The sequence below is a fragment of the Zosterops lateralis genome (genome assembly GCF_965231275.1).
Source record: "Zosterops lateralis genome assembly, chromosome: 3".
Classification (NCBI taxonomy): Eukaryota; Metazoa; Chordata; class Aves; order Passeriformes; family Zosteropidae; genus Zosterops; species Zosterops lateralis.
Genome location: NC_139764.1, coordinates 52,697,932 through 52,770,020, shown reverse-complemented (window position 1 = coordinate 52,770,020; position 72,089 = coordinate 52,697,932). Strand labels below are relative to the sequence as shown.

Genomic DNA, 72,089 nt, shown 5'->3' with positions numbered 1-72,089 from the left:
TTCCCTTTGACAGAAAAAAATTTCCAAGTTGTCTTTGCCAGATGAGGAAAACAGGTCATGTTGAAAAAGAAGTGGGTAACATGCTGTTGGCACCCCCACCCCCAAACGAACAAATGAAAAATGCTACTTAAACCAGGTTTAACATATCTAAGAGATTAGGATGTCTTTGTCTCTACCCTAGATAGCTTGCTTTTAAATGTGACCTCCTTTCCTTGCCTAGACAGATGCTCTTTGTCTGCTGGGACCAGTGGTAAAGCCATCCTGACAGCTACCTCGCTTCCCAGTCTCTCCCGAAGGGCCAAAGCTCTTCCAAGTGGTTTCCTCCTACTGAAAAGACTATAATTAGCTGCTTCCTCCATTTTCCTCTGTTTAAAATTGGCATTATACAGCCTTTCTTCCTATCTCCTGAAGCCTCATCCCCCATCCTGTCCTGCTTTTGGTCACATGTGAAAGGAAATGCAATGCTATGGGAGTGTAAGCACGTTGCTTAATAAAGACAAAATACATAGTTTTATAGTAAAGAATTGACATTTTCTTCCTTTCTCATTTGGCTGTGGCTTATCTGTTACCCAAAAATAGACACAACCTCCTGTTTCTTAACTATTACTTCCTCCACATTTATGCTAAATATTGTTATTACCCTGTTAATCTCAGTAGGCCAAATACTGAGATTTCCTTTATTGTGCCAGTATATTTTCCCCTATATAAAAGTAGGTGCATAATAAGCTTTCCTGTCCATTTCTTCAGTGGAATAGCTTTTGAAAATGTAAATCCAGCAACAGTGCTCACAGATTCAAAAACTTCAGCTAAGAATGTATTTTGAAAGAATGCTATGAGGAAATTCTTAGTTTATAAGGGATTTGAAGCTGAGAAGTCTCCAAAATCCTAAAAGCAGAGACATTTTCTTACAAAAAAAGTCAGATCTCACTGTTCACTTAGCAGAATTTAGTGTCAATATTTTTGAGCTTCTCCCCAAAAAAATCCCAAAACAAAGAAAAAACCAAACCCCCCAAAACCTCGGAATTTTAGCATCTTCTAAAAATTGGCTCTGCAAATTTATGGAACTCATCTTAGTTAAAACAAATCGTGTCAGCTTTTCATATTTTTCCTACTCAATTATGCAGGTCTCAAAGCCCAGATCACCAAAGAAATGCCTGAAAAGCTATTTTAAGTTATTTCATGTGCTAGTTTATCCAAGCCAAGCTTTGTAATAAAAATGTGACAATTAGCATTCCTTTGTAATTTAATACAAATTTATTCCCTCTTAATTTATTATAAATTTATTCCTTTTAAATTTATTTCAAAGGAGAATAACTTTACAAAATAATTTTCTAGCTTTTTGCATAGGCTTTGGCAAGTACACTCTTATCTACTGAACTATATGTGTTTGAAAATAGATATACAGTACTTCAAACAGCAGTTCTGAGTTATTATGGAAGCATAGCTGTTAGTATATATTTCTTTTGGCTTTCTAGCCTAGGACATTTTGTAGGACACATATTCATTTTGCAAATTAAAGTTCTTGTGTCAGTCTCATCCTTGAGAAGTCCTAAATCCTGTTGTTCATTTCCATACTTTGTTCCTGTCAGTTGTATCCATCAGTTCATAAATCTGAAGTCTAAGATGCTGAATCCAGAATCTTCACCCAGTCCAAAAGGCCTCTGTGTGTCTTGACACACAATGGCTTTCAAGATAATTACCCTATCAAGACCTATAGAATAAGGACCCGGTTTTTGTGTTTCAAACTACTCAGGTGACATACTAGACTAATCTCACTCCTTCACCACTAAACATAAAATCTGATTCCACCTCTTCAGTTAATGTCTTTATTGTTAGTATTATTAAGAGGAATTTCTGGTAGTCAGAATGCAGTAGGTTGAACAAGGAAACATCTAAGATGTGAGCATTTTCACCCAAACTCTTGCAAAGCTCTAAGACTACTCAAGAAGTTTATCCCACTCCTTGTCTAAACTGAAGCTTATTGCTGGGTTTTCCTGATCAGGATCTCTGCCATGGTAGGTTGTGTATGCTGGTATAAGCCAGTAAAGTAAGTGTATGCCCTAGGGAATCCAGTGTGCCTGAGGATGTTCCCAGGCCAAAATGGAGCCAGAGAAAAACCTCATGGTTTACCAGTGAGAGTGACTGCCTTTAGCCCACCAATACACAGTCATAGAAGACCAGCAAACTGCTGGGATTTCTCTGCTGGGATTTCTGGTGATCCAAGGAGTACTCTGGACACTTGGTTTTGTTGTGTGGGCAATAGCACAGATACCTTCTGCACAGACAGATGTTCAGAGTGACAGCAGTGTGCCGCTTGCAGAGATTTTTGTGACCACGTGGTATCAGAAAGGAGAATAATCAGCGCCTGTCACTCAGAGCACTTGTGCTGCAGTTATGGGGAACCCCACTGTTTTGCCATGAGGATTACACAGTGAAACAAGTGACTCTTGTCTTGCTTGACAAATAAGATGCTCATTTGATTTGAACAGGAATACACTGTGACATCCTTTATCAGCAGAGACAATTTTCTACTTGAGAGAAAAAAATGACCAAATAATGATGAAAGAACAGAAAGCTGACACAGAAAAGGTATTACACATTCAGCTTTTATTTTAAATGACCTTCAGCCCCTAGAACAGCCACGGCCACTTTCCCATAAGCTTCTGCCACTGATGGCAGAGAATGAGCCTTAGAGCAAAGTGCAACAGCAGCAGTGGCAACATCATCCCTACCAGGCCCCAGCTCTCTGCTGATTCAGGTTGTCACTGAGCCAACAGAGACTTTCATTGCACAGCAATTCATCTACCAATGCTTTAAAACAAGACTGCACCCCCTTTCCTCATTTGACTGGCTCACTGAAAGCCCACAGCAAAATCTGCTGGTTTAACTTCTCCTATGGATGGTAACATTCCAATTATTTTGACATTGTGAAACCTGGACTTTGCTAAACAGGTAGGAGAAATAATAAGTGCTTTCAGGTTACTCTGAACTGTCTGTTGGCATTCATTTCCCAGAAGCCAACCGGTTGGAATAACAGCTATCAGGCTCAGTTATACTGGAAAGTCACTTGAAGCAAAAACTTTCAGTTAATGGGGATACCTGAAGGAGGGATGGTGTCAGAAAATTCAGCAGAAAACAACCTGAAGTGACCCTTCTCACATGTTCTGTAATTAAACATAAGAAGAGTCAAGACTTCCCTTCAGAAAAAAAAAAAAAAAAAAAAAAAAAAAAAAAAAAAAAAAACCACTCCTAAGGGAGGCTCAATATCTTACATAAAAATAAATGAGAGAAAATTACTCAGAATACAAAATCCAAGGCTGTAACACAGCCAGAGGCATTTGGCTGAGGACAGGGAGCCAGCAGCAATTGCTGCAGAGGACACCACTGTAGATTTGGCTGCAGAGATGTTTCCAGGCAGTCAGCCCATATGAATGGAATAATGGCATCTACGTGGCTGAGAGATATCCATGTTGGATCAGATCAGGATATTCTGGTGGCTGAGTTAAAAGAACAGTCCTTTTTGCTTAAAAGCAGCATTTCTGGCTATCTCACTGTGCATAGGATACACGTGAATACATCTGCCTGTGTTAGGGAACACCTCTTAGCTACAGGTGAACACTCTTTTTGCAGAAGTTCCACTTTGCCTGACCTCATCCTTCCCCAAATCATGTGACTGAGAGGCTGGAGAGTTTAAGCCTTTAAGTCATCTGTCCTTGAGGAGAAGTCTGCAGCTAGAACTGCTTTTGTGCAAGGAAGCTGCTGAGCAGCTGTAGCCTGAGAAAAAAAAAACCAGCCAACAAATTGTTGTTGCCAGCTGGGGTCAAAGCAGAAACTCAGCAGGGTTTGGTTGGGGATTGCTAGGGAAAACAGTGAAGAGGTTTACATTAAGAGAAGAGGCCTGGAGGATGCATTCAAAAGGGAGTTTCTGTGAGCTGGGAAAACTTCTTGGCAGGTTAGGAACCACCTGTAGGGACCAGGATGAGGTAAGGCCCAGATTTTTATCTGTGTAGTAATTGCCTCATTGAAGGTGGTCTGCAATGCCCAGGGCTCATTTGTCTGCAGGGGCACTGTGGGCCTGAAAAGCTGCTAGGAAGCTCTTCAATTTCATTGCTAATGAAAATTCCAGGAAAAGGTAATCTCTGGAACTGTTGTGGAATTTAAGCTTTGAATTTGCCTTGCATGGCAAAGAAGGAGATGGTTAGGAAACCTGACAGACAGGTCAACTCCTTAGAAATGTGGGAAAATTGTTTGGTGCAGGTATAGAGGGCCATGACTGTAGATTGGATGTCCAAAGACTGCCACTAGTCCTATCTCAGACAGATGCAGGATGGATCCTGCATTGTTTATGGTGGAAAACAAAGCTTGGAAACAGAAGATTCACAAGAGAACTAAAAATATTAAGTTCCATGACTCACTGCAGTGCTTAAGGGGTTTTTATGTTTGTTTGGGTTTTTTAAAATGTCAAATTACAGTCACATTTCCTCTTCCATTTGTTATCATAACTTTAAGGAGTCTCTTTTCAATTTAACTTTAATTTTGTGACATTGTGTGTTGAAGCAATTTTTTATTCTTCTAAACACCTCGGACTGATGTAGCAATGACAGGAAACACCAGCAACCTCCTGATAAAGAACACCTTTTGGGTAGAGACAAACTAAATGATGTGATGTGCTGAGAAAAATGCACAGGTTGGGTTCAAGAAAATGAGAAAAGGTACTTCATCATGTAGCAAGTCTTGTCCTCAGCATCTCTTAGGTAAGCTCACTGCAGTAATTTTTAAATCTCAGCTGTTACTTTGATAGTACAGTGCTTTTTCATTTGTTCAGTGACTCTTTGATGTCAAGAGCAGCTGTGTTCAGTCTTTTTTATTAAAAAAAAAAAGAAAAAAAAAAAGAGTAGAGCTTAGCATCTGAAAAAAATGGCTTTGTGTGATTAACCACAAACAGGACACATGACTGAGTGGTGCTGCGTTTGCTATGTTCCCCTTCAGCTTAAACAGTCGGAACAAGAATACTCTGTAAATTTAAAGGGAAACTCTCAATTTGCACAATGTGTTTAGAGCTTCTCATCAAAGCAAGTTCCAAATTTTACCCTCTATCAAAAAAGAAAGAAAATCTGTACCCTGGAAAAGGGAGAAGCAGAATTTGCTCCCCTCTGTCTTCTCTCTTTGACCTCAGTGTAAGAGTCAGATTTCCAGGAAATATTTGTAGGGTTTTTGACATCTGCCTTTCCTGGGTAGCAGGAAAGGCAAATTATCAAATTTCTGATAATTTGAAGAAGTGTCAGCTAGTGTGAACATCTCACATGCAGAAAGAAGCAAAGCACTTAAATCCCTAAGGTATCATATTTATTTTAACACTGGTAATAAATTAAATGCTTGAGTAGACTCATTGGTTTTGCTAGTAATACTGGATTTTTAAAATAGGTTTGAATATTTAATTTTATAAAGTAACTTGAAACTGACACCTATTTAATACTCCTGCTAATGAATGATCTTGTACCCTGCAACCAAAGGAAAAATGCTTTTCTTCAAAATATAATATGAGGCAGTGTTACAAAAAAACCCACAGATACTTGAAATTTTCTGACCTGCCCACAGTCACATAATTTGCTCAGCAGCAATGCAAAATATGCAGCCTACAGGGCCTCTTTTGTAGCCCATCATCTAGCCATAGGCTTTCCTTTTTCTCCTCTTGTACATCATTATGTCTGTACTGGGATAGTATGATCTTTATTGGCTACAATGCACAGAAACAAATCACAAAAAGTAGGATCAAAGAGACCTTAAGATTCCAAGATCCTCCCTCAAGACAGGATAAATTTATAAGAAGACTATCTCTAGTTATAGTATAATGAAATTCATAAAAGCTTCTACTTTCTCCCTTTATTTTATCCCTTCCTGGGCTTGTCTGGGCTAGAAGACAGATTATGCGCTGGAGATCTAATATAGGTTGACACAAGTGAGAAATATATACACACTAGAAAGAGGCTCCATAGCTCTTTCTAGCTGCAGGACACCCTAACCCTACTAGAGGAAACAGATAGTTTTAATTAATATTGCTTTGCATTTGCTTTGCAGCATTTCTCATCACCTCGACCTGTGTTCATTCAAGATGGGTTTATGAATGCAGGGGGAGTTGCTGATCAGCAGCTTCTTCCTGTGAAATAATTTCATTGTCAGTTATTTCTAAAGGGATCAGTGGCTCAAAATAATATTTGAGAGGTAAAGAAAGGATACTAAAGCCTGATTTAGTCTTTTGGTGATCTCATAATAAGAATGCTACAGGACTGAATTTCTTTTATATGGAAACACAATCAACTAGAAACCCTGAAATCCCCAAAATTTCCATGAGAAAACAGAAAAAAAATGTAATGAAGTATTAAACTGGTAGAAATGGAAAATCACAAACTATTTGAAAAGTCAGAATTGTATTGCTCCAAAACATCTGTCTGTGTCATGGGGAAAAATTGTGAGTGAATGCTGTGCACGTTGGGGAGCAAACAGTAAGCCAGGGATACAATACTTTTGAAATATGTGCTGGTCAGGTGAAATGATAATTCTTGGTTTTATAAAGAGAGCAGACAAATTAGTTTATTTACATGTAAAAATATATGCTCATGACAGAGCATTTATCCACAGGGTCTGCAGCTTTGCGTGCTCACTGTCACAATACAGAGCAAAGCAATGCCTTACAAAGGTTTGATACTGACTGTCCTTTGAATTTAGATATAAATGCCCATAGATTTGATCCTACTTTCATTAAGCTGCCTCAGAAAACTGCAGCCTGGTGCTACATAGTGTGCCACTGCTCCCCTCAAAAGAAACTCAGAGACCAGCACAGAAGGGCTCAGACCACATTTGTCTTGCAGCCTTCTGTAGCTTTCTTCTCAGTAAGCTACTTAGTGAGGACAAGTAGCTGGATCTTCATCTAAACATGTCAGCAGAGAATAACCAATTACATCTTTGGCACAATCACCTATCTTGTGTGTTGGAAGACAATTTACCTGCAATTTTGAGAAGCAAAAATTGACAGGACCTCATCCTTTAAGTACTTGTACATTTAGGTGAATTTGTAGTGGATCTCACTCCTGTCGCTTTGGTTGTTGAAACTGCAGTCCCCTGAGATATGAGGGCACAGCAGCTGAGACAACCCTTCCACTATAACAGGAAAAATGGAAATAAGCCACAGGCAGTCAGCACTCCAGATGGAAAGGGTCAGTAGTGGTAAGAATCAATAGTGCTAATGGTATGTCACTTTTACTAAAACTAGCAAGAAGAAAAATGGAAACATTCATCCCTTTTAAAATATACTTTTTACTAAACTGCATTCTATTTTTCAGGAAAGCTGAGTTCAAAACCTATTGATCACAGCAGCCCTTGCATTGAAACCCAAATGAACATAAAGTATGAACAAAAAATCTAAATGCAAACCATCTAAGGTGCATGACATGCATGCAGGTACAAGTATCCTATCTCAGATGTAAGCATCTCTAATACCAAACAGTGTACAGCTAAGGAGGGAATGCAGAAAAGAAAAAAAAAATATTAGTGTTAGCTGTTCTGAGAAATGTTTTATCCCTTACACAAGAAAGCTTGGGAAAAGAACTTGTTGGGGATGATGATTTTTGTTTAATTTCTTTCAAAGCTTATACTGCTATAAATTACATACATCTATCACTGATTATTCTGCTGAAAAGTGAGAAAAAGAATACAAGAATTGTTCAAAACATTAGCTACAGTTAAGGAAAAAAGGGAGAAAAAAACTGGTTCCCCCACTATTATCTGAAGAAGGAACAGATAATGATGACCAAGCAAGCTCCAAACTGTAGCAGCCATGGTGCTCATCCATAAGGATCTGTGCTAGGTATTTAATCCACACATCTCCCTCTCCCTTGAGTGTGATCAAAGTTGCACCAAAACATGACCTTTGCAATCAATTTCACAAAAGAAAAAGAAAAAAAAAAAGTGCTTTCAAAAAATTGAGTATGTCTGAAAGCTCACTGCGACTACATCTTGTCTCTGGAACACACACTCTTTTTTTTTTTTTTTTTTTTTTTTTTTTTTTTTTTTTTTCTTTGAGTAGCTTTTTCACCTCTTCCGTGGCCAGCAGCTGTATTTTTAGATTTTTAACAGAAAAGTGAGTCCACCATGACTCCAAATTGTTAGATTCACAAAGATGTGTTGAAAACACCCCAACACCCTGAGAATAAAGAATTTGGCATAGCATGGCATTGCACTTCTCCCACAGAGTAAAGAAAACAGCATATTCATACATGGCACAAAACCAGTCTTGGCTGTGTGTTTATTAGAAAAGTAACTATATAAAAACAGAACTTACCTTGAAAAGGGCTCACATTATATGATTATATGCACCATTCAGATAATAATGCGATTGGATTATCAGCTCTAAGAAGATAAAATCCTTAATTCACTATCAAATGCATGAAACACTGTTTTTCTCAGAACTGCCTATTCGGAGAGAAATTCAGAGGCTGAAAACTCACAGGAATTTGGGTGTAATTTTGGGTGCAATTTTCTAAAGCAGCTTTTCCAGGAAAGTTTGGACCTAAATTCCAACAGTATTTCAGGACTGGCTGCCTTACTGTTTTGATAGTGATCTTCCAGCACCAGGTGCAGAGTGAGATTGGAAAGTGTGTCTGTAATCTCCTGAGCATAATTTTAAACTGCCACGCACAGTTCTGGGTAAATGAGAGGTAAAATTGTGCTTTCCTGTAAATGCCATATGATTCAAGATTTCATGTCCTTTGTGTCCAAAAGCTCCCAACATAAAAGAAAGGAAAATATTCGGAGGTTTTTTCCTCAGAACACATTTTGTTAAATGTATTTTTCAGATGCATTTGCAAGTGATGCCACTGGACATTGCTGAACAGAGCGATGCACAAATGGAATTCAGCAGCTGCTCCCTTCCTGCTCTGTGCAGATAAAACTAGGTTTCATGCATGTGGTAGCTCCCATCATTTTCTGTCCAAATCTGGGGGAGGGAAGGAGACACAAGAGAGGAGGAAGCAATATTTTATATTGCATCTGGCAAACTTCTTAGAAACATTGGAGAAATGATGTCAACACCATTCTGAAAGAGAAACTGCTTCTCAGCTGAGAGGAAACATGGCGCCCAAAGAACTTCTTGGGGAGAAGTGGGTGAAGAAATGTGTAGATATGACTTCTGAAGGTGAAGAATACAGTAATTCTCTTTTTGATTCATAAACCAAGTAATTGCTTCTACAGTTTATTTTAAGGCTTTGAGAATGTGAAAAATCTCTACCCCTTCTTAAAACAAGAGGTGTGTATCAGGTGACTAAGGTAAACATGATAATTAAAAGGAATAAGAAATAGTTGGAATGTTTTTGTAATTGCTCCCTAGCCATTGTTAGGCTTTCCTGATTAATGTAGTTAGAAACCTTGAGCTAAAAGCATTTAGTCTGGAACTGATGTTATCATGCACAATGCATTGTTAGGCTTTCAACCAAGAAAAAAAATCAATCACTTCTTACTTCATAAAACACCTTTGAAAATAAAGACCTAGGAACAACATAATCTCTGTATGCCCCCTGCAAAGACTTCTCAAAAACATGTATTTGACAGCCTGCTCCATTTGCAAAGCTGTTGCCACCAGTGATAATTGTTGCTCAAAATGCCTTCGCAGCCGTGGTAAAAGCCTCAAGGCCACCTCAGTCTCTACAGAGCATCACCCAGGTACTGCCAGGGGCACAGGCTCCCAGCAGGGACAAATCAAAGGTACACCACCTCAAGGAGCTCCAGAGGACAGTAACTTACAAACACAAAATGTAGCTCTTTCTCCAGATGGTTTTCATTTTGAAGGTTATCTGAAGAACATTGTTTCTTTATCATTTTCCACCAAGTTTGCATAAGTCAGAACATACAAGGTCACTGACTTCCTGTGAGCTTGAAGCTACAGGCAGGCCTTGCTGAGCAGAGAACATTTTCAGCAAATACTCTCCATGTCCCTTCTCAGAGTCCATCTTTAATTTAAAAAATTTGTGTAGCACTGTTAGCAGGAGCTTTTCATTTGATGGGGCTCTGCACAAGATCTCCGTGAACTTTGAGTTCCTGGGAACCACTGCAGACCAGCTAGCTGCAAAAACACACACCCAGTAGAAATCTGTAGAGAGAAGTCACTCATGTGCTGAGTAAGGGATTTTCTTCTGTTACTGATTGGGTTCTTCTGAGGTGGAGATATTTATTATAACATACATTGGGGCTTTAGTACAAAGCGAATAATGAGTCAACTGTGTTTGAAAGCTGATAAGCTCCACACAGAGCTCTACACTTCAAAACTACCAAATGCTTAGATATGTAAACAACTCCACTGAAGCCATCGAGATTTCTTTTATGTCTAATGCTAAGCAAACATTCAGTCCTAATTAACTAGGACACAGCTCAGTAGCAGAAAAGTAACTAATTTTGGAAGTCTAAGAAATTTTAGGTGGTTTCATTAGCAACTTGTGGGTATTTAGCCCTCTGTGTTAAGAAATAATAAAGCTTACTACTAAGAAGAGATATGTTTGTTTACTTGCAATCCAAAGTAATTCCAAAGAATATCTTCATTGAGACAAGAATTAACAGCAATTAATTGCAAATAGTATTGGAAAGATCCCTTAAAATATTTTTTTTCTCAGAATATTCTCTCACACTGAAAGAAATGGTAGTATTTCCCTCCTCCCTCAAACTTCTCAAATAAGACTTATTTTCAGGAGTACCTCACAGTGGAAAATTGTGAAGTGAAGGCTTTAAACACAGAGAGGCTGAACAAATCATGACTGTGTTCTTCATTCCCCAGATGGCAAGCAGAGCTCTGCTAAAGCACACTGACTAGCAGCTGCACATTAAACTTTTTTGGCAGTTGTGCTGACCACAGGTAAAGAATGACACAGACTCAAGCTTATGCTAAAGCCACAAGTTTATTATATTTCACATAGCAAAGCAGCATCTGCAGAAAGGACAGAGTGTGCTTCACAGACCTATCAGCTGGGGATCCCTCCCTAAAGGAGACAGTGCTGGGTCTCTGGGTTTCAGACCCCTCCTCTTTTTATAAGATGTTCACCAGAGGACTGGATCAAAACATGCCATATTGGAAAGATTGTTGCTGAGAAGGTGGAAGAACAGGGTGTCTCAGTACAGAAATGAGGCCAACTTCAGGGAGTTTTGCTTGTAAGGTAGATGAGATGCCAGTCTGTTGATGGACCACACGGCAAAACTGATGCTAAATACAATACTGCAGCTAAAAAGTGGTGTCCTACAGTGTGATTTGTGAGCCACATACAAAGGTTTCACTTTGGGTACTGCTACTCTGTTACAGAGAGTAGGAAGTTGGAAATGCTGTATTTAATCAAATTCTGAAAAAGCTAAAAACAGAAGCAAATTCGTTTGAAAACTTCTGAAGTCAATCAGTTCAATCACTCAAAAAGTGGTGGCAAATGAACAGCCAGCTTCCTCTTATTTCCTCATCCTCAATTTCCATGGAAACTATTTCACAGGTCCAATGAGGAAATTTTTTTCCAATGTAAAAAATCCAACCAAACCTGTGAACACATTTTTCTCTTTTAATAAAGCTCTCACTGAGAAACTACACCAATAGGAAAAAAAAAAAGGCAGTAGCAGTTTGTAATTCTATGGGCAAGGAGATACAGATGAAAGCAAGCAAAGATCTCCTGATTCCAAGCCAACTACTATATATATACCAACAAGAAGCTGCATTTTTTGGGTGGTGCAGTACCTTGCACGATTCCTGCCGCTGTATTCTCAAATTCCCTTTGTTTTAGCCTCTCATCTGTCCTGCAGGCTGGAAGTCAAGTGGGGTAGCAGACAGTTTTTATGGGATGGTCATAAAGTGCCCAACAGGAATACTACCGGCCTTGAGCAGCTGGTGCTTTTACGGCTGCTCTGAACCGCTGTTGGCCCAGGCCCGGCCGAGGCAGGTCAGGGAGGCCGTACCCCGCCCGGCAGCCGCGGATGGAGCCCGGCCGGGGAAAAAACTGCTTTTCTTGCCGTATGGTTGCTTTGAAATTTCCGTTCAAAGGCCCCCGAGGGGCACATAACGCTTTCCTGCGGGCCCTCTGCCCTACGCGGGCGAGGATTCGAGGCCAAGCCCTGACTAGGGAGCAGAGCCCGTGAGGGCACGGGGGGTGGGCAGGGTCCGTCTGTCCGTCCATCCGCCTCCATCGACCCGGGCCGGCCGGGCGGCTCCTCCGGGCTCTCCGCACCCAGCGGGTGCCCCTCCCTGCCCCGGGCCAGGCGGGAAGGCTGCGGGCAAACGCCGTCCCCCGGTGCGGGGCCGGGCCGCGGAAAGGGCCCGAGGCGGGTGATCGCGGGGCGGCCGGAGCAGCCCCCCCTGCCCGGGCCGGCGCTGGGCTCGTTGGCTGCCGAGCCGCACGGCGGCCCCCAGGAGGCGGCGGCGGCGGCCGGGGACGCTGAGGAGGAGCCGCCTGCGCGGCCCAGCGGCGGCGGGCGGGCCGGACACACCGACCGACAGACCGACAGAGCGAGCAGCCGCGGCACGGAGAGAGGGAGGGAGGGCAGAGCGGCAGCGCAGCCCGCGCCGGCAGCGCCATGGCCACCAAGGTGAGCAGCCCGGGGGGCGGGAGGCGGCGCCGGGGCGCCCTGTGCCCTGCGGGCCCGGCCGGGCGGGAGCACGGGGGTCCCGGGAGCTCGGGGGGCCCAGGAGCTCGGGGGGCCCAGGAGGACGGGCTGAGAGCCGGGGGAGCCGCTCCCGGCCCGGCCCCTGCCCCTCGCCGCCGGCCGCGGGAGGGACGGAGGGAGGGAGCGCCGCGCTCGGGCCTCGCCGCCGCTGGCCGGCCCCTGCTCCGGGCTCGGCGGGGCAGCGGCCACTCCGGGCGGGGGAAAGTTGTTTTTGTGCCGTGTTTGTCCCCCTCCTTCCCCACTCCTCGGCAGAACCACAGCAGGGTGGAAGAGCCGCCGGAGGCCGGGGGGGCTGGTCCTGCAGGCCGGGCGCCCCTTGCCCCGAGCCCGGGAGCGGCGGGCGGGGGGAGAGGCCTCGGGCGGCGGCGGGCCCGGCCCGGTCCGGTCCGGTTCTCCCCGCTGATGCTGACCCCGCGGGGGCGGCCGGGGACGGCTGGGCCTGCCCCTGCCCCTGGTGGGAGACCAGAGTCCACTCTGTGCCACCTCTTAATAGTGAGCTCTGATTTTGCGCAATTTTATTTTATTTTATTTTTTTTTTAAAGACAGGAAGTTGAATTGTTTTGTTCAGTTCTTCAATAGTATCTGCTGCTAATGCAACTGTCAAAATTAGCCCGTCCTGTCTGAAAGTGGCCTCTTTCTAAAGAAACAGTATTTGTTTACTATATGGGTTGATGAAAGCATCTCTGCTTGTGTAGGTGTGATTTAACATGCACCAGCAACTCGTCTGTGACTTATCTAAGTATCTCAGGAAGACTTTTTTGGTATTTGAGGTATTACTTTGAGTCACCTGATTCCATTAGCTTGGCCAGCAGTTTAAAAATTTTCCTTTTACTGAGGCAGTTCTCATACAGTGCACTATTTATGTTGTGCTTCTCTGTGCTGAAGAAATTCCACATCTTGAACGTGTCAGATTTACTGTGTGAGTAGCTGTCTCTATAACCATGTAAGCTGATGGGCAGTCATGTTTGAATAAACTTTTTCCCAAGCACAGAGAACGTGATTTTAGGTTTCAAAATCACTTAAGCAGTCTAAAAATACAGTGAATATAGTCAATATAGTGAAATTTGTGTTCCTGTTGAGCTTTCAGAATATTGTTGATAGACTTGGTTTTAACATTGGTGGGTTTCAGTTATACATGGGATGTGTGTATGAATATTTTTTAATCAATCTAACTATTGCAGGTAGCAAGAAAATCACTTCTACAATCCATAATACACAGTATGTTTGGCAGATACTGTACTAAACCAGTTTACTGCTTCTCACTCACTTTGAGGTGCACTATCCTCATGGGATCATGTGTTCTGTATCCAACACATGATATATTTTATTCATACATTTGGAAACTTTCACTTTGCTTTTCTTTAAATATTTTTGGAGACATTATGGTCCCAGACGGAAGGGCGTATGATTTCTGACTTCCTAACCCAGACTGGCTTGAAATCAGGTGGTGCAGTGTTTTTTTTTTTTCATTCTACACATTTCAAGCTCTGGGAATGTACTTTAACTTGAAGGCTAAAATTTGTAAGTGGTAGTCAGAAAAGAGTTGGCATTTTATTGCTATTATTTTGTTAGGCTGGTAACTGTGAGCAGTAGTGAAGAGAAGCTTACTTTATTTTCTGTGAGCTCTACCCAGGAGATGGGTCTCGCTCTGCAAACTGCCCTGTTTTCGATTTTATTTTGTTCACATTGTACTAAGGTCAGCTATAGTAAAGGATACATTGTTTTTTTTTTTTTGAGCAGTGTAAGGGAGTAACTGGCTGAAAAAACAGTTTTTAGGAGCTCAGCCAACTAACCAGTCACTAGTTCATTTGGAAAGTAAATTCTGTTCTTTAAATTGTAAACAAATTTCTCACCTTCTGCTTGTGCTCCTTCACAAATTGCCTCTTTTGAAAGAAATATGCAAGGTGTATTTGTACTTTATGTGAAATGTTAAAACTAAACTGTAAATAGTGGTCTGGAGTATTAATTTTTTGAACTTTCATGGTGTAAAATCCTATGTAGCTGATAAGGGTGACTGACAGTCTGGCCTGGCCTGTGCTGCACAGGCTGTTAGTGCTTCCTGAATTGATTCCTGTTTAAACTAGAATATACTTTCCAAGGAAGGCTGGGAGCAAATTCAGTCTTGATTTGAATGCTTTCAATGATGGCAAATCCAGTCTGTCTTTTTTGTTTGTTTGTTTGTTCGTTTGTTTTTAAACCATCAGCTCTCTTGCTGTTGATGCTTCTTTCTTTTGAATCTGAACTTTCCCAGCTTGTTTTCAGCTTTATCATTTTCTCTGCAAAATTTAGAAATCCTTGAATCAAGGTGTTAGATTTCAAGGGGATGGAGGATGCAAGTAGGGATTTCTTCCATAGCTAGCTTGTAATCTTTGGCTAGTTTTCTTGCTTCCACTTTGATAAACCACAGCATTTAAATTCCTAGAGTTTTTCCATGTATGAAGATGTGGTATACAGTTGTGTAATGTGCTGCCTCTTCTCTGTACCATTCAAAATCAATGCATTTCTTATTGAAAACAATAAAAGCTTTTAGGGGAAAGGACTACTATTTTCATACCAGGAAGCCTTCACTGATGCTTCCCTAACATATTTGTGAGCTGGCAACTTAATAGGGAGTCTTCTGTCAGAACAGGCCAGGGTTGCTGCAGGCCTTAAGCACTCTGAAGGCTGTGGAGGCTGTGTCTGATGTGAGCTAAACTAGCAGTGGCCATTGCTCCTTCTCCTTCCTCACTCCTCATCCCATGCTGTGTGTACATCCAGGACTCTGCTGCAGTACTTGTCAGGCCTGTTTTTAGCTACTGTTGCTGAAATAGCAAAAATATTCACAGAATGGAAACAGAGGGGTCATTTCTTCAGTTCTAGGTAGTTGCAATAGTTGAAAGTTTGCTCAGAGATGAAACAGAAGCTTGAGTGGGGTGGTATAGTTGGGAGGGAGAAACTTTCATGGAGAAGGATGGAAATAAAAATGGGAAATGGAGGATCTGATGCAGTTCTTTTGTTAGATAGATCCTTACTGTAGCTTGGCAGTGGATTTTGTGGTTTGCCCAAGGTTATGTGCTCCAAAAACTGAAACAAATGTTAAACCCTATCAAAATAAGAAAAAAAAGAAGATTGTTTAGGAGACTTCTGAAGTTTTACAGTCATTTAACTGAACTCAACTTCAGAGGTAAAGCAATTTCATGTCTACGTTGAAGAACCAGTAATTTAAGGTAGATACTTTTATTTTGAATGCTTCCTTCAGAAACACAGTTAGCCTTACTAATTCCTGATTTTCAACTGTGTCACAAATGATGGCAGAAAGTGCCTGAGCCTAAAACATTTTCAAAACTTGGTCACAAGGAAGATGCAGTTTGGTAAATGTGTTTCTGTCATAGTTGCTTACAAAAGCCACAGATGAGATTGTCAGCCTTCTGTGGGTTCCTTCATGATTTCTTTGGCCTTTCCTATCCTTTCCCCACTAGAGTTTGCCAAGTCCCAGCTTTACTCATGTCCTTTCTTTTGTTTTTGAGCTTCATTGAATCAAGAGAGCTGGAAATGTCAGGAAGCAAGATGCTGGCTTTTAAACAACATGCTCCCTACCTTAGCCTATTTTTAAACTTATTTATTATTTTAAAATGTAGGCAAGTCCTTTTCTTGAAAAGGCTGATGCTTTGCCATTTATTAAGCCCTGATTTCGGAAGGAAGTGTTGTTACTGAGAGAACTGGATAGGCCACACGCAAGACAGTTCTTCCAGTTCTTCTGGAGCCTGTGCTGATAACGTGTGGTGAGAGTTTTAATTTAGAAGTTGAACCTAGGAGCTGATTTATTGGTGTAACATTGTTGATGTTGGTGACATTGCTTTCCCAAGAGAGGAAAAGCCTTATTTTATAAGGCAGCTGTTGAAAAGCTTCATGAAGTTAGGCCTCTCTTACTGTCAATACCAACGGGTTTTTTCTTTATAACTTTAGGGACACTTGTATCCCACCATTATGTTTTTGATTGTTCAATGGTTTGTCTGCTTTGAGGACTTATTTGTCTGGTTCTGGTTTTAGGACTGGGCCCTTTTTTTGTGGAAGGAAGTCCCTTGAGATAAAAGTTTAGGCTAAATATTCTCTTCTTTTAAGAAGATACAGCTTAACAGTACTTCTAAAATATAGAAATGCTGTTCAAGGCTTTCTTGCCCATCTAATCATGCTGGATTTTCTCTTGTGAATGTCACTGGCCAGGTAGAGTTGAATTCAGCATGGCTCTTGTGGTGAGAGAAGGTCATGATTTACATGAAAATTTACATGAAAATTTCAGGTAGGGAAAGGTAACAACACATTATTCTTAAAGATTATTATGCTGAAGTGTGTATCCTTCCTTTCATCTTTCTTTTTCATTCTCTATTGTTCTTAGCAGTATAAGGCTTCCCAAAGAAGTTCCACATTTTCCTTTATACCATCACTGATCTGTACGTTTGCATCATGGATTGGTCAGAAACAATTCTTAGTTCTGAATTGCAGCTGGGAAGTGAAGCACCCCTCTGTGCTAAACCCTCCAAAATACCCAGACCTTGTGTTCTGTTATTCTATGTTCTGCATTGTCCTAATTTTGGAAATAGATTCCTCTCGTAAATCTCATCTTAAGGGCAGATTCAGTTAATAAATCTTAACACATCTGTGAGTTGGGATGATCCTCTACTGTGCAGATCACATCATAATCCATTCAACATGTTCCATTATTTAAATTCAGCAAAAAAGTCATAATCCAAAACATGAGATCACAGCTGATACATATATGTAGGATGTGATGGAACAAAATTAATTAGGTGAAGTAATAATTTTGATTTTATGTTCTAAGCATGTGAAATGTTTGGACTTTTTAGGCTAGTATTAAGTAGATGTGGTGATACTTCTTGGGGCTTTTTAGATTATTTTGGTTTGGTGCTTTGTTTTCTAAGGGGCAACAAGATGACTAGAGAAGGTGAAAATGCAGATTAATCACAGATTCCTGACCTATTGGAGGAGTGAGATGTTAGGATGAGCATGGGAACTGATAGAGTTATTCTATGAAGACAGGTTTTCTGTTCTTCTGTCTTTCTGTCTGGCCTTATGGTCCTTTAAAGGTTCAGTGATACACAATCTGTGTTACATTGCAGCAATTACCAGTTCAAGCCTTCTGATTTCTGTGCTGGAAAGCTGGTAAGATTCTGTGCGATGCTGTGCTTGAGTAATGACTCCTCTGACTCAGTTTTTCAAAGTTATTTTGAGCACCTAGGCATTGAGTCATCAGAGACTCATTACCAGGGGTCATCATTTAAAAACATGATTACAGCAGCCAAAGCGAAGGAAGTCTGGTATCAGATGTCATAAGCTACATCTGGTTTATAGATTCAGAGTTTCAGGTGTTCACCCTGGTAGAATTTCTCCATATATTGATATTATTTCAGCAATAAGGCTTTACCATTGACTGTAGCTTCGTAAAAAGATTTGTTTTACTGCATTCTTTCAAGGTTTTCCACTGAATTATCTTCCTCCTCAGACTCTCAGGTCTTGAAAAAACTCCTAGAAGAGTGTGGGGATATTCAATAAACCCCTCCTTATTTGATTAGGACATCTAGCAAATTTCAGAGTTTACAGAGATCACCAAGGTAAAAATAATTTGAGAATTTTGCCGTTTCAAATATGTGGGTGCTCTCCTGTATTAAATTTACAGGCAATTGTAACATTGGTGTTGGAAGGAAAACATTTTAAAAGCAGGTATTAGAGAAGAGACTGTAAAATAGTGAGAGTGATTTGTTCCAACCAGCAGTGCTGTAGGACAGATGAGCCTTTAGATATCTAGAATTATTTCAAATAAATAGCATTGCAATGTTTAGCATTTGAAGCTGAACCTCTTCTGTTTCAAAGTATGTTTCACAATTCCAGTTTCATCCAAATTCACTTTACACTTCTCTGAGGGCTGAAAATCACAGCATATGCTTTTATTTTCTTTGGTTATATTCCGACTTTCTCAGCAGTTTATGATTGGAAAGGAGCTTCCCAAGTAACAGAAAGTTCAAACAACAGAGCAATTTTGTAGTAGTCTAATAAGCAAAATTCAAGTGCTGCTGAAGAGAGGAAAAAAAAAGGTAACGTTGCTTACTGGAAAATTTAATTTAAACTCTGAGCTTTATCACTTTCTTTCCAAAACAGTCTTTATCTTTGAGCTTTGTATGAATAGGAAACCTCTGTCAACAATAAAAATAAAATTTAAAAATACATAAATAATAATTTAAAAAGACATTTAAGACCAGATTCATTGATTTTACTTTGGCAGATAGTTCTCTGTGAGACCCACAGTAAGGGGAGAAGGGCACAAGGCACAGCTCTTCCTGTAGGGAGCTGCTGTTACACAGCCTGGTCCAGCTTGCGTTGTTGTGAGGAGACATTTGGGACATGGTATGAAGGGCACATGAGCCATCCTGGGCACTGCTGGAAACAGGGTGTGTGCTCATAGAGGGTAAAGTCAAACCAGTGACTCTGTGTGAAGGTGTTTTTTGTGGGTAAAAGCTCTATTTCCTCCTGTGTTTTGGAGCAGCTCTTCCCCCAGGCCCTGCCCTTTAAAGGAAGGTGCTGTACAGGAGGGGTTTCCAATGTGCAAAATAGGTGGCTGGAGGGAGGAGGAGGTGGTGAGAAGGTGGCCAGTGCAGTTGTGGGAGGTCTCTGGGGAGTCCAGGCAGAGCAGCTGCCTCTGGGGAAGGGCGGCCACGTCTGGCCTGGGGTTTCTGCAAGTGGGACTTGCCCAGGTGAAATCGTTCAGTCCCACTCTTGTAAAAAAGCGAGAACTGGTGAAGAACTGATTGATGGGTCTTATTTCTTGTAACTTGTCATTGAGTTACTGACTTCTGCTCTGAGTTGCCATCTGCTGCTCCTTGGCAAGGGCACTGTTGTGCTTTTGTTTTGTGTGTTCATATGGTATCTCTGTTTAAACACAGTAGGTTTTGGACTTGCTTTGCTTTTCCCAGCATTCTGAGACTGCACTTCTCAATGTTCAGAGCAAAAATAAGTTGTCATCTCAATTCAAGCAAAGTGTTTGCTTTCCTGGTTGATAGAACAAAATGGCTAATTTGCAAGAACAGCTATAAAAATTCTCTTAGAATAGCTTTAAACTATACCTGCCTTCTGTACAATGGCTTTGGGGTTTTTTATTCTCTAAGATGAATAGGTAAGTGGTGTCCAGAAGAAAGACAATTGATAGAAAGCTATTACTTTTTTTTTTCCTAGTTTTTGTTTAAGTTCTAGTATTGCCTGAAGAGCCTATACAATTCATCTGTCTGCAGCAGTAAGGTGATCACTGATGAGGTGCTTCACTTCACCTTATAGCTTCATCAGATTTGAAAGTGAAGCTTAAATGTTTTATTTCCTCCACTCCGTTGGTTCTTTTTTTTTGGGGGGGGGTGTCAAAGTTTAATTCAGTAACTGAATGTTGCAATTACATATGATAATATAACATAATTAGTGCTTACCTAGTCAAAGCACAGTTCTTTCAGCAGTATTGTAATTTCCTTCCTTAATAGCCCTGTGTTTTTCTTCTGAAAATGATTGCTTGTGTAATACAAAATTAAGCATCTTCCTTGCTGCAGATAACTAGACCACAGTTTTGGAAGTATGTATGAAGGTTGTTGAATTACAATTTTTTTATCAACAGCTCTGTCACAATCTGTCAAGCTGCCAATTTTTCTAGTAATTCATGAGGTAACGTAAGTTCTAACTTTCTTTTCAGACTCCTTTGATGCTTTTTGTCACTGTAAAGGTTGCTGGTACAAGAAAAGTTTGTGAGATGTTCTGTCAATTTTTAAATGTTGCATGACTTAATCCAGTTCTGTCATTCGTTGTATCTCTTGGTGGAGTTGTTTGTTTGTTTGTTTGTTTTTAATTAAATGCATCTGTTCAGACATTCTTTTTCTTCTTTTTCTAGCTCTTTGTCTTAAAGTGGGATATACCTATACTCCTAGTGTGCACACTGCATTAAATTGCAGGTCATTAATATCCAGTTCAAATGCTGAGTGTTCTCTGGCCAGGACTATTGACTGAGCTTTGCTTATTTGAGCTGCCATTTATCATGAAATAAAGTTTGTAACCTTAGGGTCTTGTATACTTTTCTACACTGCCAATGGAAAAGCCTAAAATAGCTTTAGGCCTGGATACTTTAGAATCCCAAAAATGTGAAACTTGCCCATTTCTAGAGTAAAGATTATCTTCCTCTGATAAAGTAGTAACACATTTGTGTTGGTGTAACAGTTTCCTCACTTGTATTCATAAAATAAAAGTAAACATAGGCTTTCACAAAATAGTGTTTCTAATAAGAACTAAGAGATAACAGAACATTAGTATATTGGTTAATGTTGGTTATTCAAGTAACAGAGAATTTAGCAGAATTCCATGTGGAGAGCTCATCCCACTGCATTTCAGATTCCTTCCCAGCTGCTTTCAGTGAGCATGCTATTGAGCACGTGTTTTCCTATTAATATTTACCACTGTTTGGGACTTCAGAGTAGTACAGCTATTCCATGCTGTATTTTATGGAGGAAGTAGCATCATTTTAACATGCACTTACTTTGCTTTGCCAGGTATTCATTTGCTTCTCAAGTGGCCTGTGCGTGTGGTATGTTGAGATCCACAATGTATAATGGTGTGCTGAGTCTGAAAGGGCTTGAAATTCACTAGATAACCTTAGTGAAACTTTGTGCCTCTCCAGTTATTAGTATAATTACTAATTTTTTCTAATCTCTGCTCTGATAGAGGCAGAACTATTGTGTGACTACAAGCTGTCTTAATGAGTAGGTCACAATGTGGTGATTTTTCTAGTGAATGCTGCTGGCTTTTTCTGAAACCTTCATGTCTTACTGGCTTTGTTCTTTGGGGACAGAACTGTGGGGGTTCAACAGTGGTGGCCCTACAGTTTCAGGCAAACATCAGGGGACTTGGCAAAACAGGCTTCTGAAACACACCATTAAATATTGGTTCAGCAAACAGTTGCAAATGTTGCAGTTTGATTTCAGAGACGCAGTAATGATTAATCTAGGCAGAGATTTGAATCACGCTTGAGATAAATGGATCCTGCCTGACATCCATAAATGCAAACCCCTGCTGTACTTGCTGCATTTATTACTTTCTGTAGTCATGGTGAAACTGGAATTAATGTTCTCAAATTCGAAATTGTTGAGTCTCCAGTTTATCTGAGGATCTGAAAAAGGTTGGTATTCAGAAAGGCAAACATGAGGAAGGCTGGGCGTTTGGAGCAGTGCAGTAAACTGATTCTGAAAAAGGTCCGATATCACTGCAGCTCCTCACTGGAGCTCCTCACTCATGGTGGAAGTTCTGCAGTACATTTTAAACTGATAGCTAGTTTTAATGTTTCAAACAAGAAAAAAGCTTTTCGGGTGCTTAACCCAACTGAAAGCTCAGATGTGATTCAGGGGAGTATCTGAGTCAGTATTTGGAAATATCTCTAAATCACATGGGTGTCTTGAATGTATTTCTGCAACTGAATTTCCCTTTCTTCAGTATTGCTTGGGTGCATGGAGATTCTGTTCTTGGGTCTGACAATACCCCATAAGTGAGTCAGTATGAACACACCAAAATGTAACCAAGCACCTTTTTTAGTAGTGCATGATAATTATTCTGAAAATAGGCTGCTTTTTTTTAAACCACTGAACTGCTTTTAGATAATTCTCAGACTTTATCATTTTAAAGCACTGCTATAAATCTAGAAAGAATCATAGTTTCTCTTTGCTTTTTTCATGCTCTGTGGTATGGTTATCTACCCACCTGGCTTATAACTGCATGGAAGGAAGCTATAATTTGTTTTAACACCTTAATATTTTAAGATCTGTTATACTCTCACACTTTTAAGAGATCTTAGTCATATAACCATTTTAGACCTCATACTGCATCAATGACTTTTAGTCACAGATGCTTGAGTTGAACAAGAGGCATCCTGTATAGAAATTCACTTTAATGCAAGTTCTTGGCGTGCCTGTAATGCTGGCCATTTCAGTGGGCTTTAGGAAATGTTTATGTTTGCTTACAGGTAGACAGCTGTAAAGAAGCTTGTGTAGTGTGAATCAACAATAAAATATGTAAAAAGAAAAAAGAGTGTGACTAGCCTGAACTGAGTTCAGGTGGTCTTTCATGACCAGAAAATGATTTTCAGCAAGACAGTGAAGTCCTGTGTGGTAGATCTGAAGAGCTCATCTGTCTTTACTGAAGAAAGCCCAAGTTGCTAAACAGGCTAGTAAGCTGTTGTCTTTATTACTACAGGAAAAATTTCCAAGTCTCTTTAACACTTGAAAACTTGCCTAGACACTTCTTTCTTACACAAAATCGTACAGAAATGGTTTCAAGGTAAGCTTATTGCACTTTAATTCTAATTCTGGAAGTGCCAATGGTTTAAACCACATGTGTGTTGGTGGGAATTCAGTATTGCATTCCTGTCCCTTACCCTATAAAGGCTTCAGACTTTGTGTTTTGTACTTTTTGGAAACTCTTCATGATTTTTTTATCAATTCCAATATGAGATAGATATTTTAATCCAGTGGAAATACTTAATTAAATAATTGCCTAAAATATTGTAGGCACAACCAGCTTCTGTGTTCCGCATCTGTCTGCAAGCATGTTTTACTTGCAGGAAGAAATTGTGCATTGTTTCTTAGATTTTTGTCTTTGTTTAATTTGCCTCTAACATGCTCATAGTCAGTACTGTTGACTTCAAATGATTGGCTGCAGGCTAGAGAAGTTATTTTGGAGTTGAAAAATTGCTCAGAGGAAAGTGAGCCAGTGGGTCAAGACACATTTTTAATGTGAATTTGTAGAGTAATGTGAGGATCCAGCAATTACAGCTGGTGAGGGAACTTGGAGTAATAATACCTGAATATTGTGACCTCTGTTCATCCAGAAGTGGAGTTCCTTACTGAACTTAGTTTCACTTTTTGGGTGAGTTTGCTTTAATTCTGATGTTGCTGAAAACAAAACAAAATTGTATTGAAAAGAAATGTAATACTATAGGGAGGTTTTAATTAAACATGTGAATTTTATTTTTTGCTTATTGTTTAATAAAATCATAGTATAAAATGTTCCATTTTCTTCAAGCTAGTTTTCTAGGCAGATGTTGTTGAGCACATACACAAGAAGTGATGCCTAGTGTAATACAAGCAATATGCATTTTCTCCAGTTTCTCTACATTAGTTAAAAAGATAAACATTGGTGTCTCTTCTTCATAATAAGTCTTTATCACTGTACTGGCACTTGCTTGTATAATGTATAATCTCTTGAATTCCTACGGTACTGTTTCTGTGGGAGTCTGTCTTAGAAGACAGTGTCCCTTGTGTCTTCTTATGCTTCTGTTGTCAATTTTTTGTTTGTTTCTTGTCTCTTAGGAAAGCCTGTGAGAGGAACATGTAGACATTTCTTTACCATAGGCAGGACAGAGAGTAGCTGCCACTCCAGGCTGAGACTGGTAGCACTTGGAGAGTCACTTGATGTTTCTGCACAGGCTATCCAAATGCACACTTTGCCCTGTAGTTTGATAGAGGGACTAAAATGAAAAGGCATTTTTTTGTCAAATCATAGCCCCAGATGTTTCCTCTATTAGTAGTATAAATGCTTTTTATACTTTAAAGGCCAGGCTGGATGGGGCTTTGAGCAGCCTGGTCTGGTGGAAGGTGTCCGGTCCCATGGCAGGGTTGTTGAAACAAGATGATCTTTAAAGTCCGTCTATCCCAAACCATTCTGTGATTCTGTGATTCAATGTTGCAGGTGATGCAGTGAAAATCTGTTCAGACGTAGGGCACTTAGCTTTTAAATGAACTTGGATTTCAGGATAAAGGGTAGGGGAATGATTAAATCTACCTAAATGTTAGCCCCTGTTGGAAGAAAGCTGGTGTCCTCAGTCCTCTGGGGTGGGAAAGACATGAGGGGCTCCTGTCTGTATTCCTGTATTCTTACTGTTTTTCTCAGCATTTTGGACACTGGCTCTTTTAAACTTCTTGCAGTATTCCCTATAATATCCACAGTGGGACTTAGGATGTGTTTTGATCTGTGGAGAGTTTTTTCAAAGATGCATTGATTAAAACGTGGCAACGTAAGGTAGTCTGTTTGTGAATGGTGAGACAAAGCAATGGCTGAGCTGTCATTTAGATCCATGACTACCCTATGTCTTCCCTGGAGCTTCACTGGCACAGTGAAGACAGCGAGGGGTTTAAGGCTTCTGCTTCAGCTGCTAAGTCAGATGTCTTGCACTTGTTCTAAGCAGTAAAATACCTAAAAACCAGTCCTTTGCTACAAACAGTGATCACAGGGCAAATTGCTGTGAAAGATCAGTACAGAAAAAAAATGTAAAAGTAGTTTTAAGTAAATTGCCTTTTGTGTGGAGGAGTATTGTCACTTTTTAGATTAAATGCTTTGTTTTGAACCATTCTTTTGGATGTAATCAAAAGATACTGCTAATTTCTGATGTATTTGCAGCTAGTTTTTTGTCTTTATTATTTTCTTTCTGCTTTCTTAATTTCTCTAATCCTGAGATCTCAACCTGTATCTCAGCTTTTCTGGGATGTTTCTGTTTTGTTCTCTTAGAACTGCCCTTTAGAATGAATATTTTACTTCTAAAAACAGTATATGTGGAAAAAAATAATGTAAGAAACCTCAGGAAAAATGTATTAAGAACAAAAAACTAAACCCACATCCAAAAAACTTCTAGAAGATAACTAAAGAATGAAGTCTGGGAAGAAATAAATACATTTCCCCCTTCTGTGCTTCCAGGTGTGATCAACCTACTGCTTATCAGTATTCCACAAGCAGTGGATTTTAAAGGCTTATGCTTACTAGACCTACTGGGGAATATTTGTACTAACTGAAGCAGTTTTTACAGTAAACTGTTCTGACTGAAGTTTATTCATACCAGATGTGTTGCTGGAGTTACTTGAGGTGACCAAAAGCCCTTTGTTGTTCATCCCAGCTAAAAGCTTAGGCTGCTGTCCTAGAAGAGAAGTTCAAGTAAGTCTTCTTACTGACATGGCTATTTAAAATGTGAGGACTTGATTTGTTTGGAGCCAATGGTAATGATTAACTTAAATTTTTTTTAATTTTTTTTTTGGCATTCTGCCAGGCTTCCCAAATTTTGGTTTCTGCTCCTCCGGTAGATGCAGGTTGCAGAGAAACCTGCACTCATCTGCCTTGTATACTTCCCGAAAGAGAAATCCTGAATTCAGTCCTCATTCTGTGAATATGGGAACTGCTGCCACCAGCATAAGGTGTTGCCATCTTGCCTCTGTGATACAGCAGTTGTATTTCTTACAGTGGCACCGAGCAATTTAAACCTGTGAATCCCTGTCTCTTGGCAAGAGCACTGCAGGGTGGCTGAAGCACTGAACTGTGAAATGTGTGCAGTTATGGGAATTTCATGCTATGAAACTTCTATGGATATTTCCTTTGTGCTATCTACCACTGCCAGCTGACCAAGAAAAGCACTTGTGGTACAAGTTTCCTAAATTGTAACACATGGTTGAAACAGATCGCTCTATGGTGTAATGCTAGATCTCTTTTTAATACAAATGAAGTCCTCTGCATAGGGAAAGCATTTTCAAAGCTGTGTCCAGCTTTTTTAGGGGCTTCTCCAATTTTTGTGCTATAAAGCACTGTGATGCAGAACTGTTGCATTGCAGTCAGGAAGTCCAGCATTACAAAAACATTTTGCTTCAGAAGTGTGAACATAAAGAAGAACCAGTAGTCGGTCTGTGGGGTCGTTGATCATTTGTCTCAAGGAAGGCTTAGGCAGGGAGGCTGTTGTAAGAGCTGCTCTGAGCACAAGGGATATGCATTAGCTGCTTGCCTGTCTGCTTATGGCTGGTGAGGGGTACACAGGGGCTTTCAGGGTCCTTCTCCATGACAGAGCTACCCTGCTGCAGCTGGACTGTAATGCAGGGAAGCGTGGCCCTGGGCATGTCAGGATTGTTCAGTTTCAGGGTAAGGTGCTTTTCCAGTTGAGCCTTGAGTGAAACATCTTGGAAAAGGCAGAAGGATTCTTCTCATGAGAAATAGGTGTTTCTGTTGCTTTATCACCTCTTTCAAGATTCTGTGGAACATGCTGCGGGAGCCAGTGGATCAGGATGTCTGCAGAGATCTTGGATATTCATCTAGTAACTTAGTGAAGCAACAGAGTAACCTTTCATTGGAAATTTATTTTAATTACTTTTGCTAGACGACTTCCTTCCCACTTCATTTACGCTGAAGAGCCTTAACACTGACGGGTAGAGTTGTACAGTCTTAAGTTTGCTTTCAGAAATAAGTTGGCAAATGTTCTTGGTTTTTGTTGTTGGGTTTTCTGTCCTTTTGGTTTTTAATATTATGGAAAGAAGAGGGAAGTACTCAATTCAGACACAAGTAATGGAGAAAAACCAAGTCTGCTCCAGGCCTGCAGAGGAATAATACTTTCATTAATCTGGATACTGCTTTTCTGTGGGCAATCTTTGGTATTTAAATATCCCTAGGCATGATTCTATCATAATTTAAAAAAATACAATAATAATTATTGATTGCAATGCTTAGAACTTCTCGATGTTGGGAAGCTTCACAGTGTAGTAAGTTAGTAAGTCTGTAAATTTGGAAACTACAGTCCAGTTGTGTAACTACAGCACGTAGAACCAGCTCCAAGGAATGCTGATATAACACTGAGAATTTCCAGTTTCCTTTTTATTTCCTTCTCTTTATTGCAGTCTAAATTTTTATATCCATACTGCTGAAAAACTAATTTTCCTTTAACTCTTACTGGTTTCCCACATCTCGGACTCGTAGACAAAACTGCTGGCTCCCTCTCATTCTGGAGAAACTGCAATATGTGCCAGAGGTGCAGAGATGCTGGGGATCAAGGAGCCCTTTCCCTCTTGGCGTGTGCTGTGGCAGGGCTCTGCTTAATCCGTGCCAGCCTTTCCTCACACAAGGGAGCATGACATGAACATCAGGATGTGTTCCAAGCTCCCAGTGGAGATGCTCTGTTGCCACCTGAGCAAAGGGAGGCAGTAGCTTACAGTACAACAACCAGGCCTGCTTTTTGGTCAATGAAATCAGTTAAAACTTTGGGTTAGCAGGGTTTTTTTTCTCAAAGGAACTGACAAAACAACTTCAGAATCCAGAACTATTTGTATCTTGGAGCAGAGGTGATGGTGAGAGAGGGGACATATACATGCAACCAGTAGAAGAAATTAATTTTCTTACAGCTAATAGATTTGTTAATGGTTCCTTCTCATTTTGCATGTTCGCAGTATTCTGTTAATGAAGCAGTGGCCTTTATTCCACCAACAAAATATTTTGACTTCTGAAGTTCCTGTAGTTCTTGGACTGTTTGGTCCTTTTGTATGTGATCAGAAGTAAATATGAAACACAACAGTTACTGTAACAGTTTTGTTGGTTTTTTTTTTCTAAGCTGTATTTTTAAAAAGTTCTCTTTGTGGTGGTCATTACATGATCCGGAATTCATCACAGATTCCCATTTTATGAATATTGAAAGTGTCCCTAAGCTCTAATATTCAGTGTGTGCATTGCAGCGCCAAGGAGCTAAAATCCTTTTCTTGTTCAGTGCTTTTTTCCATGCCCATTTGCAATTTTGCATTGAGTTGCAAAGATCTATCTTTTAAGTCCTGTCTGCTACTTGGACACAATATTTATGACCAGTGAGAAGGAAAAAGCTTGTTGGAAACCATTTTCCATTTTGTAGTATTTTGGAACTTATTGTCATAATTTAAATAGGTTTGGGGCTGTTGTATCTGCCCAGGGAAAGGCTAGGGGTTTTCCATTGTTAACTATACACTTACTAATTGGGGCAAAAACACTTAGTCACTTAGTTTTACTTTAAATTTGTTGAGTTTATACTATATTTCCCCCATTAAATCTCAGCAGTAGGAGGGTAGTGTTAAAGCTTACTTGCCCAAAGTTCTTAAGGTCTTCATTTCTAGCCTAGGCAAGTGAGCCTAGAAGTGCAGGTGAAATGGAGAGTACTGGCAGAAAAAGATGAGGAAGGTATTTGAAATATCAATATACAGGTTTCAGATGTACCTCAAATTCTTAATGCTCTCTGATAACCTATTTCTATAGCATTGCAATTTTTTTTTTAAATTTATTTTTCAATTTCTTAAAGTGTAGTTAGCAAGGTTTGTTTCTAATTTTTTCCATATTTTCTACTTTTTCTAACTTTTGAAACAGAGCAGGTGAATAAGTGGACTTTAGCATAACGACTTTATTAAATTCTATATATCTCTTGCTTTTTCCTTCTCTACAAGCTGAATGCTTCCTTTTTTTTTTTTTTTTTTTTTTCTGAATAACTTCTATTTCACTGCTGTATCTGGAGATTCTAGTGTTTGCATCTGTTCTTTTATTGGGCAGAAATACATTTTACCTTTCCAGTCTGGTCATTACTGGGGATGTTTTGCCAGGCTTTTTTTCTGAAGGCTGATAAAGTTTGTCTGTTGTCTTTGTCCTGGTAAACTCTCATCTTTCCTGTGAATGGAATTTAATGCTATGGTGTATTACTTGAAAAAGGCCAAGAAGTCTCTCTGGTTAAGAAAGCTGTTTTTCTCATGATTCAGATGCTCAGCATCTGAGTGCTCTTAAATTGACTTGCAGAAAGTGGATAAATTTTGGTAACCTGCTGTAAAAAGGACATGTTCAAAACCTCCATCTACTACTGCTGAAGGAAGAGCTCTGGAGAGTGGTGCTTTTTACACCCCTGCTTAAAATGTACTTGTATTTCAAAAGGTGTACTTTTTCTCTTCAGTTCATTTTTCAGGAAAGTAAGGCAGCTTATTCTTATATTTCCATGGAGGCCAGATGTGCTGCTGGAAAGAAAGCAGTCAGTGTTATTATTGAACACAGTTTTTGCATCTTTATCTCTGTTTTGCATGGCATAATCTGAGAGTGCTGAAAGCCTCAATTCTAAAGGGAAAAGTTTTCATGCAAGGAATTCAGAGTGCTTAGGACACATGGTTTTCTGCAATGTTGTACTGCTCTAGTGGAGAAGACCAGGTGTTTGATTTGTTGTGCGCATGGTTTGGGATTAGATTTGTCGGCTGAACAGCTGAAACATGTGTGTTTTTTCTCAGCTCTGTTTTTATTTACACTGAAGTAAAGTGTATTTTGACCAGCCAGAAGTATTTCCACATGATACTCATGAAATTAAAACGTGGGGATGGGAAATTCTGTTTTCCTCTGGTTTTATGTAAGAAGCTGTGTCTGAGTGAGGATCATAACAACCTGCAGTTTTGAGACAGGCAAAACTTGATGGTGAATGTCTTTTGGTATTTTTTTTTCTATCACGTATCTTACTTTCAACAGAAATTATTTTATTGCCTCCTTTGACAGAAAATACTACTTTTTGCTTAGTTTTTTTTTCTTCCCTTTGCCCTCCAAGTACAAGAAGGAACTCATTGCTGTATACTGAATGATGTTATTAGTAAAATCAAAATTTTCAAACATTTCTTTGTGTAGTGTAATAGCAGAGTCAGTGCACACCAAAGCCTTTGTGTATCTAAACACTTAAAAATTAGATTAGTTTTGTTTTTTCCCTCCCTCTTCATGCCAGATGTAACAAGCCTACTCTCACTGCTTGTTTCTGTATTTGCATAGTTCTTCCCATATAGAGTCTCAAAGCATAATTTTACGTGTTACATTTTATGCACAGCAGTGGTTACTTACAACTGCAGTTACTTGCTTTTCTTTTTCCAAATTGCTTGCTCTATGAACTACTTCCCTTTACCCAGAATGGAGTCGGAATATGTCTATATATAAAAAAAGAAATCAAATAGTTTGCTGAAGTTAGAAACCTTTCCTTCTTCCCCTGGAAATGTTGTACATATAATTCTGGACATGACAGAGAACAACAAGTCTTAAATGCTTACAGTAAATTATCTTCAACAAGCTCCACATGAGATTTTTATCTTTCAAAGTTGTTGTTACTGTTGAGTTTGCAGTTCAAATCTAGGAAATGTCAGCTTCCTATGTGCTGAGTTGCTCTTTGTACACTCAGCCTTACCCCACTTACTATTTCTGTGAGTTAAGGATAATTTGTGCTGATACTTCCTTAATGAAATCTTCTACATAAGCTGGAAGTCTCACTGTTACGTTCTTTTCCACATACAGGCTCGTGTTATGTATGATTTTGCTGCTGAGCCTGGAAACAATGAGCTGACGGTCAGTGAAGGAGAGATCATCACAATCACCAACCCGGTAAGAAAACTGAGATGGAATTGGCTGCAGTGCACTTTCCTGACCTACTTCTACCAGCTGATGGATGGAAAATGGTGCTGGTGACATCTGAAAGCCCTGGCTACCCTTCCCTGAAGAATTAGCAAAAAAACCCCAAAATCAAACAGAATACAAAGAATTTTCTAATAGTCTTGCGGAAACAAATGCAATATTTTGGAGAATGGGGCCTTCTCAGACTGTGCCCACACACTTAAGAATGCACTCAGCTTTGTTTTCCTCTAAACAGAGATGAGAAACAAGTAAGAGGAAGGAACTAATGGTGGTGAAAGCCTTTACATCTGAATGCCTTGTCTATTTTTGTGTGCCTAATATTGTACATTTTGTGTGGATGTAATCTTTCAGGTGCTTGCCACTTGCATTTAAATAAGACATCCAGCTCACTTCTAGGTTTTGAGTTTCTTAATCAATTACTTCAATGTTCCAAGTTTGGTAAACAACTCACAACAAAAAGTTTTTACTGAAATTTTGTGTCCTTTCATAATTAAAGAAACATGGACAAGGTATAGGGAAGAAGTGGTGACAATACAATTAAAATGCTATCAGGGCATTGTAACTGAATAGGACATTTCAGCACTGATATTTGATTTATGTCCGCATTTTGAATTTAATTGACCTACATAATTATTACCCTTGGTAACAAGGTATTAGTTGATTGTACTTTGTATCAACCAATTTTTGTGTTAATGATATGGCTTAGTGGATAGACTTGCCTTTTAAAACAAATACAAACCGAAACCACCTGATCATGAAGCCAAGTCTTATTTATCCATTTGTATAAAACATGGATTCTGCAGAATAAGCTTAATTCTTTGAAGATCCTAGTCATGTGTAATCCTGATAATTTTTAGTTCCACTGATCTTAAATACTTGAAGCAGATATTTAATAGAGCCAGCACCTTCTTGGATAGTGTGCTCTCTGAATTCGGGAGCTTTATGCCGTTTCACAAAAGTAAGACTAAATATAAATAAATAGATCACCAGTTTTAAGCTAGTTCTCACTGACCAAGACATTTGTGGCTTAAGGCAATATACTCAAAGCCAAGTAAAACTTTGTTTTATGCTGTCCATGACAAATTGCCACAAAGGCTCTTGATCTTTTTTTTATAAGTTTAGATTGCAATAGGTTAAGTCATGCAAGTCCACTGATGATTGCTTCTAAGTGTAGCAGTGCAAATATGACTTCTGGCTCAAGACATCATTGCTCCTGCAGTTTAACCAAGCTAGCTGAATTTATAATCTGAGATGTCTAATTATTTTTGTGTTCTTGAGCATTAAGCTTTTAGGTATGTAAGAAAAAATAAATGCAAGTTGTTATTTCACTAACTGCTTGATCTTTACTACATAAAATCTTGAATACATAAGCAGGCTTCTCCTTATTGGAGTGCCTGTAAAGTGCAGGATTACATAAAATTTTGAATAAACAAATTAAGAAAACCCAAAATTCAGTAATCGCTGTCTACCATATGTGTCTCCAATTTTCATCTGTGAACTATCTTGACATGTAGCTATGTGTTCCCTAAACTGTTTGATTTAAAACACAGCTGGTTTATTCCAGATAATGTTGTTCTGGAATTAATTTGGTTTAACTGCAAAGGTGTACAGAGCTTTCGCAGTGTATGTAGAATATGTGTTTAAAAACCCCTGAACATTATCAGGATGTCCCACTGAGATCAGAGCCCAACTTTTGTTAGTTGTTTCTAAACTAATAGCATGAGACTGCCTCTGAAAAGAAGTGTGAAGCAGAAAGAATGAGTCCAGACCTTACATGGTATGTGGCTCTTTTAATCTTGAGAATAGCCTTAACATTTCTGTGGGTGATAGCTCTCACTCATCACATGTCTCTGCACCTTCAATAAATGAGGTGGAGATTTTAGAGATATCATCAACAGCTTAATTTTTTGAGTCTTGTTTCTTCATAGTCTATTGATTAAAATTAATTCATTGGAATTGACATACTAATAGCTGTGTTTTTATGCAGTTTGTGGCCAGACAGTTGACTGTGGTTTCGTAAATGATCAAAAGTGCTGAAAAATCAACCAGTTTTCCCCTTCATGCTTATTAAAAATCCAAAGTCCAGAATAGCTGTGTAAAACCAGCACAGTCTGTGGTGTGTTTAAATGAGTATCTGTTGCTTCAGCAGCTTTGAGCTGGTTTGTTCAGTTATATAGTCATAACCATGTTTTGAACATTGACAGCAATACAGTGCTTCCTGCTGAGCATTTGACATTTGATAGCAAGACAACGCTTCCTGCTGAGCTGTTTGAAGCATGTTGTGGGATCCATCTAGCAAAATTATTTCTATATTACTTCTTTTAGGATGTTGGTGGAGGCTGGTTAGAAGGAAAAAACAGCCAAGGCGAGAGAGGACTTGTTCCAACAGATTACGTTGAGGTAAGTGACTACACTGCTCTGCACTAATAAAGCAGAACTACTGAAAAGGCCATCTGCTGGTTTGCTGACCAGACTGAAATGCTCAAACAGAAAGCTTGGAATATATAATCTCATTGTAGCAATTGTTGCTGGCTTTGGAAACCAGTGCAAACATGACATTCAAAGTTCCCGAGCTTCTTAGCATTTTCCCAAGAAATGCAACAGGAAGCTGTCTATAGTAAATACTGCTGCTCTGCAGAACATGTGTTGTTTTGAATCTGCTTTAGGTTTTGGGGGTCTCATAATCCAATAATTGGGTTTTTTTTTTCTGTTCAAAGATAGAAATATGGAAGTGAAATGAGTAATGCAAGATTACACTGGTGTTGCTGTGGCAGACTTGCCACATGCTCATAAGTTTGGAATGAAGCCACATTTTTGGTGCTCAGGATGTGGGTTACCAAATTCAGTGACTACTCAGCTTTTCTTTTTACTGAGACCCTCTGATGTCTCTTCAGTGCATGTTCTGATTTTTGTTTAAAGACCAGTGGTATTGTTCTGGGTATGGAATGGGATCTCAGTGCAAAGACTGGAATCTCATTCACTCTTGAATGGCCCAGTATCTGCATGTGTGCAGGTTGCTGGTTAGGGGGGTGAAGACCTTGGGTGTAATTCCTGCAGCCTCTTAAGGCATGTGCCTCTCTTCCTTCACCAGTGCCGTGTTTATTTAAAAAAACAAAAGAGGGAGGAGGGGATGGGAAAGCAGGATCATGCTGGCTCACATGACCTTGTGTTTTTGCTCCAGTTGGTTAGCTCATGGTCTGGTAGCTTTTGGCTCTCTAAACTTACTGTCCCAAATCCATCCTCTGAGCATTGAGTTCCCAGTCTCCAGGCACTTACATTAACAACCTTTAATCCCGAAGGAATTTATAGATAGGTGTTCACCACCACAACAGTCTTACATGTTGTAGTTGTAAGGCAAACTAGTTCCATCTAGTATGGAATTAAATCATCCAGAGTATCATGTCAGTTTCTTGTAAAAAAAATCAGTTGAATTTGAATTTTAAAAGGTTATATGCAAACATCTTGAAGTCTAATGATAGGAGTGTTAGTGTGATTATATATGATAAAGCATAATTTGATTAATTGAAGCATGAAAAATCTTTCTGAACTTTTTCCATTTCAGATTATAACTGAAGGTTCAAAAGATGGCATTAGCTGCGGTAACTCATTAGCTGACCAAGCCTTTTTTGATTCCCTTTCTTCAAATACAGCTCAGACCAACTCTGCTGCCAAAAGCAGTAATCAGGTATGTCTTGTGGTTTTTTGGGCACTGTGGGCATGGAAAGTTTTGTTGACATAATTGGTTGCTGTACTGTATTTGTGAACCTTCATGAAAGTACTAATTAAAGTAATTGTGTTTCCATTAGGGAACACTTTTGTTGAATATTAATGATGTGCACAACTACTCAGATGTTGTCACTGCAGGAAAATTTAGTAGTCTTAGCATTTTCAGAAATGAAGCATTTTTATTCTTTCCAGTCTGCAGTGATACAAATCTGTGACTACTTCAGTCTCTGTAAGTGTAAGTGCACTCTTAGCAAATGTATTTTATATTCAGCCTACTTGTTTTATTATGCTAATGTTATTAAGGAACCACAGCTTTCTTGTTTGATGTCTGATACAATTAGGTGATCTATACATCAAGCAGCCAGAGTGAATGGATATATTTATTTCTCAGAATTTGATTAAGAGTAGTTTCTTGGATTAAAAAAGATGAAGCAGATGCATTATCAGTTGGAGAAGAGGCTGACTTTGGGTTTGCTGTAGGAATATTTTTGTCCCTCTATTCATAGCTTTTTGCCTGATGCACCAGTTCATTAAGCAGCAAATACTTAGTTTCAGGTTAGATATCTGAGGACACATTATCTTAAACACAAGCTGTTTATTATGGTCTGCAAACTGCTGCATGTCTCACATGTAGGAAGTTAATAATTTTGAAGTCCATAGGTCAACAGAAGAACAAAATCTGCCTTTTTTCCACCAGCAGCATGCAAAAGTCTTTTGTGTTAGAAAGTAAATGCTTTACTTATGGAAACAGCTGGAGGGACACACCTGGTTTGTAGGTCAGTTAAATATCAGCTCTTAGTTTTCTTAATTGCACCACAGGACTTTGACATGAAGTGAGAACTTTTGAAAACTCTACATGGGACATTTTGTATGACAGTGGACATAGCTGTTCATTGACTCTATAGTGTTTGATTTGGGCTTCCTTGTAGTCAGCTGGACAATGCCAGGATTGTTATTCTATGATCATGTGTTCTCACTAGAGGACTCCAAACCTCACTGTGACCATCTCAATGTTTGTTTTTTTTAAATCCATACCTGGTTAATAGATAAAGCTAAACACAGAACTGTTGGAATGCCTCATCAGTTTTTCCTGTTAGACTGAGCCAAAGGTATTGATTATAGGTTAGTTTTCCCTCAGTAAAAATTGCAGTAATTTGAGCACAGAATGGGGAAACCCCTTCTCTTCTATGTTGTCTGTTACCCTTGCCCCATTTTTTTCCTGCTGTATGTTTCTAGCAAAACTTTGCATCTGAGGAGGCTTGAGATATTTGCAGCAGTTACTTGCTGCCAAATCAGAGAGTAGTGTTTCTCAGAGGAAAAGCATAACTTCATCTGATCTAGGAAGAATTACTTACTAATGTAATATGCAGAATATTTTGAATGATGATAGAGGTATCTGTCAGAGCTGGATGTCTGTCAAGCTTGTGCTTGGAGAGGGAAAGAAAAAAGGTCTTGCCTGCATAGAGAGAAAGGTTAAAATAAAGGTATCTCTTATGTTCTAAATAATAGAGAATTGCTCAGGCAATCTAGTCTTGGAATTTGCATTTCTAGAGGAGTGAAAATCTTGAAAATTTGGTCACTTTACACTGTAGTTTACACAAGATCAACAGTATACTGTCCCTGTAATAAATACAGATTGCAGGATTTTTCATAGATTTTGGAAAAGAGTAACATCATGAAAACAGCTTGTGCCATTTGCATCAGTGCCCTACTCTTAGAAGTGTCCTGTTCCTCTCAGTTGTCCTGCAAATGCTGGGTGAGATAGCTGGAACAACCACTGTACTGCAGTGCATTATGGTAAAAGTACACTGCTGACGTGGAGAGGGAGAGAGAGGACAGTGTGCACCTGGTGCAGTCAAGGCCATGCAAGAATCAGGGGAAGCAGATTTCATCAGGCTAGTGTCTTTAGGTCTTCAGTTTTCAAAGCTTTTTTCATAAGAGGAACCATTCTGTTGTGTGGTCAGGACTTCGTGTCAAATGTTATTTTCATTTTCTCAAGTTTTTTTTTTCTTCAACTGAGTTCAGTGACTGCTCTTTGGTTGTATGCATTTTCTAGAAGATTGTAGATCTTGATTTGAAGACTGGTTTCCTCAGCTTCTGACATATATCTGGTAGTTTTTTCTAGTGGCTTATTGCTAACGGGATTTTAATTTGTATACTAAGCAGTCTGGGACCAGTTCTGGCTTCCACTTTCGGCTGTTAGGCCTTTCTCCCAGATCAGAGAGCTCTCTAGTACAGGCATTTTCTCCTTGCAAAAATTCTATGCCTAATTGTCTTCTTAATTAAGAAATTCTGTCCATTCATTTTGTCTTGCGTGGTGCAAGACCCTATTTTCTTGCTCTCAGGAAAGAAATCCGCAAGTTTTCTTCTGCAGTGACTTTGATGTTGTGATGTGTCTGTGAAGCGCGTGCGTTGCTCCTGTGGGCAGCGATCGCACAAAGGGTGTCAAAGGGTTTGACGTTGCTGCGCCGGTGTAGAAACACCTGACAGAGTGAAGGATTGCATTGGTTCCAGTAATACTGCATCAGGAGGTCAGGCTGAGTCACTCATCCCCTGCATACTGACAGGTCTCTTTGAGCCACTTTCAATAAGAATACAATTTCCTACTCTGTGGGTATGGCCCCTCTTCCTACATGTATTACTCTGAATTTGGATGTGATAATATTTATGTTTTTCAGCACAAGTCCGCTGTGGCACTCTGGCTTGAGTTCGGATGCACAGTCGCAAGCAAGCAAATGGCAGCCTATTCAAGTGCTTTAATGACCAACTAGGTCAATATACAAAGCTTTTAATCTTAAATTAAACTCACATGCAGGCTATGGAGAGTTAAGAAAAATGACAAATTATGTGTCAGTGTAAGGGGAATAGATGCTGGAGGTGGCACGGTAGTGGAAACTAAAATGTAGATAGATCAGTCTGGTAGACTAAGAAATAGCAATATTCCTAAATGCTGACATTTGATAGTATCTATTATATTTTGCAGTAACACGGGGAGATTGCAAGTTTATTACAAGAAGTCTTTATAAAAGCAATTCTAAATAAACAAGACATTTTAGGATATTTTCTTACTAGTATTGTATTGAAGAAATTGCTTTCTATAAACATTGTCACTCTAACATACACATGGTTGCACAACGCCCCCACTCCCCAATTCAGTAAGTCAAAAGATGTTTTAATTCTTAGAATTCCTTCCATTCTTCTCACAGTAAGTAAAAAAAAAAACAAACCAGGTTGTTGTGTAATCTTTCAGTACCAAGCTTTATTAAAAATAGTAGATCTGGCTGAGTTAAAATGTGAATGTGGTGATTTTTCCATTTTTATTTTTGGGAGACCAGTTAAACCACAGTGTTGTAATTTAACCCTAGTAGGCTGCTCAAACCACTGAGCAGCTTATTACCCCCTCAAAGGAGTGGGGGAGAAAACCAGAAGGATGAACATGGGTAAACTCTTGGGCAGAGATAAAGGAAGTTTAATAGGTAAAGCAAAAGTTTCACATGCAGGCAAAGCAAAATAAGGAATTCATTCACTGTTTCCCATGGGCGGTCAGGTGTTCACCCTCTCTGGGAAAGCAGAACCCCATCATGCGTAACCATTACTTGGGAAGATAAATGCCCACTCAAACAACTCTTCTCCTTTTTCCTCATCCCTTTTTGCTTTCTAGTCAAACAAGAGACTTTTGGTTTCCTACTTTGGAAACCGTCACTTTTTGGTGTTAAGAAAACATCATTGACTCAAACACTGTTCTGCTCCCTGTCTATTTTTCTAAGAAGGTTTTTGTTGTTCAGTAAATAATCTCCTGAAAAGTAATTAAAAACAATAATTAAAAGCAGGTTTTTTTCCTTCCTTTTCTTCAGTGAGAAAGACTCAGTAACCACAGCAACACTGTGATATTGTACCTACCTGGGTTTGACACAGATGTGAAGTGACAGTAGAAAAGGGGTAGAGAGATGCAAACCTTAGAAGGAGGAAGAGAAAAGATCCTTGGCAGTTCACTCTCTCCAGCTCATTACTTGCATCAGCAGTGTCCCAGCAATGGCTGCCTTGGTAAGGCTTGCAGCTGCTCTTTTAAAGAGCTATCTGAGGAGATGCTGAGGACATCGAAGCAATCAGGGGGAGCAGTGAAGCTAATTAAACACAAAATAAGGGGAAAAATTGACTCAAGGTGACTATTTACACTCTTAGAAGATAAGCAGATAGGAGAATTTAATGTTGCATCTGCCCATAACATTTGTGCTTTAATGTCTGAAAAGCTTTAAAAAATTATTCAAGAAAATACAATTTAAGGAAGCCTTACTTGCCAAGGATGGAGGCTTGGCTTGCCTTGGCTTTTCTAATGAGTCTTATCCTGTTCTGACCTGATAGCCCTTGGATATAGAGAGCAGCGGGAATGAGTAATCTTTCTTCTCTATCAATCCACTGTTCTCTGAGCAGCAATGCAAGGTGCTGATTTTAGACTGTCATTTGAAAGAGGCAGTAAGTATATCAGCACTTACGCTATTTCTACGTGTTAGAGTTGCATCCATCTATCTATCTATCTGTAAGTTACCTGTAGACTCTGTTGGTGTTGGAATTGTACTGGCAATAATGGCACTGAAATGAATATAAATTTTGTCAGTTTAAACCAAATGAACCTAACAAATACAGTGAACAAAAAGATTATAATTTTTGATGTAAGATGCATCATGTGTTTTTTCTTTTATAGTATTTCTTTGATGCTGAGTTTCTTCCAGGGGCTGCAGCAATAGAGGATATTCTGTTTCGCACTTTTAGATAGTGCTTGTTGCAGTTGACCAAGTGGTCATTATCTTGGTGGCATTTGGAGCCTTATGGAAATACAATCATTAATGTAAAATTCATTCTGAGTTGTCTCCTCCAGCTGGGTTGATTGGGAGTTTTTTGTGGTGGTCAAGCCTAGTGTTTCTCTAGTTACAGATATATTTGCATTTATTTTGCTTGTGTTTCAGGTTCAGAGGCTGCCGTTTTAACAGCAGTGGTCTCTCTTCCTCTGTTCTGAACCACAACTTGTGGTGTTTTTTCATCTGTCTAACCTAAGACACTTTGAAAGTTGTGCACAAGCATCAGCTCTCTTTTAATGATAGTGTTTGTCTGAATCATTTACATTTTGTTACAACTATATTGGCCCAAGCTAGTTCTTCTTATTGAGAAATTAAAACTCTCTCTTTACAATAATTTCATTAGTGGTCTGTAAGCAGACTGTATGTACAACTAGTCATAGTAGTCCAGCTGTTTACAGCCTGCAGCTGTGTAACCTGCAGCCTTGAATATAGAATAGAAATGCTATAAATTTTAGTATTCTGTATATTTTAGTTTGTATAGTTTCTCCTCCATTCTAGAGCTCAGTATAGCTTTTTTTCTTTCTTCCCCTCCCTGCCCCCACCCCGCAGAATAGAAATCTAGCATATGCATTGTATAAATGAAAATATATTGGAGTACTGCCTGTCTGTTTCAGGGTGGAAGTGGATCACAGCTATATTGACGTAAGAGCTGAAGATGTGGCTTCCCTATATCTAAGATACAAAAATAGTTCTTGTACCAAACTGTAAATTGCATTTGTAGAGGAGTTTGTTCCCTTTTCTTGACACTGGTTCTATAATCACTGCCAAGTCTAGTTCTCTATGAAGATGACTTACAGTTCTTCTTAGTTTGGAAAAAAATAAGTATCCTGAGAGTTCACACTTTTGTGAATTACAGATTTTTCCATTATTCCTGTTGACCCTAGGGAATCCACATGTTTTGTGTCTTCAGTTCTGTTGTGGGCAGAGCAGCAGGGCCCCATGGGTAGGTACAGGAAGCATTTAACAGAAGCCTCTCATATTTGTATTGTTTTATCCTGTGGTAAGAGTGAAATCACTTGGGATAGTTTCTCTTACAGAAGAAAAGATAAATGGACTCCTATGTGTTCAAAACCTTTTCCCTTTCAAAAGCTGTGAGACTTATGTATAGACAGGATGAAAATGTAGTTAGCAAAAACACTTAGTTTGATGTCCAGGAGCTGAGGCAACTCAAGTTACCTGGTATGTAGACATAAGTTGTTGAACATGCATAAGGAGAAGACTAAGGAAGTTATTCCCAAAAATTTACTTCATATCTTTCAAGCTCTTTGCAATGAACTGCTGGAAAGGCAAATTGTCATTGTTAAATTTGTATACAGTAACTCCCCTTCCCTGAATTGCTGTGAGCAGCAATAAATGCCAAGATTGAAGAAAATAAATACAGTGCTTCTATTAAGAGTGCAGTATTCTACTTATGTGGAAATTCTGACATGCATGTTATCAAATTCCTGTAACTCTTTTTCTGTTCTCTGATGATTCCGTGTATGTAATAAAGCAGAAGTATCATCACAGGAAATGTAACTCACGTGTACTTGACTGGGTCCAGTTTGTCTTGTTAAACCAGTATGCTAAATTATCATATAAAATATGCAGGTAGTTTCACCATGGGAGTTACAATTACAATTGTAACTTCTAGTTCGTGTTACAGATAATGACACTATAAAATCCTCTATTGCTGAGTGTGATTTGAAAGCAACTCTTTCCCCTCCACCATCTGTCACAATATTGCATTCAGACTGTTAACAGGAATTTGTGACCAACTTAAGCAAAGTACAAGGCTTCTCTACATTACTGTAAACAGTGGCTCGCTTGCTTTGAAATGAATCACATTCACATATTAAAAAATAACCATCCAACATATGATGGTGATTTTATCAATTCCGATTATGGGGTTGTCTTGCACTGTTTTGTGGAATGCAAAGGTTTAGGCAGGAAATTGTTAAACTGGTGTAATACTGTGATCACTCCTTGTCTTCATCTGCATACATACCCTCAGGCAAAATCTGACCATTGAAATAGTTTTCCACAATTTATAGTTGTTGGTATACTTTTTCTCTTGTCCAGTTCACAGAGTTGCAGAATAGGTCAGGTTGGAAGGAACCACAGTGGGTCATATGGTCTGACCTCCCAACTCAAGCAGGGTCATCCTAGAGCACATGGCTCAGGATTGTGTCCAGATGGTTGTTGGCTATCTCCAGTGAGGAAAATTCCACAACCTCTCTGGGCAACCTGTTCCAATGCACAGTAAAGAAATTCTTCCTGATGCTCAGGTGGAACTTCCTGTGCATCAATTTCTGTCTATTGCTCCTTGTCCTATTGCTTGGCACCACCGAACAGGGCCTGGACCCATCCTCATGTCAACCTTCCTTCAGATACTCACAGACATTGATGTGGTCCCCTCAGTCATCTCTTCTCAAGGCTAAACAGGCCCAGCTCCCTCAACCTTTTCTTATAGGAGAGATGCTCCAGTCCCTTAATCAGCTTTGTAGCCCTCCTTTGGATCTGCTCCAAGGGCTCCATGTCTCTCTTGTGCTGAAGAGCCCAGAACTGGACGCAGCTCTCCAGATGAGGCCTCACCAGGGCTGAGCAGAGAGGCAGGATCACCTTCTTCAACTTGCTGACAATGCTCTTCCTAATGCAGCCCAAGGGACACCTTTGGCCTTCTTGACCACACACTGCTGGCTCATGGACAGCCTGTTGTCCACCAGGACCCTCAGGTCCTTCTCTGCAGAGCTGCTTCCCAGCCTGTGCTGGTGCCTGGGCTTGTTCTTCCCCACAACTCTGTGCTACCTTTGTCTTCATTTGACTTATTTCATTGAGGTAGCTTTGTGGTCTAGTTTGGCACTGACTACACAGAATGTTTTAAGTTGCTAATGGTGATAATACTGACTACCCTCCTGTGACCATTTCTCCTAACTTACACACTTACAGTGCCATGTGGCACACGTGTTGCACAGTCCCCTGCACCACAGCAGGGGGCTTACTGCCATATGTTATTTCCTTCTTGATTTTTTTGTTTGTTTGTTTGTTTGTTTTGTTTTGTTCACTGAGCACTTCTTTTAAAGTGGCATCATGGGCATTTGTAATTGAAAGTGACAAACTGAAAATGGCCAGTAATATGCTTCAATTCCTCAAACAAACAAACAAAAAAGCCAAAGCAAACAAACAAACAAAAAAAAAGAGACAAACTAGGGAAACCCCTCTTCTCTGTTTCCAAACAAAAGTAGAGTGCTTTCCCCAAAAAGGAAAGATAAAACCTTGCTCAATCTTTGTAGCCTGATCGTAGGATGCTTAGATTGCGCTAGACAACATCAGAGAGGAACAGGGAGTCTTTCTTCTCTTTTTGGCATTGCTGTGATTGCTACTTAGAAAGCTGTCTGAAACTTCTCATCTGTGTTTCAATAAGAAACCATAGAAAGAATTGAAATCAGCTCAAGAGAAGACAAGGATTATAAAGAAGTGACTTGATTGCCATTTACATGTGCACGTGCGAGCAACAAAAACAGAAGTCTGAGAGAGCTCTATTGAATAAATTTTGTAGGATTTTTAGTGTCTGAAAGTTGAAACTAAGTAAACTTTAATTAAAAAAATAATTTCCTTGAAGCAGTCAGGGTGACAGTAGATGTCTTTCACCTCTCCTCATCCTATCACTGAGTATTCTTTACTCAAGTCTAAATTATGTATCTTTCTGAAACACCATTCCATATTTCAAAGATGGAATTTTTTTAGCTGAATCAGGAGATGATAGACAGAAATCCTGTGCCTGCACTGTGCACAAGTAATGCAGCTCCTAGTCCAGTTTGGTTGCAAATAACCTTACAGATAAGGAAATGGAATTGGAAACAGTAAAATAACAAAAAACTAACAGCTCTGCTCTTCATGGTAGTATCTCAGTTTGTCCACGGGTGGTTTAGATTTACTTTCTGCTGGAAACAGGGAGTGTCCAGTGGGTGTGTCTGGGCTTTGTTTTGTTTGTGAACAGGCAAAGCTCAGCTCCTGTGACGAGTCATGAAGGGGGCAGCAGGATTGGTAGTGGAGGTTGTGGACAATGGTTTCCTCTGGAAGGGAGAAGACAGGAGTACCAAGGGACAAATGGGTTTCTAGGACAGTCTTACTACAGCCTCCTTGCCAGCTCCTTCTGGAGGTCATGTTGCTTTCAAGTATTTATCTTCAGGAACATTCTAGTATCTAGATAAGTCCATGAGGTTGGTTATTCTTTAAAATCTAGCCCATCTTCCCTTCTGCTTTTCCTAGAGAATTTCTTTAAGGTAGTTTATGTTGTACCATAGAAAAGAGGGCCTTCCTTCAGAAGTGGAAGAAATTTCATGGACCACAATGCTAAGTTAATGATCTACCAAGAAGAAAGCTTAGCCATAAAATATCATGGACATGGCAGCTGCTTCAGTTATCTGCTAATGTGCACACTTGTTCTATCTTAAACAGCACAGTGAATGCAGTTATGTGATTGCTGCAGAGTAGGCTTTTAGCCCTTCATCTTTCTTCCTGGAGAAAAAACTTGATTTTTAAGGTGTTTCTCTATATACTCACTTAGTTGTTTGGGTTTTTTTTTAATGTATCTATCAGAGATTGTTATCCAAAGAACTTAAGCTTAGTGTAATGTCTGAGTATGCTTAAGGCTTTGTTTTCATGCAGGTAACTAAGGCAGCTAGAAAACTGGAGAGGTATGTTCATTCCTGTGAGCTATTCAGCTGAGTCACCTTGACTTTTCTTGTGTTTTCTGCCATTGCTCTGTGCTGTCTGTCTCTTTTAAACCCCTCTTCAAGAGCATAACACTTCTCATTGCAGCTTTGGCTGTCCTGAACTTCCCTTGATCTGATCAGGCTTACTTTTGCTACTCACTGCTTCAGCATGGCTTTTTTCTCTGAGTAGATTTCAAGATGTATTTCTTACAGTTGGAGGTCATTATTTTTGATGGCACGCTTAACCTAGGTCTTTCTGGGTACTTAAATTAGTTTTACCATCTGAACCTTGTGTTTGTTTTGGCTTTTGTCCTTCAGCAGTAGAATGGATCTATTTGTCCATCAGGGGCATGCGTTAATATGAGGAAGGAGCCTGCCAGAATCAAATTAGTTGGCCAGGAGACCAAATAAAGATTCTTAGCCAGGGCAGAGAGACACCTCAGTGCCTTAGCTTTACTGTCTATAGTTTTGGATTCTCTGGAAAATAGCAAATATGTCACTTCTCCTATTTAATTCATGATTCATTTGGTAAAGTTACTGACATTCCACTTCCAAGCTGAGAATTTTTCTGTTGTGGTGGAATTTTTTCTCATTCAACTATTTTTAGATCTTTAAAAACGTACTAGGCTTAGCTTCCCATCCCCCAGGCCCCACCAGTAATGATCTGTTTCTGTAGTTTGAATCTGCCCTTAGTGGAATCCTCTTAAAACATTCAGTAATGGTTCCCTCTGTTGTCAGTTCCTGACATAGCCCTTTTGTCTTGTTTTTTTCCTCTAGGACAGTAGGAGTGAGCAAGTCCCTAGTAGTCTACAAAAGGGAGAATTGGGTGCCTTTTAGGAGTTTATCCTTGAATTTAATCTCAGTGTACTTGTTTAATGTAACCTTGGGGAGCAAGGAGATGCAATGCTTCATTTGAAAGCTGATCAGTTTCATAGTTGTGTGGTGTGGCATTTCTTTTTGTGTACATTTGAGAAGGCTTGAATACTTGGATATTAGGTGTGCTGTATCAAATTATATTGACTAAATATCAGCTTCTTGCAAGGGCTCTTCACCTTTTTTGTGATGACTAAGGAGAGATCAGAGACTTATCAAGTTCATTTATGGGAAACTAAAGCTGTAAGAACATGGCTTTTAATCGCCTGCAGAATACTTGATGGTTTAATTAAGGTTTATTCAACCACAGCTAGACCAGATAAATGGCTTCTTGTATCGAGAGTGTCAGCTGCTGAGATCCACAGAACTGCTCACTGGAGCTGAGATGACCCTCTTAATAAGTGGTATGTCTTTAGTTGGTCCTCCATGATGCTCTGGGACCTTGAGGATGGCAGGCCTGATTCCTGAGCCCTTCTCCATTGTTGACTGCCACTTATGAGTGTCCACAGTATGTGTGCATGTAGGAAAACATTTCAAGAAGGTTGAAGGGAATCCTTTAAGTGCACTTTGAAAGTTATCTATAGATTCCTAAGCCATTTCTTACTCTCTTCCCCAGTGCTTCTTTGGGGACCTTTTGGCTGAAAGGAATAGAAGGGAGAGTAGCATATTCCACCCCCTTTACAGCCTATAAGTGATACACCTAGGGGCAAGTGCTTACCCCACAGCTTTCTTGGACACCTCAGAAGTAAAATTTTCTGATTTGAAGAGTGCTGGAGATAAGACTTCTGGGAGCACAATTTAAGTAATACATTTTCCTTTGCTGTATAGCATCTGTGCATATCAGCATTTGTCTGTGGCTGTGATGATTGCTCTTGACATTCATTCTTTAGTAGTGTCAATATTATTGCCTTCCTCTTTTTTGCAACAGATTTGAAGGTTTCTTTACCATTTACTCATGTACCAGACTTCACATTAACTACTACAAAAAGGAGGAAAACTTTACTCAGTTGTTTGGTGATCATGACACTTCTGGCATGAGCCAAAAGCTTTCATTTGCTAGTGATCAGCAAAACATATATTGCAGAAGTATAGGTATATTAATATTATGCAAACTAATCTTTTCTAGGTGCTTCAAGTTGTGGTAGAAACAGGCATGTTTTTCCATGTGATTGGGCCCCAGCCCTGTGTGTTTTCATTTAGCAAAGAATGAACTCTGACTATTTCTATGTGTGGTTATTTCTCTTTCCATAAACTCATACCTGGTGAAAATAGGAAAAGAGCAGAGTGGTATAAGCTACCAGCAACTTCTTTGTAATTTGCTCAAAGTAGCACTGGGTATCAGCTATTCAAGAATATTGCTCCCCCAGGGAGTAGTGTTCTTGCACCAGTTTCATTTTAAAAAAATTATTTACATATATATATATATGTGTGTGTGTATATATATATATATCTCCCCAAGCTATCACTATAGGAACTGTCCACATAATCTGTCTCTGTCAATTCCTAGAGATCCATTGACCCTTCTGAATGGGGATTCTGAATGGGGATTTTTCTCCCCAGCCTGTGGGCTTGGTTTTAATTTTCAGATCCTGGAAGGAATTGTGAACCTAAATGTATAAAGGTGTTATGTGATAGCATAATTTTTGAGTCTTTATGGTTTCACAGTATCTGTGAAATCTGACTGTCAGATGACTTTGTTTGAGGAAAAACTGAAGGGAGAGTTCTTATTCCTAAGCAGAATATCAAAGTTAAAATGAGAGCAGAGAATATTTAGTGGAAAAAATTGGGATGTGGAGTAGATGTACCTTTTTTGTGTAAGACGCTTATGCAACATTTTTGCAGATAATAATTTAGTTTTTAGTGGGAGTTTTATTAAATTTCCTGTATTGGCAAATGTTATAAGATACATGTAAATGTTGTAGTCTAATAGTAATTAATTTATATAAGGCACTTCTTCTTTTATATGCTTCTTTATGATAAAAATAATGCACTAGCATCAATAAGGATTTGAGACTTCTTTTTATGAAACTCAGTTTCTCCCTCTGCTGAACAAGACAAGCCTTCTTGGCTTTGTTTGCTTTCCTTCCTCATCTTTTCTTCCTCCTACACTTGGAGTGTGTGGGTTTCGATATGTGTGCAGTTTTTTCTTTCTGCCAGCAAGTCTCTGCACTAAGTATCTGGAGTAGACTACACTTAACTAGTCAATGCTTTTTTCAAACTGTACTGTTAAAATCAAGGAGCTGAGCAGGATGCTAAGCTATTAAGCCGAGATGAACTTGCCAAATGCAGTAGTTAGAGACGTCTGCTCTGCACTCCTTCACTGAGGTTTCCACCTCCACAACAGCATTAGCAGAAGGGGGTGTGTGAGTGCCTTCACAAGCTTATGCTGAGAGAGTAGGTCTGCAGGGAGATAGCATACCGTTCCCTGGCAGATGTCTGTTTTCTTCCCCCATCTTCACTGTGAATGAGATAAGCTTTGAAAGGGAAGCTCAGCAGGTTAGGCTTTAACTCCCTAACTGCCACACCAGTAGTGATGGTGTGGGTGGGCAATTTATTATTTGCTTTTAGTAAAGCCACTAGTCTGAGTTTGGTAAAATATTTGCAAAAACCTAATTCTTGACTTCTGAGTTCTGGTTTTAAATGTGCTAATTAGCCCATGGCTTTAGGTAATTAATAGTTCACAAGTACCATACTTACTAAGGTGTCAATGTAAAATAATTACCATGGGTGAGATTGCTTCCTAACACTGTTGCAACAAATAATTTAATTACCCTGAGGAGAAGCACTCTTATTAGTATGTATTGGTGTCACATTGCTGGAAAGCTGATCAGTTTTTCCAAGTGCTTGCTGCATGCAGGAGTTGTGTAGCTGGAAATGCAAGATTTGGCAGCTGCTTCTAAATCAAACAAGTGAAGTGCTGAATGCAAACTCAGCCTACCAGCAGGAGATAAAAGACTTCAAGAAGAAAGTACGTGGCTGTTGCTCATTTCTTCAGCAATTCTTCTTTACTTTTGTCTTTATACAATCTAGGCAAGCATTGCCAATGATCCTTGGTCCAGCTGGAACGTTGGGAAGTCTGGGAACTGGGATAATGGAAATGCTGTTGACAGCTGGGCAACGAAGCCTGAAAGTGCAGCTGGCCAGAGAAACAGCGCTTCAAATAACTGGGAGGCAGCAGCAGCATTTGGCCATCCACAGGCATATCAAGGACCAGGTGTGTTGATAATGCTCTTTTTTAAAAAAATAAATTAGAGTAGGTGGACAGTAGAGGTAAGAATTATTTAATCTTTCATAACTATAGGCCATTGCTTATTTGAAAGACAAAACCAAACCAGTTTCCTAATAGCACATTGCCATGTGGGTAATCTGGACACTAAAATAATAGAGGTTTTAAAAACTAAATAATTTTTTAAAAATTTTCATCCACAGTAACAGACATCTCAAACTTTTATGGAAATCTGACAAACCAAAGTCTTGTGCATACGTGATCTGTTCTCAGGCATGTTGTTCAGCTTGTGTAACTGGAACTTTTAAACTCCCTTGAATTTGTGCTTCCAGTCCTTTGAAGGAATAGTCTCTTAAATCCTTAATTTTAAGAAGTAACTAGCCTTTCAGAAGGCTTCTCTACCTTTTTGTAGTAACAGCCTAAACTAAGGGGAGAACTCATAAATGGGGAGTGCTAATTTGGAGTCTGTGAATATGGAACACAGTTGAGTTCATCTTAACATACCATCATCTGTTCTTTATTTTTTTTTCCCCTCTCCCTCAGTGGATTTCTAGTGCACTGCTTTGCAGGTTGTATTTGATGGAGATAGTGGTAATGGAGGAGGAATCGTAAAGTAGAAGGCTGAAAGAGATTTAAATGTATTTACCTTGATTATTGATTATTTGTATGTGAGTGCTGAAGTACTTGCTTCTGCTTTTGAAGAGAAATTATGTAACTTTGTCCTTTCCCTATCCCCTGATCCCTCCTGTACTTCAGCAGCTGCTGATGACGATGATTGGGATGATGACTGGGATGACCCAAAATCAACTTCACCATCTTACCTTGGTTACAAGGAGACTGAAGCATCAGAGGCTGGGGGGGTCCAGCGTGGAAATTCTCGTGCAGCTGCTATGAAGTTACCACTTAACAAGTAAATGAAAATGCGGGGGAAATGTGTATATATTGAAGAGAATTGGAATTTGTCAAGATGTGTAAATTCAACGTCCTTGAAATAAGCAATGCAAATATTAGAGTTTTGGGGCAGAAGAGAAGATGGATTTGAAGTTCAGAGCACTCCTTAAGCAAGCAGAGGACAGATCGCTGAAAGCTTGAAAGTACATGACAAAGCTGTATAATTTTTCGAGGTGTCATACAGGCAGATGACACTTACACAATCCCTGAACTTAAAGTTTTTAAAATTTAACTGTCTTTGACATTTTGTTCTTAATCAAAGTCAAAGGTGGTGGATGACTTGTTCATAAAGTAGAAACTGATGAGAGATGCTGCCCCAGAGTTCTTGAGCAATTTGAGTTTCTAGTGAGGAAAAGTTCTGTTCTACTGTATTTGTGCAGGTTGATTCTTGAGCCACAGAAAGTTTAATTTTATAGATAAAAATCTTACAGTAGTGTCAAGCTTTGTCAAGGCTATACTAGCATTATCTCAGCAGCTTAATGTTTGTTTATTCTAAAACTGCTGTTATTCTGAGAGCTAGTGTGTGGTAATCTCTAAGCAGATGGAGGCAGAGTGGAAAAGGATTGTAGAATAATGGTTTTGTGAGTATATAACTAAAACAAACTGTGTCTGCATGACTCGTCAGTTTTGTTCATCAGTGGGTTTTTATGTCCAGTGTGCACGAGTTCCTCTGCATTATAGTTTACTTGTAAACTCACAAAAATACCTTATTTAAGAGATTTTTTTTGTCTGTGGAGTAAGTCCTACTTTACTACTCGTGTTTCTGCAAGCAAGTTGGCAATATTTGAGGGCTAATTACTTTCCTAATTAGAATAAGAACTACCATTTGCTTTTTATAAGGCATTTTGTAAGACTTTAAGAACATTATAGTGATTGTTTGGCTTTCTTTTAGTTGGTGGATTAATTATTTAAGATAATTCATGTTTAGAAGCACTTGATAGATCTTCTCTTTATCATTCTTTCAGATGATTGAATTCTCATAATTTGAAATCTCAGGTGCATGAGCATCTGTGTGTGTGTGGTGTCTCCAGAGAGGGTGGGGCTGCAGAGGAGTGATTGATATTACTTTGTAGTCCTCCTGTTATGTTTGGTATGATGGATGGCAGAGCAGGAATAGATACTTTGCTCTACAAGAAGGGGCCTATTACACACTTAGACACACACGAAAACCCTGGATGTCAGTAGACAAAACTTTTCTGCTTTTTTCAGTGCAAAATGTTGATTACTGTTGTTACAGTAATTCACATAATTCTGTACTTGAAAAATACTTTGGGTTTTTTTTTCCTATAATGGCAGGTAGTTTTGCATATGTCAAAGGAAGGAGAATCTGGAATTAACTTATCACTTCATTTTATTGTTAGATTTCCTGGATTTGCAAAACCTGGAATGGAACAGTATCTGTTGGCAAAGCAGCTAGCAAAACCCAAAGAAAAAATTCCCATAATTGTAAGTTGGGGTTGTGTATAATTTTTCTGTATGCATGGTATGGGTTTTTTTGGTTTGCTTTTTTTGGTTGGTTGGGTTTTGTTGATTGGTTGGTTGGGTTTTATAATCCTTCTCACCTTTCCCTGTTTTTTCAACTGAGCTTTTATCTTCAAGGTTGCTATATATATTTGGGTCAGAAGAAACTGATACTGAACATATAATTAGAAATAGAACTGTTGTAATAAAATCATAAGTGTGATGATGATGATGATTATTGTCAGTACTTTTTCTCCTCATGCTGTGTGTACATTATTTGTGATGAACATAAGCCTTTTTGGGATTGGGATGCATAGCAAATACACTGTCTATTCGTTATCTAGATAGTTACATGTAGGAGCTACATTTGTAGAGGTTTGCAATATTCAGTCTTGATGGTCAGGTCTTTTCTGATCTAAAAACCAAACTCTTCTGTATATATGCTATTCTAGTGAAATGTAGTTGAAATAGCCCTAGAATTCACCACTCCTTTGTTATTTGGGAAAAACTGTAAAATACACAAGATTGTGTGACCAGCTGTGGTTAATCGTCCCTGCTTGCAAGAAACCCCTTTATTTCCAGACTCTCAGCCTCTCACTGAAATCAACGGAAACTCTCAAGTGAAGAGAGAAGATATATGTCTCCTTGTTTGCAGCTGGTGCAACATGATGAATTTACAGATAACATTTGCAATTTCTTACAGATTGGTGATTATGGCCCAATGTGGGTATATCCTACCTCTACATTTGACTGTGTGGTGGCAGATCCCAAAAAAGGTTCTAAAATGTATGGTCTCAAGAGCTACATCGAGTATCAGCTGACCTGCACTGTAAGTGTATCTGAAACAGGATCTTTTGTCTCACAAATATGTGTCATTTGTACATATAAATAAAAGTCTGTGTAACTTGGCAAGAGCATTGTAAAAGTAAGTGGTGGTTGTCATATTTTTTTACCCCAAGGATTTGCTTTTTTCTAGAATTTCAAGTTCTTCTGTATTAAGACTCTAAGTCATACATTTTATTTACATTCCATGTGGTTACCATTCTGGTCATGCTTGTTTCATGTGAGTATGTGTAGATGCCTGTCCAAGTTCAGAGTTGTGTTTCTCTTACAGAACACTAATCGGTCTGTCAACCACAGATACAAGCACTTTGACTGGTTGTATGAGCGGCTCCTGGTTAAATTTGGATTAGCCATTCCAATCCCTTCTCTTCCAGACAAGCAAGTAACAGGTAATTTATTCCCAGTTTTGAATTCATGGAATGGGAAATAAGGAAATCAGTTTTTTCTAAGGTTCAGTTATGTCTTTCTGATTGTTTTTCCCATTATTTTTAAAGAAGGTTTCAAAGAAACCCCAGCCTTTCACCCTCAAAACTTATGATGAATTGTTATGACTGATTGATAATAGCAGATCACTACTAGGAGAATCACTTAAAAACTGAGGTTCATTTATCTAGTCCAGTGATTAAACAAAAGGTAATTAAAAGCAAAACAAATCCCCCTAGTTACTACGTGAGATAATAATTACCATTGGAGAGAAGAGATAGCTACTTATGTTCTGTATTTGCTGATTGGCTGGGCCAATGTTTTTGCATGGGGTTTTTTTGAGGGTTGGGGAGGGGAACACATTGTGTTTGGTTTTGTTTGGGTTTTTTTCTTTGCATTTGATTGTACATATGTTATGTTATGTATATATGCTATGTAGGAGCTTTGACACAAAGTTCCCAGAGGAAAGGAAGCATCTCCTGACAAACAGGAGTTTTTTGCTTCCAACTGAAATGTTGCAGCTGTTTGTCCTCTTGCTTGATTTCACACTTGATTTAGAAAACATCTTTCATTCATATAGCATTCTGCTCTGGTTTGATGTCAGTTCAGCTTGACCAAACAGTCCAAAGCTTGTGGAAATCTATTGTTCTGACTTCAAGAAAAGTGGGATTAGGTTCTTTAAATGCGCATAAGTTTAGTCATTGCAACAGAATATGACAATGCCTCTGCATTTTCAGTAGCCTCTGGCTTCCTTTCTACAATTATGTGCTATAGTGTGCATGTGAAGAAAAGAATGGAGACATGTGTAGGAGGAAAATGAATTACTTTAGCCCATTTCCACTTGTATGTTTCTGGTAAGATTATACAGTGTTTAAGATGAACAGCCAAAACCAAACATACAAGCATCGGCATGTTGCCAACCACGTGGCTGTGGGCATCACTCAAAATGCAGCAGCTCTGCTGTGTTTGAAGAAAGCTCAGCATTGATGGAGTTGCTGGGATAAATGCCGAGGAAACTGAAAAGTGAGGAAGTGACTTCTTCCCCTTAGCCTCGTGTTTAGAATTGACCAGCATTTTTATTTAAACGTGTGCATGTCTACTAAAAGGAAGCCAGAAGACATGATGGGGTCTCTAGATTTCATTGTAACTATATCTTAAAAGATCAAAAAAATTGGGCATCACATCTTGGCAAAATCCATTGCCTGTGAATTTCTGTGTTCTGGAAACTCTGAGACAGAATACCTTACCCCATGCAAAGAAAAAAATTTAAACAAACAAGAAAGTGACTCTTTTTCTGAAACATGAAGAAACTGGGAAAAGAGTGCTTATCTTTAGCTATGTTTAGGAGGCTTCTTTCTGAAGACTGTCTACAAAAGCATTTTTTTCAATTGATCTTGACAAAACAAGGCTCCAGACTGACTTTGTCAGGATCCTGGTTTTGACAATATACTTGTGATAATATGCTTAATGACCAGCATGTAACTTCCAACTGCTGCTGTCCTGTTTTGCACTCCTTGCAGGAATGCTGTGGAGATTTCTTTATGGATTAAAAAATGAAACAAATGATTGGATATACTGAATAGTATAGAATGTCTCTTCTGTAGTGTTTGATTTTTTTTTATTTATTTTTTTTCTAATTTGCAGGAAAAATACCCATACACAAAGTTAATTTTTTATTAGTTCTGTCATTTATCTGCTAATCTTGCTAGTTTCCACTTCTGCAAAGAACAAAAAAAAAAAACAACGAAAAAACCAAAACCACAAAAATCTCAATTTTGTAGATCTGCTGCCATAGTAACTATGCAGTATAATTATATTGAAACAGTACATGTGTTCAAGGCTTGTCATCTGCGCTGCTATGGAAATCAGAAGAGTTGGGTGCTGGAGGATTCTCCTTTCCTTTCAAATCCTGTTCACTGTATGCTTTAGAAATCTGATGTCGTGCATTTTTTAAATTAGAAAGGATTCTATCAAGAAGACCAGTTTCTACTAAAACTAACTGTTCTTATGAATACACAGTGATGATGCATTACTGGTTTAAGAAAAAATGGTTACTTATTTAGTTTGTATTAAAAATATCTTAAGTACCAAAAAAATCATTTACAGTCTTATATGTATGTGTATATTCTAACCACTTTATGCATATGATTTATTGATTTTTTCCCCCCAGTTTACCTATATGGAAGTATGTTTAAAGAAGGCACTACTTTTTAAATCTGTGATTTGTATTTGAGTAATTTCAAATGTTTCTGAGCAATCCAATTTCAATGTTTTTTGAGCAGTTTAATTTCAGTGTTTTGTTACCTTGTACAAGGCAACTTGGATTGTAGTTCCTTTTTCTTCAATGTTTTTGAACGTCATATTGACCAAGATTTTACTAAACTGTACCAGAAAAATACCTGCATTCCAAGCCTGTGTCTGGCTTGTCACTTGGGTCGTCTGAATACCTAATTTTTCCATCCAAAAGTTTATTAGTTTTTTTTTCAAAAAAATATATTTGAATTGTGGGTGGGTATTAGATATTTTTAATATTTCCTGGCTATCTTAAAAACAAGGAGAAAACTCTTGATCAGTAATCAGTATACTGTAATTTAAGGTTCTTTTGATTTGTTAGCATAATGGGCCATTTATTTACGAGTTGAACTCAAATGATCCTTGTGAGTCCATTCCTACTCAGGATTCTGTGATTCTTGTAACTTCTGAGTCTAATATTAAATTGTTAATAACTCCCCAAATGAATTACAGGTTGTTTGAATTTAAATTTTAAAAAAAGGAATTTGAAGGTGCTTGCCTGTAAATGTAACAATTATTGTTCGATGTGTAACAGGGCGCTTTGAAGAAGAATTCATCAAAATGCGCATGGAGAGGCTGCAGGCTTGGATGACGAGAATGTGTCGCCATCCCGTTGTCTCAGAAAGTGAAGTATTCCAGCAGTTTCTCAATTTCCGAGATGAGAAGGTAGGAAATGAAATTGAGTTCACACACAGACTGAGATTGAGGAATTGCTGTCCCCTCACAGTTCCCCTTCAAACCAAGAGTGCAGCTCTGTAGCCACCCCACTGTGGGCAGTAGTGACGGGCTGGAAACTGCTGGGATTCCTAACTCAGTTGATTGATCAAAACAAAGCATAAAATTGCTCCTGTGAAATGCTACACACCATTCCCACACAGTTGTGCTCTTCGAAGTAACTTTGTTGCCAGTCTTTCAAAGGACAGTTTATATCCTCCAGCAGAATAGGAACATATATAAAACTCTTTTGGCTATTGCCCTGCTCTGTCTCTGCTGGATTTACGAATCACTGTGATCCTCTGAGTGGTGCTGCTTTGCAAACAAAAGCTACTTCATAGCTGATCTAGGTTTTGCCTGATCCTGTATTATATTTAAAAACAACCCCCTGCCCCCATCCCTGAAAACCACAGTTTTTCACTGAAATAGGTTGTAATAGCACTATGTTGCAGCCTTACCTGATATAACCAGCCATATTTTATTCACACACACATTTTATTATGCTTTTTTAAAAGAGATTTTAAACAATAAATAAAGTAAGTAAACCTTCAGTAAATAATGGTTTCTTAATGATTGAGCTCCAGCTCTGTTACTAATGAGGGAATAAACAGAAAAACTCTGCTGCTTTCTCCTCAAAATAATCATACTTCTAAATACACATAGAATTTGCTGAAAAAGTAAATATCCAATCTGGTCTTAAAAGTTCCCAGGGTTCAAGTCTCCTGTGACTGAGGTCACAGCTGACCAGTTTTGAGTCAGAGATTGAACTACAAACATCCTGAGGTACTTCTAACCAGAATTATTCTGTGATCCTGTAAGCAGAGGCTTAATAACATAGTAAGTAGTAGTCCTGGTGAAATGCTGGTTGGATGGTTAGTGGGGAATTGTATAATTCTGCCAACTAGTCAGCACTTCTTAGTTTCTTATTTATAGATGTATAAACAGAACAGATGTTGCAATACATAGGGAATTTTTAACCACTAAGAACTTAATCTGATAATTGCATAATAGTTTCATGATTTCTTTGAGCAGCTTCTGATATGAGACTTATCCTATGTGCAGAGACAGCTGAGTGTCATTGTTCTTACACTGTATTTCAGTAACACACAGGAAGGGTCTGTTGATCCCAGAATCTAGGCAACAAAGTGCACAAAGGAGGAAGGGGAGAACTTTGGGAAACTGTAAAAAGCCTTTTCATTTCTTAATGAAAAGTTTTAATTCAGAGGTGGTCTAACAGTTCTCCTAAACATTTCATTCACTCCTTAAGCACATGCCCTTAAAGAAGGATGAGCTGTGGTCAAACTTTGTGTCTCTCTTTTCTTTTTTTTTTTTTCTTTTTTCTTTTTAAGGAGTGGAAAACTGGAAAGCGGAAGGCAGAAAAAGATGAAACTGTAGGAGTCATGATCTTTTCTACAATGGAACCAGAAGCTCCTGACTTGGACATGGTAGAAATGTAAGGTGATTTCTTTTTGTACGGGCATTATGCATCTGGGTATACAAGAGATGCTGAGATAATACAAAATTCATATACTAAGTGTGCACATATATTCATGGATTTGAAGAGGTATTCATCAAGGCAGAGCTAAAAAATCGTTTAAATAATTTTCATATCAACCCCTCCAATAACTGGTGGAACTCTATGTGATGTCTTTGTGACTTAAGTGGCTGAATACCAATCCTGAAACAATTTATGTAAAACTAGTTGATGGGATAGAATACTGTCAAATCCTATGGAGTTATGTTTTATATTGCTGTGAGTTTTGATCTTTAATCTTTCAGCAGTTCCAAAACATGCTAAACTTAAAAGTAGCTTAGGATAATTGTAGATGGACCAATAAGCAGAACAAGGTTTCTGTAAAATAGTTGTATGTAATGCACACACATTTGAATATCTGTAATCCATGGAAAGCTATTAAAAATGAAAAGTGACTTAAATTATCAGATTTCATTCTGGAAGTGCAAATTAATATATTTATTTTGATATGTGTACATTACATATACATGCACTTTTTAATGTGTATTCTGTAAGTCATAAACCTTTGGGTTTCAGAGTTAAAGTCTGGATTTCCTATGCAGCCTTTATTACACTCCTTTAGGCTTAATAATTTTTCTTAGAAGATGTACTATGTGTTACATGCTTGCTGTTGTGGAACACAGAAATCTGGATAATGTTGTGTGTGTGGATAAACTGGATAGAAGTGTTTTTAGTAGCAAAGCAGTGGTGTATCTACACCCAATGCAGGCTTTATGCAAGTGGTGCAGTGCCTATTGAGTGAATATAATAACTGTGTGATAGCAGTTCGGTACCAGCAGAAAAACATGCACATTTTTAGGTCACTTACACTTCACCCATGGGGATTTCAACCTTGACTACTTTGCTTAAGTGATGTGATTTCTGTATATCTCAGTGGTATAAAAGCTGAAGGGGTGAATGAGAGGGAGGATTTTGTACCCAGGGTGCAGGAGAGGGAACGTGCTACATACACACCCCTGGCAGAGAGTGCCCAGCATGTGCTCTGCTAAAGTTTGTGCCAAGCAAGGGGGGCACACCAGCCCGAAGAGAATGCTCACCAGGGCTGTGGGTTCCTGGGCTGGGGTTGGCAGCCTGGGGTAGTTTTGGGGACCTATTTCCAAGCAGTTGCTGGGGTGGCTGTAACATCTCAGATGTCCGCATGTTCTAGTGTGTGGGAATGCTGTTAAAAGTGTGTGAGTCTTGAAAGCCATTACTCCACTTACAAAGTGGACAAACCTTGTTCAATAACTCTTAGGTTCTTCAGTGTGAAGATGTTCTTTACTGAACAATTTTGCTAGTATTTTGAGAGTCTTGCACAGGTTCATGAGCATTTTTGGTGGTCTTAATACCATAAAGTATGAAGTTCAGAAAATTAAAGGATGTTTTGCTCCTGAGGTAAGGGGAGTAAAGCAAGAGCCTCTTAGAAAGCCCAGGTGCTGGTTTTAGGCAAATAACTATGTGTTATAGTTATAACAGCTGAGGAGGGAAGTGCTGGTGGGGAAGTGGGAACCTCTAGGTCATTGGGCCACAGCTGGAGCTCCTGCCCTGGCTCTGGGGAGCCACTCAGTGTCCCTTTGCTGTGACAGCTGTGTCATGCAGGCTTTGGCTGAGAGCATTTGTAAGATCTGATGCAGTTTAAATAAATCTCGTTGGAAATTATAAAATATATGTTAAGTTTTCTTTTGTAGAGTTCACAAATCATTGCTGTATATGCAGTGCTGTGTTAATGGAAAACTCTGGTAGCTGCATGAAAACATGCTTAAAGAGGAGTAAAAAGGCACATTACTAATTCAAAATTCTCTTTTTAGCATCACAGATATTTTTTTTTGTTTTGCTCTCTATAATGCAACTCAGCACAATGGTCTTGACAATATAATATGAAAGTATGCATATGTATTTCCATAGGAGAGTTGCTATATTTCTTTTCATTCACCTGTTTTAGACTTCTGTCAAAATATCTGACACAGTTATTTTCTTTTTTCATTGTATGAATTTCACTGCTTCTATTACACTGTAATAAGAGTGCTAGTCCAGTGCCACGTGTCTATGAATCTAATCTAAGAGAGGAGGAAAAATGGAATGAATAATGCCTGTATTTAAAGAGAGTAATTCTGAATTCAGTGAAATGGCAGGAATTGATTTATATCTCTCATATTTTTAAAGACCTAGTTGACATTACTAAACATTTCAGTATTGTGTTTCAAGTTAGTATTATGCATCTATTAAACTGCTTTTTGTTTTTGCTTTTTCAAAATGCCACAGAGAACAGAAATGTGATGCAGTGGGTAGGTTCACCAAAGCAATGGATGATGGAGTTAAAGAGCTGCTGACAGTGGGACAAGAGCACTGGAAGAGGTGTACAGGGCGTAAGTGTCCTTCTGAACTCAGCAGACATTTCTGTGGTGCTTTTCTCTCTCTTCCTTTTTTTTTTTAATGTGTATAATTCAAGGCACACCTTTAAAGAACTCCTAAATTATCATGGGAATTGTATGGCATTCTGGCTATTTTCAGTCTAAGAGTGTAAATTGTGCAATTTTTTTGTTAGTATGTTTGATATGGGGCTTTTGTTGGGTTGTTTGGGGTTTTTTCTTTATCTCAGAAATATCTGTTCCCTGACCATAGGTCTAAAAATACTTAAAAGTTAAATAATTCTAGTAATGCAGCTAAAGCCCTTGTTGGTCCTGTTCTCATATATTGGTCATTTATTTAAATTTTAGTGACATGGGCAAAATAGACCTGTTTATTTGATAAAATCATATTTTCAAATAATTGCATCTTATTAACCCCTTATTTAGGATCCTTGCATGCTAGGAGGAGTGATTTAAAGATGAAATGAGTTTAAGAGAAAAAGAAAAGAAAAACCAACTTGATTCTAACTTAATCTTTAGCCCAATTCTTTTTTTTTCCTATCTTGTCTCTTCCTTCCCACAGATATTTAGGGTTGCAGAACTTCACACCAAGTCCCTATGACTCTGCCTGGGCTCTAATTTCCTAGTCCACAGCAGTGTTCAGTGTTTGTGGCCACCACAAGGCAGCTATTGAAAGGAAGCAGGTACTACAGCTGAGGATCATAATAAGAAACACTTCAGGGCAGGCTGTAGTGTCTGGCAACCAAAGACCTACCACATAAATCTCCTTGAATCTCTTTAATTTTTTTTTACTCTCCTTTTAACTCCCACAAAAAAACCAAACCAAACCAAACCAAATAAAATCAACCAAACAAACGAAAAACCAAAACCCAAAACATTGTCCCCAGAACTTGAAATATATCTCCTGAGTTGTTTTTGCCTCTTACTAATCTAACACTACAGCTGAATATTTGGGGCTGACCAGAGAGAATGGGAAGTGTAGAAGCTCCATCTCTCATGGAAGTGATTACATTAGACTTCAGTATCTATAGGATGTTAACTTTAAATTATTTACATTTCCCAACTTTGAATAAAAGGTTTCATTCTACCCACCACTGACCCTCCTGCTGGTCAAAAATAGTCTAACACATGACAGAGCTCTAACATGGTACAGATCTTGCTTCACTAGCAAATTATACTGAGGGGAAAGTGGAGAACAGGGGAAGGAGAAAGGTTCCTCAGATGAGACTAGAAAACCAGCATTGCTTTGCAGTTACAGAAGCAATGATCAAACCAAGGGCCGTCTGTGACTTGTGCTTACAGTAGAAATTCAGTATTTCTTTAACAGCTAAAATCTTCCTAAACTCACAACACTAGAGCTTTAGATACTGAATGACTCTTTTTATACTTACAACTATTAATTAGTTAGCATAGATGCAGCAATACAGTTGAGATTGTGTCAAAAATTTAAACTTTTAATTTTCTAGACATTCATACTGAATACAAAAAAAGAGACTGGTAAACTGGAACATGCAAAATTTTAATAGTCTCTTAGGTTTTAAGTTCCCTGTCAGCTCTAGACTTAGACTCTTAATCAGAAGTATTTTTGGCACCCCCTGAGCAATAGTTACAAGCCTTCCATTTGGGGAGATTTGAAGTGACTGACAGTGGAAACTTAAATACATGTGAAAAGAAACCAAAGATTCTTCACTAAAGTTTCCACTGGAGATTCATTATCAGTCTAATAGCTGATAACAGAATTCTACTACTCTAAATTGTACTTGTTGTGTAAGATATACCAGTTATCATAAATAGTCTGACTTCTGGAGAAGAACTTGATCAAAGATAATCAATAAAATTAGGCAGTTGGGGTGAGGGGTTGATTTGGGGTTTTGTGGTGTTTTTTTATACCACACAAAGGGGTTCTTCCGTAAAAATCAGATTCTGTGAGATGCTAGAGCAGCTAAAAGCCTTCTATTTGCCTAGGCAGTGTACCGTCTGAATACAAATATTTAATAACAAAACCCATATCTACTTGGGGGTTTTTTTCTGCTAGCATAGGCAGCATATAAAAAATGGCTTTTGCTTTTCAGATTGCTTTTTAGGTCTCTGGAGTGGTGCTGTTCAAAGTGTTAATAATGAATGCACTCATAAATCACAGCTGATTGATTTAATTGTGATGGAGCAATTTATGCATGCATGTTCAATAAATAGATTATAAAAAACAATTTTGTTATTCAGATAGTTGCATAATTTTTATACCTAGATATCTTGGATTCTAGTGCCTTTAAATATAAAATTCATGATTTGAGGAGGGTTTAGGTATTATGTGTCTGTATAATAGTCTTCTCTTGTTAAATATTAATGAGACCTATTCTCTAGATCACACTGCAGCACTTCCCCCTCTTCCTTGCCCCATGAGGGGGAGGGGGAAAGACTTCACTGTATACATAGGAGCACTGAGCTAGAAATGCAATGAGATTTAATTTTTTTTTATAGCATTCACACACTGTTTCCCCAACTGTTTGTACCTTTCAAGAATCCAGACTGCAATTGCTTTATCCAGTTTTGGACCATGTGTAGCAGGGGAGGGGGTAAAGAATATAATTATAAATGTGTCACTAGAGAAAATGTAAAGCTTAGTTGTTTTTTGACATCTACTTCATCAAGTTTTAGAAATGCTGCATTTAGTCTCACTTACCCTTGTTGGTTTTTTTTGCCTTTGTTTCCCCTCTTTTCCTCATCCTTTTCCCACTTTCCACTTTTTCAGCACTACCCAAGGAATACCAGAAGATAGGAAAAGCATTGCAGAGCCTGGCAATGGTCTTCAGCACTAGTGGATACCAAGGTACTTCTATAGCTTCATTTAGCTTCATTTGTACTTTGCTTAAAAAGGGTTTTTTTATAAGAGGTCATGCTACTTTTTTTTTTTTTTTTTTTTTTTTTTTTTTTCTTCCTGAAAATCTTAATCCTTTCCTCTTTGAGGTTTAGATGTCAAACATGGTTCTGGAAAAAATACAAAAACATTTTTTCTGTGTATGTTATGGGGGTTTTATGTTCTAGTCTGCAATCTTGTCTTCTCTCACTGTATAACCTTGTGGTGGGTTAGTGGTGGTGGAAGAGTGTAGTTTGCTCTCTTAATACACAATCTGGTCACTGACCTGACTGTCCAAACATGCTGTAGAATTTTTGTGATATCAAAGGGAAAGGAGAGAAATGCAGCCTTGAAAATAGCTGTCACAGAACTATTGTGCGACTTCATGATACAACAACTCCACACCATGATGGAAAACTTACTACAGTGTTTTGTAATCCATTAAATGGGCTGGAGGGTTGGCTGCTGTAACATTTTCTTGTCCTTCACCTTTGCTTCTCCTTCAAGAGCCCCTGTCCTGTTGTATTCTGAAACACAGATTCTCTGCTGCTGGAAGTATTAGAAATAGCCATTGCCCCCATAGTTTTTTGTCATCTGTGTCCTGTACTTCAACAGGATGACTGCTTAGTTAGAATTGAACACAGCATATTGCCTAAAAAGTCACTTTCGGATGTGAGAATGAAGTAGGGGATTTGCATGGTTACGTATTCTTAGCATGGGTTAGAAAACTGTAAATCCTGCTTGGGTAAAATGTGTAGCAAGAAATCCTGAGAAAGGACTGAAAATTGCTTGGGCTCTAGCACATTCTTTTGCCTTCCCTTTGGTAAAGGGAAAACAGTGTGTCATAAAGCTAGGATACAAAATTGCAGATCAGCCTTAGAAAGGAAAGCTTCAATTTGATTTCCAGCATCTTTGAATGGTATGAAAAAATTGGTCCTGTGATAGTTTGGGAACAAAGCATGTCTGTCTTTTCTCTTTGCCCAGTCACAGCTGGTTGCACCTGTATCTTATTGAGAAAAGTGCCCTTCCAACAAATGCCTTTTCCTTGCTTTTGCTCTTTTCAGTAACTTGTACCCTTGTATTATTTCCAAATTAATAATAGATGGGATTATTTGCTTTTTAATTTGAGTTCCCAGGAAGAGAGAACAAGTACAAAGCAGATGTGGCTTTAGATGGCTTCATCACTGCTTCTCTCACTCTGTCCTGCCTACTGCTCATGTATGGATTCACTTGATCATTCCATCAGGTACAGGTCTATGGATTAAGCAGACTGTCTGCAAGAGACATAAGCACCCTGATTTAAACTGATAGGGCACAGCTTTCTGGATCTCAGTATTTAAAAGAGGACACATTGCTTCCAGTGAAGAAGTAGTAGCTAGACTGAGTATGATGTATGGTTTTTCTGGATTGTCAGTAAAAATGAATGGCTCATTCAGCCATGCTTGAGGACACTCAGTTCAGTTTCTGTTGGGAGCTGAATATCTTCATCCTTGTTTTTTTTTTTGTTTTGGTTGGGTTGGTTTTTTGGATTTTTTGTAATATGAGTGTTCTGAAAGTTCAAGCATGCAAGCTACTGAAAATTGCAATGACTGATTCGATGACAAAAACATTTCTAGCTACTGGTAGCTGACTTCTGACATACTGCATCTACTGTTAGTTGGTTCATTTGCATAGTTAGGATGGGATGTATATACTGTCCATTCCATTTTCATCAGTGATGCCTGCTTGCTCTGCAAAGCCTTATGTGTGGTGATGCCTACTGCCTTCTCTTCTAATTTCTAGCCTAAAATATTTAAGATTGCACCAGGCAAGATGCACTTGTTAATCTGACTCACTCTAGCTCTTTTTGTCTACAGAATGAGCCTTATCTATTCTTTGGCAGCCCCAGCCTGTGTTAGGGATCTGTCCCCAGTATTTGCAGAGGCATGGGTACCTTTAAAACCATTAAGGACACACTGAGAGGTTCTGATTTAACTTGCCTGTGGGCTTATGTACTGTCCAGTTGATTCCAAGAATGAGCAATTTGCAAGCATGATCCTGGTCCAAAAATGCATATTGGACAGTACCAGAACATGCCTGGAAGTGTCCTGCAGCCTGGCAATGTGTTACCTGTGTTACTGTATCATAGGATACTCCAAGGTTAACACAGCCTTAAATAGCATGGCTTCTCTTTTGTGGCACCAAATGTGGAGGAGTCTTTCTCCTATATTAAGAAAATGTGAACGACTGCTATGCCATTCAACCATGGTAAGATCTCCTAATCCTACATCACCCCTCAGGAATTCTGTTAGGCAGTGACATGCAAGTTTCACTATCCTGTCAGCTAGCAACAGGCAAATCCTACTGTACAAGCTGCTTATGTGCTGGACGTATCAGTTTGAGGTGCACTTATGAAAAAAGCTTTGCTGCAATAATTTGCTGCTAGTACATCAAACTTTGTGATTTTTCCTACTGAATTATATTAAAATGTACTTTGAAAGAAAAAAAAAAAAAAAAAAACCAAAACCAAAAATACTTGACAAAAAAATGTCTGTCCCAGTCAAGACTTGGAATATTAGTTCCCCCAATATGTCTGGTGTATTGCTTCTGAAATGATTATCACTGGCATTTACCAAGCAGTTGAACTGCTAAGAGATGCTCTATTAAACATCTCCAAACGGCTCCTCATAGTTTTACATCTTTCTTTATCTCCTTATGACAGAACCCCTGATATCCTGATGTATCCTTGCACTGAGACCCAACTCAGCTTTCACAGACTGAGTTAAGAAGGCAATTCCCAGCTTTGCATTGATTCAGAAGCTGAAAATGCTGAGAATAAAAATTGATTGGTGTTGGGAGGGTTTGTCTAGATCCTTTGAAGCTCTGATCTATGAAGGTTCCTTGAGTGAGCTCGGCACAGAAGGGGGGATTTTGTTGTACTTAGTCAACTTAAATATACATACTCTTCCTCTTTTATTTTTTTCCCAGATAGGGAAAGTTACCATCTTTTATGGCATTATAAAATGAATGGCAAGATCTAGACCAGCCTCGCTTCTGACTCTGAAGCCACACTATGTTTTATCCTAAAATCTAGGAGTCAGTTGCCTAAGCAGCAGTTACTTCAAGGTTACTTCTGAGCAGAGAAAAGAATTCTGAAGTACTAAAAATACTTAAGCCATAAGCATGAAATAATAAAATTGATCACCTTCCATTTTTTTTATTGTTTCACAAAAAGATGAAGACATTTTATGAATTGTTTCTCAAAATGGGAGTCAGTGTTGATTTTATTTTTATTTTATTCTAACAGGCCTAAATAGGAGAAAAATAATGATTTGTTTAGCAGTGTTTGTGTTACTGGACTTAGTAGTTCTTAGGACCTTGCCTCACGGCTTTTTGACTTTATGAAACCAGTCTAATGGAAAGTAGAAATCAATTGATAGAATTGAAGCAACATTTAGTCATTACCTTATTTCCTTTAGGACATGCTAAAATGAAGGAATACTGTGTAATAAATCTCTAATGTAGATTAGACCATATGTTGTAGTAAAACAAGGTACTTTAATGTTCAAATTAATCATTAATGAAATCTATGGTACTTTTCAGTTAAGTCAATGATTAATATCCATAGAATAAAATCAAAAAGTTCATAAAAGACTAACCACTGCCTAATATCAAGAGATACTGAAAGTGTAAGAAAATTATGTTTTTCTTGAACTAAAGTTTGATATCTGCAAACTATACCTCCGCCTTTCTACTCTCTACCTCAATTTGCTTTCTGTACTGTTGACTACTTGCTTTGGACAAGCTAACATGGATGGGAAGGTGAAGTGGCATGAAACATACAAGAATGTAAGGCTTGTTTCCATCTTTGTCCCAAATAGCCTGTCCTGTTAGTAATACAGTGTTATGAGTGCTTGTGGTGTTGTCTAGCTTAGGATTTATGGTGATGTCTGTATTGTTGAGTGTAGACTGTAGGGCCCTTTGATCTGTTTCATATGAGGATGAAAGTTAGAAACTTACTCTGAAAACCAGTGATTTTTGCAGAGCTTGAAAATATTATTTAAGAATTCCCTAAAGGATCAGAAGGCTTGTTGTCAAGGGCAAAAGTGACTTGAGCCTCCTTTTGCTTCTTTGACCTTTGAGCAGTTATGGTCCAGGACTGTCAGAGAGCTCAGAGCTAGTAGCACATCAGCTTTCTCAGTTTATCTTTTGTAACCCTCCTCATTCTTCCTTCCTTTACATCCTGGTAGACTTCCTGTTGCCCCATGTGGAGGAATACCTGTGTATTTAAACTGCATATAGTTATTAAACGTGGAAGTATGTAGTGCTAGTACTGTGGTAGAACATGAGTTTTCTACAGGACCTTCAGTTTTCCTCCTTTAATGTTTTTTTAAATTGTTTATTTCTGCTGGTTATGGCTAGGCATTTATGATCGTAAATAGGCTATTTTATAAATTTGCCTTGAATCAAGGCAAGTTTCTTGTTGCAATTGACTTACTGTAATTTGAACACTAATGTTTACTTCTAGGAGAATCTGATCTCAATGGAGCAATAACAGAAGCAGGGAAAACTTATGAAGAAATTGCCAGTCTTGTAGCAGATCAGGTAGGAGTATTACCAATGCAATGGTGTAGTGTGTACAAACATATCACCTGTTTGGATTACTTCTGACTTTTCTTTTTTCCTCTTCAATTAAAACATAGCTGCTACTGCTATAGACCAATTAAATGAAATTGTTATTAACATCGTTAAATGCATTTTTATCTTCTTTTCTACACTGTGTCAGCTCAGGGGGAATGTGATGAGAGGGCATTTCTGTTGGTCAGAAAGCCACGTTTTCATTTCTAAAATACTAAAATGATTGTTTGCTCTTTAAACGGGCTCATTTTCTGATGTCTGTGAACTGTCTTCATTACTGATACAAAAGAATTATATTTAATCAAGGACAGAGTTTCTGCCTTCCCTCTGCGTTCCCCAAATGTCTACATTATCCAGATTTTGCTGTTGCTCCATATGGGAGAACACCTGTGTATCAAACCTGTTTCACTGCCTTGACATGCAGTTGCCTCCTTCAGTGGAGGAGGCTTAAATGTAGTTTAAATAAACCTTGATTGGTATTTGAGACATACACTGATGTTTAGCATGATACACTTAAAGTCTCCAAAATGCAGATTCTCTTTATCTCAAGGCTGAGTCTGAAGGTTCTTAAAACATCTTTCCACATTGACAACTAAGGAGATGCACCTGTGCATGTACATACTTGTATATGTAATGGGAGACTGTACTGAAAACTCTTCCTGGGTGAGATCTTAAGGCAAAACCCCTCAGTTCATGAGCTAGTGTTAAATGAAACAAAAAACAGAGGCATCTGCACAATGATGTACATTGCCTTGTTCTAAAAAGCTTTTATGTTTTTTAAAAAACCTTTGCGTATATGAAAAACTTGCATAAACAATATTTTGGTTTGGGTTTGTTCAATTGTTTCCTTCCCTGTTTTCCCCTTTGCCCTTTCTTGGCGTCATAGTTTCTTTTCCGTGATGTTAATTTGCCACAGATACTTTTACTAACATTATGCTTTTTTTGTTAGCCAAAGAAAGATCTTCACTTTTTGATGGAAACAAATCATGAATATAAGGGATTTCTTGGTTGCTTCCCTGACATCATAGCAGCTCATAAGGTATGTGAAGAACCTTTCTTTTTAAGGGCTGGGCAGTGGGGACAGCAGCAAAAGTGGTGGTATGGTACCACCATTTCTGCAGCAGCCTGGCCCCTGCTGCTGAAACACTGGAAGTTTCTGTGAAACTGCTGTGTTGATTTTTGAAATAAGAAGTACTTAGAAGGAAAGAAAGCTAGAATTCCTCTCAAGAATATAATGACTTTCTGCTATAAAAGAGCAGTAGAAAGTTCATGATTTTCTTCAAGTTGACTTTATGTCCTAGTGGGGTGAATAGCAGTAGTGCAGATTTGTAATATTTGAACTTTATGTGGTAGTTAATAATAAAACCATACGAGTATTGTAGGAAAACTTGTGTACACTTGCATGGCTGGCTTGCTGATATGTGAGAAATAATCATGTACTGTGTAGAAGTTTCATTATTTTCAAAAATCAGAGACCAGAGCTAAGCTCTAATATTTCTGAGGGGAAGAAAAAAACCAAGAAAATACCAGCAACAAAACCCATCCACTTTGTTCTCTGTGACACAAAAGCCATGGTGGATAGTTTTGGATATTCTGCCTTTTCTTTTTTTTTTGGTCATAGAGTTTTCCTTATGGTCATGTGTCTGCTGCAATGTATTTCAGGAAACTAAATATTGTGAATTATTCAAACAAGTGCACAAATATCTGGGGTTGTGGTTTTTTGATCACTTGAAGTGTTAAACGTATAGAACAAGGACATAAGAACATACTTCTGAGAGCAACAAAGATAAAAGCATATCAGATTTGTGTGTTCTTTCTTCAGGACACTAACAGATTCCCACAGAATCATTGGGGGAAAATACCATAAAAGAAGAAGAAATGTTTTTAAAACTTGAAACATAAGCCCACTGCCAAGAGACACATAAACAGATTCTCTTGCATGTTGTTTGGCACAAATACATTGTGTAGGGGAGGCATATCTTTTTATGCTTGTTATTTATGTGACTCAAGGAGTTTCGTGAATCAATGGCTATACGTTGCAATGAGTTGTAGTCCCTTGAAAAACAGTTTTATGTTGCCTTGTCTTGTAAAATGTGCAGGTAAGGGTCTACAGGCTTTTGGTTGTCAGTTATGTCAATCATCTGCAATCTGAAACTTGGTCCATTTGTCCTTTTTGTATATATCATTGTGTATTACTGCCTGTATCCAACTCAATTTGCTGATGACTCTGATCATGCCTGTGTTTGAAGTCACTTTTTGTAAGGACTCTTGGAAGCAATAAAGTGAAATAACAAACTCTGGATGAAAATATGAGAAGGCAGAATCAATCATTATGTGTACATATGAATGAAAACTCAAAAGATAGCTAGATTTTAGATTACTATGAAGACCCCTAAATTGACTACTCTTTTAACCTTCTGCATTTGGTTTTTACAGGGAGCAATAGAAAGAGTGAAGGAAAGTGACAAGTTAGTTGCAACCAGTAAAATAACGCCACAAGACAAACAGAACATGGTGAAACGTGTGAGCACCATGGCTTATGCACTACAAGGTAAACCAAATTTTGAGCTAAATGGCAATGTTGTAGACCTCTGAAGGACTTCTGTTAAGCAGCATACTGTGAAAGAAAATCTGGCCATGCGTTGTTTGTGGGGGGTTTTTTGTGACCTGCTTAGTTTTTTTTTTAGTTGCAGTTATTTTGCCTTCCCCTTTTTTTTTTAATCTCACATCGCTATTGCAAAAGACGCGTTTTGAAAATGCAATTAAAAAACCCCAGAACAACTGCCCCAGGCTGATTCTTTGATTTGGAATTGATAATGTCTCAAATTAAAAGCATGGAGCCTGGTGCAAGAAGCAGGGCATCATGAGCGGAAGTGTTTTTCTGTTTTAGTTTAGTCAGACATAATCCATTTCCCAGCTGAGATTCATGTCCTTTTAGATAAGATCTTTATTTCCTGGATGTTTTTTGAATGAACTTTTTCCTCTTTAGGTTAGAGGTGTTGTAAATATAAGGTGCAGCACATCACACTAGAAAAACTGGGGAAGTGAGGAGTCAGGGCTCAATCCTGCAGGATATCAAGCCATTAAGTGCATCCTGTTACTGACTTCAATGAGATTACTCATTGCTGAGGGGGTTGCATCATTTTTAGATGATTTAAAGCTAAGAGTACTCGATATACTATGTGATGAAGTCAGAGCAGCACACAAAATTGGTTTTAAAAACAACCAAGAAAACTCCCCACCCCCTTCTTCTTCGTCACAGTGACGCAAGAGGATTGTGTTTTATGTGTAGTAATTGTGAAAGAGACCTCTAGGATGACTTTTACAGTGTAGAGTAGAATATTTCTTCTCCTTCCATTGATATCCCAAAATATATTTAACTTCTTCTTTCAGCCATAAGCTGTGATCTGAGATGTAGAAATTGGTGTATTACAGATTCAGTAATACTGTTTCTCAGGTATCTGTTGAAACAGCCTAAGTCAAGAATGGGTCAGACATCACTGGTTATATCTTTTTTTTTTTCTTTTTCTTTTTTTTTTAAGCTAAGTATTTACAGCTGGGGCTTACAACTTGATATCCATACCCATGGAAATCTGAATGTCCTAGCCAAAATTCTGTTGGAAACCCTTCAAGAAGGAACAGTTACCTCAGTAGAAGAAAATCCTGCTTGTATTTTTTATCAAATCTTTGTGCACCTTAGTATTGTAGCACAAGAACCTGGTTTTGTCCAGGAAGTGTCCAGGTTGGTGTGTAACTGACCCCCAACCAATCTGATGAACAGTTCCACTATAACTTGGGTGCTGCATGCAGTACAGGTTTGGAAGCATGAGAACAGTAACTGTGCTGGCAGGTCTGGACTAACTTGAACTGAGTGAAACTGTTCCTCATTATAAATGCTTCTGTTAAATAATTTGTCTCCTGGGTCTGATTGCAGCTGAGATGAATCACTTCCACAGTAACCGGATCTATGACTACAACAGCGTCATTCGTCTCTATCTGGAGCAGCAGGCACAGTTCTATGAAACGGTAAGGACAGGGCTCCAGCACTGTTTGCCTGGCATGTACTGTGCTGCTGCTTTTATGGGAAATACAGGGTTTAATCCATGCTCCCACAGAGCAGGTATTTGAAGAATTGTACAAAAAATTGTAAAAGGAATTGTAAAAAAACCTGAAAACTGAAAGAATGAGTTAAAATAGTATTTTCCTATAGATACTGTCCTATGTACATGATTGTTACAATAAACCCAGTAGAACTAAAAAGTACTGTTCAGAAACCATATTGTTGATAGCTTGACTTTTCCCCCACACCCAATGCCAGTACTAGGGTTACAAAGAATTTTAGTTCTCCAATGTGCAGTAAGCAAGGCCTGCTGCACTGAACAGAATAAAACATTTCAACAAAACCTTCCTCCCATAGGATGGGAGTGAGAAGGGAAGCTTCTCACTGATGTATACAAGTGTGGGGCAGGAGGGACAGGAACGTTTCAGGTGACATTAAATATGTTAAATCTGAGCACTCTCCCTACCACTGTAGTTCTCATTTAACAGTGTTCTCTTCCATGTATTCCTTGTGATTTTTTTTTTACATAAACCAAGAGCAAGTTTTCTAACATGATATGCTGGTAAAACATTAGAGTTTGAATGTGCTGGAACCTGACTTCTATCACTAAAAGGAGTCTCATAAGCAACTGATGCCCCTTCACAGCTGTAAAAGTTGCAAGTGGAGCTTCCAAAGTGGGTGACAACTATAGGTCCCCCATCAGGTCACTTTGCTTACTTTCCTTAACACATCTGGTGGATTTAGACTTAGGTTTCCCCTTACCTTCTTTCAGTCTCTTGTCCAGTGTATTTTGATCCTTCTGGCTGCAGCCTCACCAGTTTTCTTGTGCCCCAGTACATGTTCACATGCGGGGTCATGGGCTACCATGAGAACTGTGGGGAGTGCTCAGGAACTCTGTTCTGATGTTTCAGCCTTGCTTCAGCAGGGAGGTGGGTTTCCTGGAAAATCTGGCTTTGTTCCTGTAGCTCTCTGGTGCAGTGCAGTGCTAGATAAACTGGCAGAATAACAGCCTGCCTACAATGCTTTCTCCAACACAACTGTAGCAGTGAAAGTTAAGGTAAAAAGTGCCTTAACCAAATTAACAAGGCAGAAAGTGTATATGTGAGAAGTCTTTATAATGGAATGTTTTGAGGGTCCTGCATACACAAAACCTGCAGTAATGCCTGCAGTTTTTCATCACAAGGGAACAGGTAATTTCTTAGCCTGTCATCATATTTCTGCACAGTGTAAAGTGATTACATATTAAATATCTTCTGTTTCTTTGTTTCAGATTGCACAAAAGCTGAGGCAGGCACTCAGCCGCTTTCCTGTGATGTAGAGAAGAAGGAGTATTCAACAATAAAGAACAACTCCAAAGTGCTTTTCTGATGTGGAGGGCAATGCTAATAAAAATTTGTTAGCCTTTGCAAAAAGAAATCCCAAAAAACCCCAAAACTACAAGAATCAGTTGTAAAAAAAGTATTATTTAAAATTTTACTTTATCAGCCTAAATCATATAATAAGGCTCTCCTGTCTTGAAAGCTCTCCCATCTGTATCATTATTTAAATAAAAACAGCTAGGTAATGCTGTCAGTTATAGGGATCTAAATTATCTAACTGGTGTGTTGCCATGGATTTCACGAAGACTTGTTTATCAGATGTTCTTCCAAAAACTCTGGATCAACACCAGAGTGACACACTTGTAGCTGTTTTT

General features: G+C 38.8%; 1 protein-coding gene across 2 annotated transcripts; it reads left to right on the top strand.

The window, feature by feature from the left end:
- The first annotated feature begins 12,482 nt into the window (after window positions 1–12,482).
- On the top strand, window positions 12,483–71,830 carry SNX9 (sorting nexin 9). 2 transcript variants are annotated; one of them, XM_083856086.1, is made up of 18 exons: window positions 12,483–12,600; window positions 30,805–30,891; window positions 33,247–33,321; window positions 34,484–34,606; window positions 48,104–48,287; window positions 49,059–49,209; window positions 50,612–50,696; window positions 51,415–51,540; window positions 51,826–51,943; window positions 54,805–54,935; window positions 56,333–56,436; window positions 58,759–58,862; window positions 61,615–61,692; window positions 66,227–66,303; window positions 67,286–67,375; window positions 68,773–68,887; window positions 70,271–70,362; window positions 71,667–71,830. In XM_083856086.1, the coding sequence occupies exons 1-18, from the start codon at window positions 12,589–12,591 to the stop codon at window positions 71,712–71,714; spliced, it is 1,800 nt and encodes a 599-aa protein (XP_083712212.1). In that variant the 5' UTR covers window positions 12,483–12,588; the 3' UTR covers window positions 71,715–71,830. The 2 variants fall into 2 exon arrangements, with proteins under 2 accessions (XP_083712212.1, XP_083712211.1); XM_083856085.1 differs by having other exon boundaries at window positions 49,056–49,209.
- The last annotated feature ends 259 nt before the right edge of the window (window positions 71,831–72,089 follow it).

Coding starts and splice junctions, on each gene's coding strand:
- SNX9 (XM_083856085.1), top strand. Junction 50,697..51,414: donor AAGAAAAAATTCCCATAATT/GTAAGTTGGGGT, acceptor AATTTCTTACAG/ATTGGTGATTATGGCCCAAT. Junction 51,541..51,825: donor AGTATCAGCTGACCTGCACT/GTAAGTGTATCT, acceptor TTTCTCTTACAG/AACACTAATCGGTCTGTCAA.